Source organism: Globicephala melas, chromosome 12 (genome assembly GCF_963455315.2).
Source record: "Globicephala melas chromosome 12, mGloMel1.2, whole genome shotgun sequence".
NCBI lineage: Eukaryota > Metazoa > Chordata > Mammalia > Artiodactyla > Delphinidae > Globicephala > Globicephala melas.
In genome coordinates, this window is record NC_083325.1 from 47,903,162 (window position 1) to 47,975,250 (window position 72,089).

Genomic DNA, 72,089 nt, shown 5'->3' on the forward strand with positions numbered 1-72,089 from the left:
TTGTCACGTTTTGTGCATCTCTTGATAGTATCACATGATTTTTTTCTTTTTTCATTCAATTAATATTGAAAGTTATATTGATTTTTGAATGTTATCCCAACCTTTATTCTTGAGAGAAATTCTACTTCTTCTTGATATATTATCCTGTTACAGATGATTGGATTTAATATTCCTAAAGGATATTTTCTGTCCTTTATTATCTTTACTTGTTGTAATTTCTTTGCCTGAGTTTTGGAATCAGAGTAATGCTGGCCTATAATCCTGTCTTCTCTTGTTTATAATATGCTTTTTATCCCTTTATAGTGAGTTTTAAATTTCATATGTTTATCAGTTATTGAATGTCCATTTGATTTTTCCAGATTAATTTGTTCATTTATTATCATTCTATTCTGTCCAACTTTTTGTATTTTTCTGGATATATTAATTATACTATTTTACACCACTTGTCAACTAATTCCGATCTCTAAATTGCCTATAGATCAGTTTCTCTTTTCTTTCTTAATTATCATTTTTGTGAATGTATTTTTATTTCTTGGGTAGACCTCTCAGATTTTTATTGAATAGTGGATGCTGTGCATATAAATTTTAGGGACTCCTGATGATGTTATATTCCTCCTGAAGTTCTTCATTTCCTGTACTTGTCAGATAGAACAGTGTCTGATCCTACTACTTTAATCAAGGATGTTGCTAGTTTGAAGTTGATTGCCATCTTGATAGGGCTATCTCTGTTTCATTCTCCCCTCCCCCAGGGTTTTCAACTAGTATCTTTTATGATATTTTCTTGGCAGATTCCAATTAAAATATTTTACTCAGGACATTGTTTAAAACAGTCTCTGTGCATTAGCGGCTTCTCACTTATGTTTTTCATCTCCTTTTCTGCACCAACTCAGAATTTGACTATTGTCCTATAAGAACTTCCAGCTAAATTCTTTTATTTTTTAATATCTTTTTTAGAGTAAATTGCTTTACAATGGTGTGTCAGTTTCTGCTTTATAACAAAGTGAATCAGTTATACATATACATATGTCCCCATATCTCTTCCCTCTTGCATCTCCCTCCCTCCCACCCTCCCTATCCCACCCCTCTAGGTGGGCACAAAGCATGGAGCTGATCTCCCTGTGCTATGCGGCTGCTTCCCACTAGCTATCTGTTTTACGTTTGGTAGTGTATATATGTCCATGACATTCTCTCACTTTGTCCCAGCTTACCCTTCCCCCTCCCCATATCCTCAAGTCCATTCTCTAGTAGGTCTGCATCTTTATTCCCGTCTTGCCCCTAGGTTCTTCTGACCATTTTCTTTCTTTTTTTTTTTTTTAGATTCCACATATATGTGTTAGCATACGGTATCTGTTTTTCTTTTTCTCACTTACTTCACTCTGTATGACAGTCTCTAGGTCCATCCACCTCACTACAAATAACTCAGTTTTGTTCCTTTTTATGGCTGAGTAATATTCCATTGTATATATGTGCCACATCTCTTTATCCATTCATCTGTTGATGGACACTTAGGTTGTCTCCCTGTCCTGGCTATTGTAAATAGAGCTGCAGTGAACATTTTAGTACATGACTCTTTTTGAATTATTTTCTCAGGGTATATGCCCAGTAGTGGGATTGCTGGGTTGTATGGGAGTTCTATTTTTAGTTTTTTAAGGAACCTCCATACTGTTCTCCATAGTGGCTGTATCAATTTATATTCCCACCAACAGTGCAGGAGGATTCCCTTTTCTCCACACCCTCTCCAGCATTTATTGTTTCTAGATTTTTTGATGATGGCCATTCTGACTGGTGTGAGATGATATCTCATTGTAGTTTTGATTTGCATTTCTCTAATGATTAATGATGTTGAGCATTCTTTCATGTGTTTGTTGGCAGTCTGTATATCTTCTTTGGAGAAATGTCTGTTTAGGTCTTCTGCCCATTTTTGGATTGGGTTGTTTGTTTTATTGATATTGAGCTCTATGAGTTGCTTGTATGTTTTGGAGATTAATCCTTTGACAGTTGCTTCATTTGCAAATATTTTCTCCCATTCTGAGGGTTGTCTTTTCATCTTATTTATGGTTTCCTTTGCTGTGCAAAAGCTTTTAAGTTTCATTAGGTCCTATTTGTTTATTTTTGTTTTTATTTCCATTTCTCTAGGAGGTGGGTCAATTCTTGATAATCTCCAAGTCTATGACAAATGTTATTTTGGTTCCTCTAGCTATGGACCTCTCTCACTGGAATTAAGTAAGAATTTTCAGATGATTGCTTCTGCCCAGAATCAGCAAACACCCCCAAGGTAAAAGTAAATGCAGAAATCATCTCAAGTTTTGAGGCCCTCTCCTCCTTAGCTTCTTTGGATCTTATTGTTTTCTCAGCTGGCCACAAGTTTTAAACTAATGTTTTTCTATGTGAATAATTTTTTAAAGTATTTTTCTGCAAAAACACTATAAGCACCAAGCTGCCTGTTGGTAACTAAAAGCAGAACCCTCCAGTCTTCTTGTGAAAAGTTCCCATCAGCATTTGAACACTTTTTAGTTTTCTGGCACAGCCGTATGTTCCAGATGCTCAAATTATATTTTCCCCAGCCCAAACCTGGAATCATTCACTTCTCCAAGACACCTAAGTTTCAATAATAATTAAAGAATAAGTGAGGTTCTGTTGGTGTAAGGAAGTGAACAATTTATTTTGTCCAAATTGATTTTAATGTGCTTTGAGTGAAGAAACAAGGTGATTTATCCAGAAAGTCAGAAACGTCTAAATATTTGATAGATATAAATACTAAACATAAATATTTGGGAGTACTAAATGCCATGGAGATAGAATAGTCCTGGAGAGTGTGTTCAGAGTAAGCAAAGAAAAGGTGGATATTGGAACCCTGTAGAACACTTAATATTTAAGCCACTTCTTAAATGAAAGTCTATATGACTCTTATGATCTAGTCAAGACATAATAATAGTTTAATGCTTACGAAACCAGTAGCACCTCATTTACTTATTCAATTTAGGTAAATTTACTAAAACTAAGTGCCAGTGTCTTATTATAGTTTATATGCATTGCTTATGCATATCTCAGGGGGGCATTTTTAATTAGAAGTGTAAGTGAACAAACACCAGCCTCAGGACACTAAATAAACTTGTTGATTCATAAATATATATGTATATTCCAAAATATCCAAAGAGCTCTCATTTGTAACTACTGAGTGACAACATAATTGTAACCAATGGATATGTCTTTCAGTGACAAATGAGGATTATGAAGATTGGCGTGCTTTATGTACAAGTTCTGTTCAGACACATCATATTACTGTTTGCAGCAATTGCCTATTGCCAATTGCCCGTTTTTGATTCCTTTTATAATACTGTCATATATACTTTAGACTCGTTTTAATGAAAAAAATACTTTGAAGGGTGGATACGTTTTTATCATTACAATTCTTCAATGCTTGGACTATATTGACAGCTGTGTCACTCAAAATATTAATATAAAAAGTTATACAATAAATTAAAGTAATAATTGGATATTAAAGGCTTTTGATATAGCTTTGGATTACTAGTGCTGCTTTGGATAGTTTTTTTCATCTGTAATATAAAATTTTTTCTTATTTCCTTTCAAGAAATAAAATAAGTTTTCCATAGTATAACTTAAATCTATCTGCTAATCTTTTACTTAATTTATAAAATCTCCAGTATGTTACATTTTTTATTGTTATTTAATAAATATTGTGTTAAATAATCTTACTAAGCAATGACATTAATGTCAAAGTCTCCTCAATTTTATGTGTGAAATTGTACTTACGTGTATTCTTTTTCTTATTAAGCCTTATTATATTTGTAAAAATAAGCATCTGTTTATGAACATTAGGGATGGATAAATCATTTATGACCTGGAAGAAAGTTTCGATTTATTCAACAAGTATGGTGTCAAAATTATTGCAAATGAGCATCAATAATTATATCAATTTTAATTCTAGTAAATTAAAGACATTATATTAATTTATGACACTAAGTACTGTCCTATCAAACCCATAAATAGTGAAGTCACTCTATCATATAACAATAATAATGAGATATTATATAATCATAATTCATATTTTGTCACTAACATGTATCAAAAATTTTTTACACCAAATAGATAAAGCAGTCAGGTTAAAAGAATAAAACTTGGAACATTTTTTTTCATTTGTGGAGGAAGGCAAGACTTTATTCTAAATCACCTATCTAGGACAAGACAGAGCCTTGACTGACTCTGATTCATTGCTTTTCCCATTACACATTAACTGGAAAATAAATCCTTCATACCCTTTTATTAAGGAGGTTATAACATGAGTAGAAGCTGTGAAACCAGAAAGTAGAAAAGAAAGGAATTCCCAGAAAGATTCCTCTTTGGATAAGCTTTTCAAATGTCAGAGCCAAATGATCTTCACAGAGGTAATTGCTAGTATCACATAGTTTACTGCTGTGCCCTGTAAAGTCATCCTTTAACTTTCCCCTTCCAATACCAAACTCTATAGAAGGAAGTCACCGCTATGCACAGCCCACACCTCAGGAATGGGGAGTTATGCTCCCCCTTCTAGAGAGCAAAGTATATACATAAATCATTTGGAACTCTGTGTGGGAAACTTGTCTATTCTCCAACATTTATTTTATGCAGTCATTTATTTATGTCAGTGTAAACTCATGGATAAATCCAATACTACTCTATTTTGTTGCTCAAATTGTTCCAGCTTCTGCCATTGGGAGCTCTCTCATTGACCTCTGTGCTCCTTTGACATATACCATCAGTGTGAGTTTTATTCTTTTTGAGTAGTTTCTTACTTTCTTGACACTACAAGATGCTTAGTGTTCATCTTGTGTATTTCCTGCCCTAGCACTAGAACCAGACATTTTTCCAAGGAGCCTTAGATCTTTGTATTGTAGAATGATATTAGAAATCAAACAATGGGTGCTATATATGTCCATATCTACTGAAGTATTGTTTCTTTAGGCCCTCTCAGTTAACAAAGAAAAGAAATATATGTATGTATAATAACCCTTATAAATACACATGCATAAATACACACATACATATACATTCTCTATGTAACCATTTGTATCCATATTAGGGTAAACATGAACTTACACTGATGTCTCCAAAGTTACTTTTGGTTATCCATTACCAAAAGATCATTCTAGCCTTCTGCCTTGCTTTCTGTCACCTCCAGCTCTAACAGTGAGAAACCTGGCTTCTAGCATCCACTATTTATTTAAGAAATCGTTCAATTCAGTATACATTTATAGTGGTATCAGAATTGTTAACCCAAGTGGGAAGCGATTTTATTAACTAGAGTACAGTGCTTATATTCAGTTTATTTTGTCTTTACTCTTACAAATTTTTCACTCATTTCCAAAGTTAGTTAGGTTAACACTTTTTCCACCTACCTCCATAGATTCTCTTTTTCAGGGTCTAAATTTTTCCTGGAATCATTCAACTTCCTAATTATATACATACTTTAAAATGTTCATACATTGAAGTTCAACTTATAACTTTTTGAAAGAAACATTCTCTTGAAAAGCAAATTAATTACCCTTAGGTAAATATAATATGTATAGAAATAACATTTTATACTCTTACTTTGGTTAACCCAGAGACCACATCTATAATAGCTGTATTTTCAAAATGCTTAAGGCAGTATTTACACATAGTGGCTTAACTGAAATAAATAAGGTTTCCATCAATTACAAACCAGTTTCATGCAAAGCAGAAAAGAAAAATTCTTTCCCTCCTCAACTTTCTCTATTAATTTGAGAAAAGAAAAATGGAATGAGGCTGTATGAATCTAAAAGTATCCTTTCCTCTCATTTAAAAGTGTTTCCTTTTTGTGTGTGTTTTAAAAATAATTGTCACAGAACCAGTAAAATTCTAACCTTGTTTATTTTGGATGTGGTGAAAAGAAACACATTTAGAAATAAGCCATAAGGCAGTAAAATTGATTTCTGGTTTATCTGGTATAGCTTTGAGTCCCTCATTGAGTGAGGGAGTAATTGATTGCTGGAAGCCTTGTAGCAGTGGTTAAAAATTGATAAATGTTAAAGTGTGCACAATGGTTTATAGCTTCTTAAGAGTTGTGGAACCTCTTTATTTCTCTCATCACCAGCTCTAGATCATGAGGTAAAATTTAAAAGGCTTTTGTCTTTTTCTTTGTAAATTACATTCAGCTATTCAGGAACCCTGTGGCTGAAGGAGACCAGGGGTATCTTTTAGTTAGATGGGCAAATGTGTGATTTATAAATGCAGGCTGTATACTGGTAGTATTTTATTGCTTTTGCATTAGCTACACTAGTTAGAGAAAAAACATTTGACAATCTTTTAGAAATGGCAAACAGTCATTTAAAGTTTAATCTTTAGAAATGGACAGAATATTAAAAATAAATGTATTGAAATTTCTACAGTGTTTCTCTGATTCACAGATTTATAATCATACGTTTTAGGCCTAGGAGAGAGATAACGAAATCTAGCCCACTCTTTTATTGATTTACTATTATTCCTTTGTTATAGAGAGGCCAAAATTTTTTCTCAAAGTCAAAAGATAAAATTCTCAGGACTTCCCCAGTAGTCCAGCAGTAAAGAATCCATCTTCCAGTGCAAGGGATGCAGGTTCCATCCCTGGTCAGTGAACAAAGATCCCACATGCTGCGGGGCAACTAAGCCCGTGCACCACAGCTACTGAGCCCATGCACCTCAGCTGGAGAGTCCACGTGCCGCAAACTACAGAGCCCATGCACTGTGCAGCCTGTGCTCCACAACTTCAGAGCCCATGCACTCTGGAGCCCACGGGCCACAACTTCAGAGCCCACGTGCTCTGGAGCCTGCACACCACAACTAGAAAGAGAAAACCTGCACACCACAACTAGAGGGAAGCCTGCATGCCACAACGAAGACCCCGCCCCTCAATGAAAGATCCTGCATGCCACAATGAAGATCCCATGTTCCGCAACTAAGACCCGACACAGCCAAAAAAAAATAAAATTCTCTAGTATCTTTCTCCAGTTAAATATGTAACCTTTAGAAAGACTAGTTTTAAGATTACCTAATAGACAAACCTATGGCATCCAAATAATTGTTCCTATTCTTTATTTGATAAAGGTGAAATTTCTTACAGTTTAAAAAATATTTCAAATGACACTTGCAAACATGTAGGAGAGGTTTATACCAAAATATACTTTAATACTTATTTCATAGAGTAACAGAACTCTAATAAAAATATCTTCTATATTAAATTATTAAATTAAACTAAATTTTATATTAAATATCAAACATTTTCTCACAAAAAATAAAACTTAAAACTGTGGTTAACAATAATAAATGATTAAAATTATAGTTCTTACAATTTTTAATGTTTAACCTAAATTTACATTGAAAATAGTTTCTAAGAATTACTTTAAAAAACACTTTATAAAAGCATAAATGTGTTTTCTGGGTCTATATTGAAGAGCTTTGCTACTGTTTCCTTTCTAACAGCTTAAAAGTAATCTATGAGATAAACTACCTGGAAATAGAAAAAAAAAATTATACATAAACCTCACTGCTCATTTCCTCAGGCTGATTTTACTGGAGGGAGAAGTATGTTACATACCAGTGATGAACTGGTTCAGGTTATTACCTTACACTCCTATATACTAGGTCCCAGGAGTGCCCTGCCACCATTAGTAATGTTTAATATACACCACTTAAAGAATTTATTTTTTTAATGGATATGTGGAGAAACAATAGCGTGAAATGCTCCCTCAGGTAACAGAGGTAGAAGGCAGGGCATTCTTGATTTTTAAAATGTTCACAAATTAAATCAACTAACTTGTTCTGCAAATTCAGAGGATACAAGGGGGATACCCTTTTAGAACCTAGAGACGTAGAAAATAGATAATGATGTGCTCCAATATCCCATAAACCCATTGTTATTATATACTTAAAAATAATACAAGTATATTTCTTTCAGTGAGGCATAAAAGCAATAAAAATGGATTTTATTCTCATAAGCTTAAGTAGTTCACCCAAGAATACTCCATAAATATCAATGGACATACATAATAACAAATGCACAAGACTGGCAGATGATGTTAATATTCCCAGCGAGACTCCACTGACTAAACCTGGCAATATAAAAAAAATGTACTGTCGTAGTTGGTTCTAAATTCATTTTGCCATCATAGCTGTTTCAAACTCTTAAAATTGTGGATTGGTTAAATGTTAAAATTTGAAGGACTTATGATCTGCTCTTCAGTCTTCTCTGTATTCTGAGTTTAATTCAACCTGCATTGTCTGAGGGCCTACAGCATAGAAGGCATTGTTCTTTGGTGCTAAGCAGAATTCAAAGATAAGAGACAATATCCGTTTCTAAAACTTGGCTATTTGTTGGGGAGAGGAATCAGCAAAGGTCTCGTTTAAGGCAGTGGTAAAGAAAACAGAAGTATCTATGGGTCATTATATCTATATGCGTTAATTATAATACACTGTGGAGAAAGCATTCTTACTTACTTGAACAGATCTTATGGAGAAATAGCTTTTGGAAAGTTTGGGCCATGTGTAATGTATAATGGCAAAATATGAATGGTAAATGGAATTGATATTATCAGAATGTCATATTTGACATAATAAGTAAAAGAAAATACTTATATGTGCATACATAAATGATTGGAAAGGAATTCACCAAAATGTTGGATTTCTATGGTTGTTGAAATTGCTAGTAATTTGAAAAATTTTTTGTTTTAAACATTTGTACATTCTCTAAATCATCTACAATGAACATGTCTGTATACATAAATTTACTTTATGTACATATATATTTGCTTAAGGATTACCTTGTTACAAAGATGATTTAAATTTGCTGATAAATATTTATAATTTGAAAATAATTACTTTCTAGTATTACTATATTTTTTTTCCCTTTGTGCTTTTTCATACAGACAGTATAGCATACGTTTTTTAAACGTGCCATTTTTTAAGGTAGACTAAGTTTAAATGCTAGAGGAAGAACTTGGGCCTACATAGAAGAAAATTATTTAAAACCTAGATGGGAAAAATTATTTAATTTCTGTATATGATAATTTCCTCATGTATATTATGATGACAGTAATAGGACTGACTTCATAGGGCTGCTGTGAATTTTAAATGAGTTAATATTTGGAAAATATTTAAGAACCTCACAGAGTAACTCTTAATAAATCTTACTATCAGTAGTAAAATTTTATATTTTTTTCTTCTATAATATCTCTCAGTTGTAAAATATCTCTATCAACCATATAATTTAAATTATCATCATCTGAAGTTACCATTATCCTGAGAGGCATTCCATAATAACTAATTTATACTCAGTATTAATGACTAAACATACCTTTCTTGTATAGGTCAGGAAAGAATGATAAAGGGCTGAACTGATGGGGATAAGTAGAAAGTGGGGAAACTGGAGAATTAAGCCAGGAAGAGTCCAAAGAAAGAGAGGTAGAGGTGGCAAATTTTTAAAACAACTAAATAATGAAATTATTTTTCTGATGACTGACAATGATGCTTGTTCCCAAAGTCTAAATGCAAAATACTTCCTTTTCAGAGTTTTTTTCCACAAACACTCTTTTTCAGAAACTTTTTTTTTTGCCTTTATCCTATAAATTGGAGATTCTTTTAGGAAGTACAAACCAAGTACATTCCTGTAGAAGTACATTCCTTAAGAAAGTATATACCAAGGTGAGTAAGGAGGCATCAATTAAATGTCTTCTATGTGTCTTGGTGAGTCACCTACAATGTTTTATGTATCTTTTTTTATTCAAGTATAGTTGATTTACAATGTTGTGTTATTTCTGCCGAGCAGCAAAGTGATTCAGTTATACATACATATAAGTTCTTTTTCACATTCTTTTCCATTGTGGTTTATCACAGTATATTGAATATAGTTCCCATATGTATCTTTGTAGTATGTAGGATAAGCATATAAGTTTGGCTCATTATGGCTCTAATCTAGGTGCATTAAAAGATCTGAGCTGCCTGAGATCGCTTCTTACTTTAGCAGTTCAGGTGCCCTGGCTGAAGTCAGCCAGGACTGCTGACTTCAGATCACAGCACCTGTGAGATTATCTATTCCATATGCAATGTCAGAACTCTTTTAATCTAGAGTAATTGACTTGGTGAGGGTGCGGGGTCAGTAGTGTCATTTAACAAATGTAACTTAGTATGAGAAGAACATTCAAGAGCTAGGGGGCCCTTGAATCTCCATAAACTTCACAAGTTTAGGTGCTCGGAGATGGATTTTGGAGTGATTACTGTCATCTTTGACAACCTTAATATATCATTCTCTTGGGCTGCCTTTCAGCAAACTTTCTGTGAACAGAAATCACAGATGATAGATTCATCACAAAAGGCCATGTTATTAAAGCCTTTAAACATTCTCATATAACTCTCTAATAGGGTCACAAAAAAATACTGCTGTTATGGCTCTATGAGTATTCTCTTTTTATTGTAAGATGTTATGGAAAAACCCGAATGAACTTTTTGGCCAACCCAATATAAATCAAGAACAGATACACACACACGCACATGTACACACACACACACACCATATATTGTAGAAAATAGTAGAGCCAAATTTGTCTTGCACTTATGCAGGACCTTACAGCATGTATTTTACATTTTTAACCTCTCTATTGACCTATATTTTATCTACTCTTTTTGTCCTGTTGTCTCATTTTTCCCACCAACATATTTTAATATCACCTATTTCAGCCATTTTTTGGAACAGAGATGGTACAAATTAAAAATTAAATTTAATAAGCTGCTCTGTGGTCATAGGCAAACTACAATCTCTTTTCTGAAGATTAATCAAGTTAGTGAAGGGATATAAAGTCAGATACTACAAAGAAGAGTTAGGAATTGGAGCTTTTTAGCCTAGAGGAGCCTGACACAGTGAAATTGCTTGACATTGCTGCTGTTTGTAACATACAGCTAGATTGGTCAACTGGGACAGGACAGAAGAATAATCAGTTTGGGCCATCACTGACTCCTTCTAGAAAGTTCTGCATTGCTGCACCCACCAGGGGATGGAGATTTTGAGGCCAAGTTTTACCAACGTGGCTTATGTATCCCTCTATAACTTGGTTACCTTGCAAAATGTTAGTCCTTCTAATTATCAGTTTCCTCCATAGATTCACTCATTCTTTATCCTCATACTCTTCTGGACTCCTGTTTCTTGATTTTATTTCTCCAAGGCATTCATTGTGTCTTTTGGAATACGAACAAGTGAATATTTCCACATCTTCAACCTTATCAATGAACTTTCACTACTTCGTCTTAAGATCTTAAAAGTAAATAACTGTGCCGATATTCCACCCTCCCCAACACACACACACAAAGGTCTAGAGATGGAATTGACAGTTCTTGCAATGCCATGCCACTATCAATTCTATTCTAGCCTAGGTAGACATTTTGAGTACCATAGATTCTTACCTCCCTTTTGGCCTATGAATATCCAATCATTTTTCCCACTGTACAACTGGAAAGAACTTCTTAAAGCACTAGGTATATCACTCCCTGACTTAAATTCCTTTAACTTATTTATTATCCTGCATATAAAATCCCAACTTTTACCATTACTGACAGGGACTTTCTTGTTCTAATTCCATGTTAGATTTCCACATTAACCACCTGATCTGCTTGAGGTTTATTGAATTGCTGAACACTTCCCAACACATGCCTTGTTCTCTTTCACTTTGGACCTTCAAGACCTCAGCTTTGCTCTCTCTGGAAGGTTCTCCTTCTTGCCCTGAAGCATTTAGAGGGCTTATTTTACAAAAAAACTTTTATTTTCATATAACATTGTATTACTTTAAGGTGTGCAACAGAAGAATTTGATATATGTATATATTGCAAAATGATTACCACAATAAATTTAGTTAATATCCATCACCTCACAGAGTTACATCCTTTTCCTTGATCTGACCCTACTACAATAAAATAATCCTTGTTATTGACTATCTCCAGAAGTACACTAGAAAATCCCTAGGGGTGGGGATTTTATACCCAGCATTCAGTGTTATAAGAGATACTCAATTGATATTTAAATGCATTGAATTAAATTTAATAACTGCATACAAATAACTGGCTCTGACATGAAAGGAGGGATAGGTTTGTTTTATTTGATGTAAAGTAGTAGAAGTGAAACCAATGAATAAGAATTAGTGGGGAATATATTTTAACTGAAAATACTAGAAAACTTCCAACATAGTTATCTAAAAATGGACTATGCTATCTAGAGAAACAGTAAGTTTCTCACCACTAGAATTAAAATATGCCCTAGATTAGCAGTCTCCAAACTTTGCTGCTTGTGTGCAGGCCTCTATTACTTTCTTGTTTAATGAGACATACCGTATATCTATGCATACATGTGTGTGTGTGTTTGTAAATTTATGTGTGTATATATGTTTGTGTGTATACTATCGTGTTAGTATATTATAAACGTCATAGAACATGCCATAAAATACAATACAAAAGAAATACTGTTATGGACTGAAAGTTTGTGTTTCCCCAATTCCGTATATTGAAGCCCTAACTCCCAATGTGGCTGCATTTGGAGATGGGCCTCTAAGGAAGTAATTAAGGGTAAGTCAGGTCGTAAGAATGGATTAGTGTCCTTATAAGAATAGAAACCAGAGAGCCTTTTCTCTCTCTCTCTCTCTCTCTCTCTCTCTTTCTCTCTGCCATGTGTTGGTATGTGTGGACATAGCAAGTAGGCAGCTGTCTACAAGCCAGGAAGAGAGCTCTCACCAGGAACTAAATTGGCTGACACTTTGATCTTGGACTTCCCCAGCTTCCAGAATTATGATAAATACATTTCTGTTGTGTAAGCCACTCATTTATGGTATTTTATTATGGCAGCCTGAGCAAACTAATACAGATGACTTAGAAAATAATTATAAAAAGAATCTCTACCATTTTCTTCCTGTGTATTAATGGATTGCTGTGTGTGTCACCCTGGGTTCTTGCTCTCCATTTGGAAATCATTTTGAGACTATAATTAAATCTTAAACATGTGATAATATTTTTATACAATTACAGTTTATAATTTTGGTTTAAAAATCCTATTTTGGGAATAATATTGAATTTAAACACATTAGAAGATGTGTTTAGTGTGCTATACTTTAATTATGCAACCAAGTGATTAATGGAGATATTCAGAATTTTCTATATGTTGATGAATATGCTTCAGTGGCTTATAATCAAAACATTGTTAAGTCAGCACTCATGAGGTATGGCATGATACAAAAGAGCATCATTTTGTTAACCTACTAATCATAGGTTTTCACTCTTACTGGTTAAACTTCATTCCCATAACTCCATAAGGCATTCAATAACATCTACTTCCAAATCATGAAACATTGTCCTGATCAAAGGAAGATGAAAACACAAAATTCTTTACTAGAGGAAATGCATATCCCTAGAGTCTCCCAGTTATAAACTCTTCCAACTTACATTTTTGTGTATATGGAAGGACACCAGACAATTCATGGGGAAGACTTCTGCTCTACCAAATTATCAGAAATATATGAATAAATTTAACTTCCCAAATATTTAGTGTATCCATGATTAGATAATCTATTTGAAATGTTATTTCAAGAATTAACATCATATTTTGGCCAACAATTTTATGAGGTCTTTTCAGTTCTCATAAAATCATTTCTAAAACTGTTCCCATTCTTACACTCAGAAATTGTACTGTGTTCTGTTTTGATCTTTATAATCTGTTTTTTTAAATCACATTGTATTTTCTCTAGTCTCTAGCCCAAAGCAAATCAATACTTTCTTCTACTCTTCTTTCTTTCTTCTTGTATATAAATGATTCTAGAGAATGGAACAGAGGGGAGAGAGAGGACAAGAAAAAAATGCAGAATTTACAAACATTACAGAGAACTTATACTTTTTTCATAAGGAAAGGAATAAATTTCTTTTTAATGAATTTAATTAATTATTTATTTTTGGCTGTGTTGGGTCTTCGTTGCTTTGCACAGGTTTCTCTAGTTGCAGTGAGCAGGGGCTACTCTTCGTTGCGGTGCGCGGGCTTCTCATTGCAGTGGCTTCTCTTGTGGAGCACAGGCTCTAGGCACGTAGGCTTCAGTAGTTGTGGCACGTGAGCTCAGTAGTTGTGGCTCATGGGCTCTAGAGCGCAGGCTCAGTAGTTGTGGTGCATGGGCTTAGTTACTCCACGGCATGTGGGATTTTCCCAGATCAGGGCTCGAACCCATGTCCCTTGCATTGGCAGGCAGATTCTTAACCACTGTGCCACCAGGGAAGTCCCAGGAATAAATATTTCTAAGGTATAATTGGTGCCGTAGATTCATGCCCTAACATAGATTTTACGCTGTGTGCTTGGGACTCCACCCTGACAAATCTGAGTTTGAAAAGATGTAGAGCCCTGTTTGCATACTGGCTTTTCTGGGGAAGGAAAGCCAGATCTGAGGTTTCCAGTCCTAGTTGTCACAGATGTAATCTGTTCACACTGTGCTGTTCGCTAGCTTAGATTAGTCATACTTTTTTTTAAAACTCCCTGGGTCTGCATCATTACCTCACCACATTATGAAACGTCTATCAGAACCTTTGCCAGAGCAAATTTACCAAAGTGTAATAATGCTCTGTCTTAATCATCGCCACCAAATTTTGCTAAAGAAAAACATATTTATTTGTAAGGAGCTTGTCATTTTTCTTAAGGGAAAAGTTGAAAACATCATGAATGTCCAAGAGAAAGAGAGTGGTGGAATTCAAGAATATTGTATCTATGCAATGGAAAAGTATTTCACCATAAAAGTTGATGATTTTGAAGAATATTTGGTGAGAAATATTTGGAAAACTGCTTTTAGTGTAAACTGGAAAAAGGAAAATGAGGATGGGTCAAACAGTATTGTCTCAATTTTATAGAACATGTACATATCTTACACACACAGAATATTTTTAAAATGTGAATGCTTAGCTAATGCTAAAGTATTAATAGCTCTTAAATCTGGATGTTTCACTTACCTGTTATTTTTAACATCAGTTTTTAAGCTTGTGTTTTTTAATGCTACTGCAACATGTAATATGTTTATAATCAGAAAAACATTGTTAAATAACCCATGCACAGTCTCTGTCATCTCCCTAATCTAGGTGTAGGTGGTTATTTTTATCTAGAATTCCAACTCTGATTTATGCATAATGGCTGCCTGGTACACTGACTTCAAAATAAATCTGAGGCTAATCAGGAAAGATAATGTGGTCAATTGACAGTGGCTGCCATTGTTCAAGAAGAGCAAGTGGGAGCATGGAGCCCCATATTTGTCATCCTTTCTGAAAGACATTTGTTTTTCCCTTTACATTTTAAAAAACAGATGAGTTATTTTATTTACATTTTAGAACACATGGTCCATATTTTCAACTTTCCCTAATAATACTACAACTCATTTGGTTGAAACACCAGTCACACATATAGAGTAACGTCTGATTTTTGATAAGACATTAATAGGAAGACTATAATATGAAGTACATTATGAAAATAAATGTATAAAATGAAGAGATTGTGGCTTGCACCTAGACTAACTACTACTCTATCAGGAAGTTGGATCAATTTCTTTCCCTCTGAAAATGACACATGGGCCTTGCTAAAGAAAGTTTCAATCTTACAGCACTTCAGAATTTTTATTACAGTGGAATACAGTAAAACTATATTTATATGACTCTGTGGGGAAAAGGCGTATATATATAAACCCGTTTCTTAAATATTTACAACTTAATCTTTTAAGTAGCTTTAACATATGTATTATTTTGGGGTGTTAATATTTTTCCAAAAATATTTTTTGTTTGCTTTTAAAAAACCCTTAAATTTAGAGTATTCTTAATCAGTCTTTAGTACACAGACTATTTTATTTCTTATTTTAAAACCTATTTACTCAGACACTTCATGAACTTATTAATAGGTGTTCCAAGATTTCCTTTTTTGTGACTCAACTATTACTCCCTTTCATCTTAGCATAGTACATGAATCCTCAGGGCTTCCTTACTCAGACCTCAGGGGCTAGTCATAATTATAAATGTTGAGAGAGAGCGAGGGAAAGAAAGAATATCAGGAGGTCTTTTTTACCAAAAGGACCCTTGATTTCTTATTGTAACTCCTTCTTGTGTTATTCACACATAGCAGGATGTGTTCCAGGTCACTTCTGTGGTGTGCACATGCCTGCATAGTTTTCATTGGTGCATCATGCCTGGGTTCCCAAGTTTTAGAATTCTTTTGATATACACTTCATTTCCAGCTACTGTGACCAAGATAAGATCACTAGGCCAGTGTGTTTGAGGTTAGAGGGAGCTTCTCGCCTGGGACACAACTGTGCCAGTACTAGCATTCTTCTAATATTCAAATTCGGTGTTGAGCCAGAGTCAGTAGCCTAGACCCCTTCCTTTATAATAATTTTCCGTTTGGGATCAATAGTGACTCTTTCTGCTTTAAAATACAGCTGGGAACATCTCAAGCTATCAGTGAGGTTTGAGTCACTTTGAAAGGATTGGGGCTTTAATCCATTTCTTTTCAGAAAGTTCCTAGGATAATATGTAAATCTACTGATATTCTTTTCTTATACCTAGCTTTTTATACCAAGGAGTTATGTCTTTAAGAAGGGCACTAGATATCTATTTCCTAACATAACTGAGGCCATAGATTAGCATAGAAAATTAAAAAATGAAAATCTGTCCAAGACGAAATTTTCCTTACATTCTATCATAGAAATGATTGGCAAAACATAAGTTTTGTCTTGAATAAGGTATCAAACCTGGTAATTGTTGTCTTGATGATGTGGCATTACCATTATGGCTATAATAAATTATACTGGGCCCCCTCCCTTAACCTGGAAATATCGATTCATCCTTCAAAGCTTAATTCAAAGAATTACTGTCTCTAAAGTTTTAGCAAACAATGAAGTAGAATTTCACCATTTAATGGGTTCATAAGCTGCCTTCTTTATAGCTTATGGTACATATGTTTGCTATATAAATGATCCATTTGAGCTAAATTGCCACAGCTGCTAGAACACCTCTTTGCCCATCTTTGGAGCAAAAAATCTAGAACACTATAACTTTTTCAAAATAAAGGCTAATTTCTCTCCAAAGCCAAAAGAACATGTTTTTTCTCCCATCATTATAGAGTAATAGGAAGAGAAAAAAATGTATAGGCTAGTATTCAAAGGTTGTTACAGACACAAATGTGAGTGATTTTTTTTCATTCTTATAAGAAGAACCCTATGTCAAGCACCTACATTAACAACTCATGTTCAAGAATGATGCAAGGAACTGTGTTATCAAAAAGGAGAAGCTCTTAGCGACAAGAACCATAGTTACCATACAGCACTATCAGTAAGTATATTATCCTTCTTTAGACATATTCCAGACATATATAGCAAAAATATATTTTTTACATTAAGCCAAAGTGCGACAGAATAGATGATTCCCAAAAGAAACTAACTAACCTCCTTGCAAACCTCCTTGCAAAAGACAACACTGTTATGATATTCACAACATTAAACTGGCAGATTTAAAGCAGCAATCACAAAAATTAAGTCACCCATGAAACACAATAAAGTGAAAATACATTTAAAAATCAATCCTAAAAAATTCTCCCAATGAAGAAGGAACACCACATAATTTAAAATTTTCCGTAATATTTGCCTGATATGCTGATGGGATTATCAAGCTTCTTGAATAAAACTGATTTATAATGCAGTGGGGATTTTCAGTTGAAAGGGGAAGAAGTCTTGATGTAAGAGTGCTTTGAAATATATAAAGTTCCTAGGCTTTACTCCCACAAGATCATAAGCTTGAAATTAAATTAAGCCCTTAGAATATTAAGCAAAATAAATTGATTGCAACTCATTTCATCAGTTGAATGCTTATTATTTTTTAAAATGATTAACTGAGATATGTAATTCTCTTAGGTACACCTATGGTGATATACATAAATAAGCAATAGAAATCTTTTAACCTGCAGGAACATAATCCAGACTTCTCCACTAAATTGTTTCCAACTCATCTGTCTTCCCTCTTTTCTTATTATTTTAGAGCAGTGACTGTTACTTTTGGAAACTTCTCCAGATAAAACCAATTTACCCTCTTAAGATGTAGAACTTTTTGATAAGAGAAACACAGTTTACAACCTCCTATTAGGACCTTAATCAAGTGATAATCTTATTCTCTCATTTACTATTTGCATGGCAAAACTGGAATTTGGGGCCAAAATCTCATTAATGCATATAATTAAATATTTTAAATCTCAAAATTCTAGTCTGTTTCTGGCTCTGGACGCACAGGCTCAGCAACCATGGCTCACGGGCCTAGCCGCTCCACGGCATGTGGGATCTTCCCGGACTGGGGCACGAACCCGTGTCCCCTGCATCGGCAGGAGGACTCTCAATCACTGCGCCACCAGGGAAGCCCCACGCACATTCTTTTAGGAGTATAATTCTTACTCCCCTCTTATACCGTGAAAATACCTTTTTATACTGATAGTTTATGCCAATCATTTAAAACTTAAAATGATAGAGAATAGTATTAAGACAATCACCTAAAGTTTCACTCAAAGACAACCAATGTAAATATGCTGACATCTGGCATAACTCTCTATCCATAGATATATGCACTTATATACCATTTTTACATAAATGGTAATAATTACTAAAGTGAACACTTTTAAAAAATATTTTTTCATTCCTTTTTACTAACCTCCCCATTTCCCTCCCTTTTTTCTATTTACATATTCCCCATCTTCAGTGGCCAATATTAAAGAATCTGTTGGTATTTTTCTATATTTTAATTTCATTATTTTAAATTTCAAACATATTTTTACATTTTTAGAATTTGTAATTTGTTTTTGCAGATATGAGAGCACAATTCTTATACTTGAACTTATTTTGCTTTTCTCATTTAACAAATGTAACAGGCATCCCTCTGGGTCAGTGGGGATAGTTTTAACTAAATCTTCATAAACACTAATAAAATTCTTTGGTAATATGATTTATTCCAAAATTTGACTATTGATTTACATTCAGTTTTTTCACTATAAAAGTGTTGCAATAAGCAACTTTTTCAAATTTTCTTAGGTGCTAGTGTCTAAGCACACTAAGCTAGTGTCTAAGGGTGAGACTGCTGTGTTACAGGGAATGTGCATTTTAAAACTTATACTATCAGAATATTTTCATTAAAAAATGACAACATTTCACATTCCCAAAGCAATATATGTAAATGCCCTTTCTCCACATTCCCACCGGCAGTGGCTGGTGGGTTTTTGATAGCAATGTATTTGATTTTTTGCATGATGTTTTTCAGGTATCCAATTTCATTTTCATTCCATAGGAATAAGCAAAAGTCCCTGGAGCATTTATTAAAAATCTGCCAATGCCACTGATATTCAGGGAAACATTGGTCTCATCTCAGATGTCCACATTCATCTATTCTTGGACTTAATCATTCTGTTCTATTTGTCTAGTCCAATTCCAATATCATGTAATAATATTTTAACTTAGCTTCAGTAAACTGTGGTATCTAATAGAACAAGTCCCCACACTTCTTAATGATAGTGTGGACCAACCTTGATTTTTTTTCCATATAAATTTTAGTATTAGTTTGTCAATTCCACTAAAAAAAGACCAGTTTGGATTTTCATTGAAATCCCATGAAATATAAATCAATTTGTAATATCGGCCTTTCAAGATAATAAAATTAATAATATAATAAATATTATATGTATCTCTACTTATTTAAAACTTTTCAAACTATCTCTCAATAATGTTTATATACTTTGCCATACAGGTCTTCCAAATATTTTTGATAGATTTATTACTAAATAACATTTACTTTATTGTAAATTTTATGGGTTTTATTTTGATGGTCCACATTTTCATTATGATTTTGTAAAAGATTCTTTTTATTCATCAAAGATGGGATTTGTTGAACGTCTTGCCTTTGAGGATTTGTGTCTTTCGTCATTTCTGGTTAATTCTCAGACAAAATGTCTTAAAATATTGCCTCTCACCATTTACTGTATGGCTCTCTAGAATACCGTTTTATATTTTTTGTTTTGTTTTTAAGGTTATTCTGTCCTCCTTGTGTTTCAATTTCCTATTTTCCATTTCTTTATTTCTCTAGGATAATTTCTTCAACTTTATCTTTCAAACAAGTGCTTTCTTTTCAGGGATGTTTAATCTGAATTTAGCCTATCAAGATTTTGTTTGTTGTTCTTTTATTTTTTTCTGTTGAGTATCTGTCGATCGTACTATCACACTCTGACATTTATATTTATAAATCTTTCTTCCAAACCATACTTGTCATACTGATAGTTCTCTGACGGAAAACTTGGAACATATTACCCTGATTTCCAAGATGCCAAGTGGATGCCTGAAACCAAGGATAGTGCTAAACGCTATATATACTTTTTTCCTGTACTAATGGGCGGGTAGCATATACAGAATGAATATGCTGGACAAAGGGAGGATTCATGTCCCGGGTGGGATGGAGAGGGACAGTTTGAGATTTAATCACACTACTCAGAATGGAGTGGAATTTAAAACTTAAGAATTATCTCTGGAATTTTCCATTTAATCTTTTTTGGACCTTGGTTAAACAAAGATAACTGAAACCATGGATAAAGGGAGACTACCGTATTAAGTTTATAATTGCACTTATTTTATTTTTTATTTCCAGAAGTAGTTTTTAGTTTCATTTGAAGGATTTTTATTTTTTCCCAGAATTTCAATGCAATTATTTATTTCTTTAAATAACTGCACAATTATTTTATATTCCTTGTCTGATTTTAATGTGTCTGTAATGCAAAAGGCAGCTTCATGTCTTATATATGTTGCTGAATTTGTGCTTTAAAAAAAAATATTTCTGACTTATGAAAGTTTCCTAACTTTCCTGTCATCTCTGCAGTGACCTGAAATAATGTTTTTTAAATCACTTAATATAGCATTTTAAATTGTTCTTTTCAGAAAGATTTCTCTGGACATCTAGTCCACCAAAATTTTTGAGAAGACTCAAATTTTTAAACACTGATCATGAATCTTAATTTCAGCAAAAAACTTCATGAATAAGTCCCAAGTCTCTCTTTTTCTCTTTCTTTCTTTTTTTTTCTTTTATATATTTTCTGTACATTTTGTCTTATTTAGGTTGAGATCCATCTCCTCTGATAGTTTTCTTTCTCTAGAACCTTGCCGTTCTAGATAATCTGCTTGTTTTCGCTCTCTGGTTCCTAGATTCTCCTAAACGCATTTTGAATCCTTTGCCAACCTATGACTCTGTATTGCATAGACTCTGTATTGCCTGTATTGCAGGCAGGGCTGCTAAGATCTCATGAGAAACAATTCCACAGGCTGTGGTATAGGCAACGGTTTGTAGCCCTTTGAGCTCTCAATATACGATTGCCAGTATATCTCCTCTCTTATGAAACACCAAGAGGAAGCCCTCTGCTCCCAGGATTCTTCATGGCAATAGGAAAAATTCATTCTACCCGTGTACCTTCACCAAAGTTCCTCTGAAGCAAAATGAATTTAATACATTCTGCCTTTTCTTTGTGCACGGGTCTTGAAGGACAGTTTGCCTTCAATCGGAATCTGTCTTCTAGTTATCATCAGACTCAACTGGAGGAAGTACTACACAAGCTCTATCCTTCTTGCCTGGGACATATTGTTAAAATCCACAAAGACTTAGACTTTGTCTTCTGACCTGCCCACCAGTGCTCAGAAAAAGAAATCAGATTTAAAATGATAGAAGGCATCAGACACATGTGTTTTAGACTGCCATCTTTTTAGAACATCTCATTGAGTTATTTGGCAGATTAATTATTAAATGTCCTCCAAAGTCAAACTGTTACTTTAGTCTCTTTTTTAAAAGTCCCTTGTAAAACTAAAAAAAATTACTTACTTTTTAAGATTTTAATTTTGTTGACTACTTGGTTGAAAACAATTCTGCTCGGGCTCATCCACCTGTTTTTCCTAATTATATACTTTTCCCTTTTAAAAACTTGTATCACTAACTGAGTTTGCAGAAAATAATGGAACTGTTGATTTTTAAGGAACAATGAGCTGCACTTCCGCACTTCATTCTCTTCCTTCTTACCTTAGCTCATCCTCATGTGTTTGAGCCATCTATGAGTTCAACCACAGTTGGGCTTATCATTGCAATTATGAGTTTAAGTCATAAGGGAAGGAATTAAATTTAGCTGAAGTAGATTGATTCCCCTTAAAAGAATATTTAAGAAAATATCTTTAGAAATATGAGAGGGGCAATGAAAGATTGAAGGAAACAAGGTACAGTGTCTAAATTTCAAACCTCTCTTTATAGAGAGACACTAGAGCACAATAGTTTAAAGTATCAAGCCACACTGTCTAGGATCAAATCTGTTTTTGCCATTTATTGGCTTTGTGACCTTGGATGAATTACAGTCTGCCCTGCTGCCCATAGGTTTCACATCCCAAGATTTAACCAAATGCGGATCTCATTTCAATCCACGGTTGGTTCAAGCTGTGAATGCAAAATCTGAAGATAAGGAGGGCTGACTGTATTTAACTTACACTTCTTCAGCGAAATAACTTTTACCTATCATATAGGGTTGTTGAGGATATTATGAGAATGCACTATAGAAATATAACTATTATTAGGAATTGAGCTTGTATTGAAATGAGTCTATCTCAGAATCCACTAAAGGAAATAAAATAGCTAAACATAAGAAGTCATATGGAATAAGGCACATAGTGATACCATAACATACTAGTAGTGAGACCTTGGACAAGAAAGTCTATCACTTCTCTGGCCCTCAATTATTTTTTATGTAAAATAGTGATAGAAGAAATTTTCATATATTAGGATGTGGGAAGCCATTCTGGCTGATATACATAATTTGGCTTGTACTTTATGTGAACTAGAACAACCTGTTTCATGGCCTGTCAAACATGCATTGTACATCTGCTCTAATCATTAAAGAAAAGAATGCATGTACCAGATTGTTTAGAATGTCTAATTTGAAGATAGGGATAAATGCCCCCCACCCATGGTGCTGATGCTAGTACTCCTTTGAAGAAAAGGTTCCCTTCCCAAACACCAAGGTCATTCGGACTCACTGTGTATGTGCTAATCTGTCTCTTTTGAAACCTTGAAGGAATGTACCTCTGTCATGTTTGATCTTTGTTCTGTTTTGACAAGATATAAAACTGTGCTGAAAACCATGCTTCCCCAGAGCACTTTCTTCCTTGGTGGAGACTGCACTCCTGGACTACAGTTCTGTTAGGGTTGAATAAAATTCTTTTCTATTCCTATTATAGATTGGTTATTAATTATTTGCATTGACAATAGGAATAGTAATATCACCCTTCTTGGAATGTTTTCAGTATTAAAATCCACAAATATAGTGTTAATGGTCTATGACCTAGTATAAAATTGCTGTTTAATAAGTGATCATGCTAATTATTTATCACTATTATTGTTGTTAATTGAGTGGGTAAAATATATATCTAATGATAGCTCTTTCCGCAATCTCATCTCATGGAAAGAAATCAGACAGAAGAGGGAAAAGGTGGACTTTCATGATTTCTGATATGAAATTAAAACTGTTTAAAAAGAAAGACTCTGTATTTAAAATAAGATAGTGGTATACCTTTAATGCTTTTCCTTTTTTTTCTGAATCTTGTTATTTTTAATTTCTAAAAGCAAGAATGAAGTGAAGGAGGGAGGGTGGGAGGGAAAGAGAAAGGAAGGAAGGAAGGAGGGAGGGAGGCAGGAAAGAAGGGAGGAAGGAAGGAAGGGAGGAAGAGAAAAGGGAGGAAAGAAGGTGTATATTGGTGTTCATAACACCATTTTTTTACAATAGCAAGAATTGGAAGCCACTTAAATATCCACCAATAATGAATAGGAAACTAGTTACATATATGATATAGTATATGATAAATACCCAGCTTTACTCATATATTGTGATTGAGGGCATGGTTTTAGTTCAGTAATTAGAATGTTCAGCACCAGTTCAAGCTTTATTTAAACTGAATCCTATAGTCCTGTGTTAGGAAAGGTGGAGCATAGGGGATGCCTCCTCCTTCTGACTCCCTCTCTGTCCTTGCCATCTATTAACTGGCTCGCCTAGGGAACTTTCACAGGCACTTGGATGTTCTCTTTATGTAGAAAAGGCATCATTATTATAGATGGTGTTTTGAAGCAACTTTCTTAGGCATTGGGAATCTGAAGACACATGTCTAACCTCTGTCTATTTTAGCTTTCTTAGGCGTGGATCTGGCACCAGTCCTTTGTATTTCCCAACTACATGAACTATATTCCAAAGCTTTCCAAGGGGTCCCAAGTGGAATTGTGGTTTCTTAACCTCAGACTTACTGATATTTTGGCTGGATAACTCTTCGTTGTTGGAGGCTGTCCTGTGCATTATAGGATGCTTAGAAGCATCCCTGGTTTTTACCCACTAGCTTCCAGGAGCACACCCTCAGTTGTGACAACCGAAAATGTCTCCATGGCGAGTAAAATTACCCTTTAGTTGAGAATCATTAGGTAAGAAAGTAACATCCTGCTGTGCCCACAAGAAGAAAATTCAGTGAGATACTGCAGAGTAGTAGTTCTCCCTACATAAATCTCTTTATCATCCTCTTCTAACCCCATCATCATTTTATATCTTCCATGTGGGGAGGAATTTTAAGGATCATGAAAAATATTTGTCTAATTACTATTTACATTCCAGTCTATTTCACACTTATTCATGTATTGGGTTGGCCAAAGTATTCGGTTTTTCCGTAATATCACTCTAGCAGCGCTTAGTTGTCTTTAACTACATTTGAAACAATATCGTTAGATTGTATTGTGACAGCTGTCATATCAGCATGCACTTTAAAAAACATCAAAATTGGTGAATTTTTGTGTAGCCATTTTAATATTGAAGATGGAGAAAAAAGCAACATTTTCGGCATATTACGCTTTATTATTTTGAGAAAGGTAAAAACACAACTGAAACGCCAGAAAAGATTTATGCATTGTATGGAGAAGGTGCTGTGACTCATCAAACATCCCAAAAGTGTTTTGCGAAATTTCCTGCTGGATATTTCTCGCTGGACAATGCTCCACGGTCAGATAGACCAGTTGATGTTGATAGCAATCAAATCGAGATATTAATTGAGAACAATCAACGTTATATCACACGGGAGATAGCTGACATACTTAAAATATCCAAATCAAGCGTTGAAAATCGTTTGCACCAGCTTGGTTATGTGAATTCCTTTGATGTTTGGGTTCCACATAAGTTAAACGAAGAGAACCTTCTTGACCATATCTCTGCATGCAATTCTCTACTAAAACGTAATGAAAACGTTCCATTTTTAAAACAAATTGTGATGGGCAATGAAAAGTGGATACTGTACAATAATGTGGAATGGAAGAGATCTTGGAGCAAGCAAAATGGAAATGAACCACCACCAACCACACCAAAAGGTGGGTTTTCATCCAAAGAGGGTGATGTTGTGTATATGATGGGATTGGAAGCGAGTCCTCCCTCTATCATGAACTCCTTCCAGAAAACCAAACGATTAATTCCAACAAATACTGCTGCCAATTAGACCAACTGAAAGCAGCACTTGACAGAAAGTGTCTGAAATTAGTCAACAGAAAACGCATAATCTTCCATCAGGATAACCCAAGACCGCATGTTTTTTTGATGACCAGGCAAAAACCATTACAGCTTGCCTGGGAAGTTCTGATTCATCTGCCGTATTCACCATATGTTGCACCTTGAGATTTGCATTTATTGTGGTCTTTACAAAATTCTCTTAATGGAAAAAAATTCAATTCCCTGGAAGATTGTGACAGACACCTGGAACAGTTCTTTGCTCAGAAAGATAAAAGGTTTGGGGAACAAAAAAAAGTAGGTGCAGGGCTCAGGAGAAAGGTGGTTCGCACTGTTTTTACTTCATTGGAGTCAAGCCTCAACTGTGACTGTGGCTCCTCCTGCTCCCACCAGCTCTCCTTCAGATTCTCCCAGCTCAAGTCTCTCCAGGCAGAACCTGAATAAACTCCAGTCTATGACTGGGCTTTAAAACCTTTCACTGGACCGTGTAGGTATTGCATTCCTGCCCTGAGTTGCTGAGTTTCACCCATTGTTTCAATGGTCTCAGCTACCAACTGAGATAGCCTCCAGTTTTACCATTGCTCCTCCACCTCTTCCTTTCTCCGCAGCCACAGCTGTGTGGCTGACAGAGTCTTGGTTCTCCAGCCGGGTGTGAGGCCTGATCCTCTGAGGTGGGAGAGCCAGGTTCGGGACATTGGACCACCAGAGACCTCATGGCCCCACATAATATCAATCGGTGAGAGGTCTCCCAGAGATCTCCATCTCAACACTAAGACCCAGCTTCACTCAATGACCAGCAAGCTCCAGTTCTGGACATCCCATGCCAAACAACTAGCAAGACAGGAACACAATACCACCCATTAGCAGAGAGGCTGCCTAAAATCATAATAAGTCCACAGACACCCCAAAATACACCACCAGACATCGTCCTGCCCACTAGAAAGACAAGATCCAGCCTCATCCACCAGAACACAGGCACCAGTCCCCTCCACCAGGAAGCCTACACAACCCACTGAACCAACCTTACCCACTGTGGGCAGACACCAAAAACAACAGGAACTATGAACCTGCAGCCTGTGAGAAGGAGACCCCAAACACAGTAAATTAAGCAAAATGAGAAGACAGAGAAACACACAGCAGATGAAGGAGCAAGGTAGAAACCCACCAGACCAAACAAATGAAGAGGAAATAGGCAGTCTACCTGAAAAAGAATTCAGAGTAATGATAGTAAAGATGATCCAAAATCTTGGAAATAGAATGGAGAAGATACAAGAAACATTTAACAAGGAACTAGAACTGAAGAGCAAAGAAACAATGACGAACAACAACATAAATGAAATTTTAAATTCTCTAGAAGGAATAAATAACAGAATAACTGAAGCAGAAGAACAGATAAGTGACATGGAAGATAAAATAGGGGAAATAATTACTGCAGAGCAGCTTAAAGAAAAAAGAATGAGAAGAATTGAGGACAGTCTTAGAGACCTCTGGGACATTAAACACACCAACATTCAAATTATAGGGGTCCCAGAAGAAGAAGAGAAAAACAAAGGGACTGAGAAAATATTTGAAGAAATTATAGTTGAAAACTTCCTTAACATGAGAAAGGAAATAATCAAATCCAGGAAGTGCAAAAGTTTCCATACAGGGTAAATCCAAGGAAAAACACACCAAGACACATATTAATCAAACTATAAAAAATTAAATACAAAGAAAAAATATTAAAAGCAGCAAGGGAAAAGCAACAAATAGCATACAAGGGAATCCTCATAAGGTTAACAGCTGATATTTCAGCAGAAACTCTGCAAGCCAGAGGGAGTGGCACGACATACAAAGTGATGAAAGATAAAAATCTACAAACAAGATTACTCTAGCCAGCAAGGATCTCATTCAGATTCAACGGAGAAATTAAATCCTTTACAGACAAGCAAAAGCTAAGACAGTTCAGCACCACCAAACCAGCTCTACAACAAATGCTAAAGGAACTCCTCTAGGCAGGAAACACAAGAGAAGGAAAAGACCTACAATAACAAACCCAAAACAATTAAGAAAATGGTAATAGAAACATACATATTGATAATTATCTTAAATATAAATGGATTATGCTCCAACCAAAAGAAATAGAATGGCTGAATACCAAAACAAGACCCATATATATGCTGTCTACAAAAGACCAATGTCAGACCTAGGGACACATACAGACTGAAAGTAAAGGGATGGAAAAAGATATTCCATGCAAATGGAAATCAAAAGAAAGCTGGAGTAGCATTTCTCATATCAGAAAAAGTAGATGTTAAAATAAAGACAATTACAAGAGACAAAGAAGGACACTACATAATGATCAAGGGATCAATCCAAGAAGAAGATATAACAATTGTAAATATTTATGCACCCAACATAAGAGCACCTCAGTATACAAGGCAAATGCTCACAGCCATAAAGGGGGAAATCAACAGTAACACAATAATAGTAGGGGACTTTAACACCCCACTTTCACCAATGGACAGATCAACCAAAATGAAAATGAATAAAAAACACAAGCTTTAAATGACACATTAAACAAATGGACTTAGTAGACGTTTATAGGACATCCCATCCCAAAACAACAGAAAACACTTTCTTCTTAAGTGCTCAAGGAACATTCTCCAGGATAGATCATATCTTGGGTCACAAATCAAGCCTTGGTAAATTTAAAATTGAAATCCAACCAAGTATCTTTTCCAACCACAATGCTATGAGACTAGATGTCAATTACAGGAGAAAAACTGTAAAAAATACAAAAACAAAGGGGCTAAACAGTATGCAACTAAATAACCAAGAGATCACCGAAGAAATCAGAGAGGAAATCAAAAAATACCTAGAAACAAATGACAATGAAAACATGACAACCCAAAACCTATGGGATGTAGCAAAAGCAGTTCTAAGAGGGAAGTTTATAGCAATACACTCCTACCTCAAGAAACAAGAGGAATCTCAAATAGGCAACCTAAACTTCCACTTAAAGCAATTAGAGAAAGAAGAACAAAAAAAACTCCCAAATTTAGTAGAAGGAAAGAAATCATAAAGATCAGATCAGAAATAAATGAAAAAGAAATGAAGGAAATGATAGCAAAGATCAATAAAACTAAAAGGTGGTTCTTTGAGAAGATAAAGAAAATTGATAAACCATTAGCCAGACTCATCAGGAAAAACAGGGAGAAGACTCAAATCAATAGAATTGGAAATGAAAAAGGAGAAGTAACAACTGACGCTGCATAAATAGAAAGCATCATAAGAGACTACTACAAGCAACTCTATGCCAATAAAATGGACAACCTGAAAGAAATGGACAAATTCTTAGAAAAGCACAACCTTCTGAGACTGAACCAGGAAGGAATAGAAAATATAAACAGACCAAACACAAGCACTCAAATTGAGACTGTGATTAAAAATCTTCCAACAAACAAAAGCCCAAGACCAGAGGGCTTCACAGGCTAATTCTATCAAACATTTAGAGAAGAGCTAACACCTATCCTTCTCAAATTCTTCCAAAATGTAGCAGAGGGAGGAACACTCCCAAACTCATTCTATGATGCCACCCTCACCCTGATACCAAAACCAGACAAGGATGTCACAAAAAAAGAAAACTACAGGCCCATATCACAGATGAACATAGATGCAAAAATCCTCAAAAAAATACTAGCAAACAGAAACCAACAGCACATTAAAAGGATCATACACCATGATCAAGTGGGGTTTATCCCAGGAATGCAAGGATTCTTCAATATATGTAAATCAATCAATGTGATCAGCCATATTAACAAACTGAAGGATAAAAACCATATGATCATCTCAATGGATGCAGAAAAAGCTTTTGACAAAATTCTACACCCATTTATGATAAAAACCCTCCACAAAGTAGGCATGGGGGAACCTACCTCAACATAATAAAGGCCATATGTGACAAACCCACAGCCAACATTGTTCTCAATGTTGAAAAGCTGAAACAATTTCCATTAAGATCAGAAACAAGACAAGGTTGCCCACCCTCACCACTATAATTCAACATAGTTTTGGAAGTTTTAGCCAGAGCAATCAGAAACGAAAAAGAAACAAAAGGAATCCAAATTGGAAAAGAAGAAGTAAAACTGTCACTGTTTGCAGATGACATGATACTATACAGAGAGAATCCTACAGATGCAACCAGAAAACTACAAGTGTTAATGAATTTGGTAAAGTAGCAGAATACAAAATTAATACACAGAAATCTCTTGCATTCCTATACATTAATGATGAAAAATCTAAAAGAAATTAAGGAAACAGTCCCATTTACCACTGCAACAAAAAGAATAAAATACCTAGGAATAAACCTACCTAAGGAGACAAAAGACCTGTATGTAGAAAACTATAAGACACTGATGAAAGAAATTAAAGATGATACAAACAGATGGAGAGCTAAACCATGTTCTTGGGTTGGAATCAACATTGTGAAAATGACTGTACTACCCAAAGCAATCTACAGATTCAGTGCAATCCCTATCAAACTAGCAATGGCATTTTTCAAAGAACTAGAACAAAACATTTTACAATTTGTATGGAAACACAAAAGACCCTGAATAGCCAAAGCAATCTTGAGAGAGCAAAATGGAGCTGGAGGAATCAGGCTCCCTGACTTCAGACTATACTACAAAGATACAGTAATCAAGACAGTATGGTACTGGCACAAAAACAGAAATATAGATTAATGGAACAGGATAGATAGCCCAGAGATAAACCCAGGCACATATGGTCACCTTATCTTTACTATAGGAAACATGAATAGATAATGGAGAAAAGACAGCCTCTTAAATAAGTTGTGCTGAGAAAACTGGACAGCTACATGTAAAAGAATGAAATTAGAACACTTCCTAACACCATACACAAAAATAAACCCAAAATGGTTTAAAGACCTAAATGTAAGGCCAGACACTATAAAACTCTTAGAGGAAAACTTAGGCAGAACAGTCTATGACATAAATCACAGCTAGATCCTTTTTGACCCACCTCCTAGAGGAATGGAAATAAAATCAAAAATAAACAAATGGGACCCAATGAAACTTAAAAGCTTTTGCACAGCAAAGGAAACCATAAACAAGACAAAAAGGCAACCCTCAAAATTGAGAAAATATTTACAAATGAATCAACAGACAAAGGATTAATCTCCAAAATTTACAAGCAGCTCATGCAGCTCAATATCAAAAAAACAAACAACCCAATTCAGAAATGGGCAGAAGACCTAAATAGACATTTCTCCAAAGAAGGTATACAGATTGCCCAGAAACACATGAAAGGATGCTCAACATCACTAATCATTAGAGAAATGCAAATCAAAACTACAATGAGGTATCCCCTCACACCGGTCAGAATGGCCATCATCAAAAAGTCTACAAACAATGAATGCTGGAGAGGGTGTGGAGAAAAGGGAACTCTCTCTCCCTGCTGGTGGGAATGTAAATTGATAGAGCCACTATGGAGAACAGTTTGGAGGTTCCCTAGAAAACTAAAAGTAGAACTACCATACGACCCAACAATCCCACTACTGGACATATACCCTGAGAAAACCATAATTCAAAAAGAGTCATGTACCACAGTGTTCATTGCAGCACTGTTTACAATAGCCAGGACATGGAAGCAACCCACGTGTCCATCCACAAATGAATGGATAAAGAAGATGTGGCACATATATACAGTGGAATATTACTTAGCCGTAAAAAGAAACAAAATTGAGTTATTTGTTGTGAGGTGGATGGACCTAGAGTCAGTCATACAGAGTGAAGTAAGTCAGAAAGAGAAAAAGAAATACCATATGCTAACACATATATGGAATCTAAAAAAAAAAAAATGGTTTTGAAGTACCTAGGGGCAGGACAGCAATAAAGATGCAGACATAGATAATGGACTTGAGGACACAGGGAGGGAGAAGGATAAGCTGAGACGAAGTGAGAGAGTGGCGTTGAAATATATACACTACAAAACGTAAAATAGATAGCTAGTAGGAAGCAGCTGCATGGCACAGGGAGATCAGCTAGGTGCTTTGCAACCACCTAGAGGGGTGGGTAGGGAGGGTAGGAGGGAGAGGCAAGAGGGAGGGGATATGGGGATATTTGTATATGTATAGCTGATTCACTTTGTTATACAGCAGCAACTGACACACCAATATAAAGCAATTATACTCCAATAAAGACGTTAAAAAAAAAAGGGGGTTTGGGAAGATGGAATTATGAAGTTGCTTGAAAACTGTCAGAAGGTAGTAGAACAAAATGTGGAATATGTTGTTCAACAAAGTTCTTGATGAAAATGAAAAAAATGTGTCTTTTATTTTTACTTAAAAACCAAAGGCACTTTTTGACCAACCCAATAATATGATATTAGTAGAAGCAGGAAAAATCTAACATTCTGCATTATATGCAATATACTCAGGTTTATATATAGCTCTATAGACCCTATACCTTTAACATTTTCTAAGAAAAATGAAATAGATCTATGTTTACTAACACGGAAAGTTATACAAGACATATTTTTAAATGAAAAGCAATCAGAATTTAACATTCATTATATGATCCACTGTTTGAAAAAAATAATCCTTTATTTTAACGGAGTGTATTATTTTTAAAGGGGTGTATTGTTTCTGTGTGTCTATATACACACACACACACACACGTGTGTATATATACACACAGACATACACATAAGACTTGGAGGAATACAAAATGTTTAAAATGCTGTCATTGTTACTAATACTAAAACAGTAAAATCATGTTAGAGGGCAGTAATTAAACAATTACATAATGTAATTACTAATGTTATCTAAAAATACATACTGAAATATGTTAATTCACCACCTTAAAACTTAAAAATATCTCCAAAATGTATTTTAAAAATAATATAGGTAACTTATCTCCTAGATTTCAAAATCAGAAGGGAAACTTGAGAAATGTCTTGGGCTACAGTTTAGATCCAAAACAAAGAATAGACTGAAGAAAATAGAGGTCAATATATTATCAAGTAAATAGATATATCCATTAATACCCATGTGCCACTTGCAATTAATTTATAAGAACAGCTTAATTCAGAAGAAAACTTGTTCAATGGAATTAATAATAAATTTTAAAAAATCTTTAACTTAATCTTTAATGAACAAGCATGGTGTGAAAAAAATCTTGAATCCAGGCTGTAAAAAGCATTGAAGTTAAAAGTTACAAAGAAGAATAACACCATGGATAGCAAAGGAGAGGGCACTTCACAGTTGCCAATAAATTTCCAGCTCTTTGTTGAAATTGTTTAAAATTAAATAATATGTTACGTTTTTTAATTCAGTGTTTATGCATTTCTCAATAAATCCCCTCCACCTCATTAATTAAGTTTGTTTCTTAATAAAGCTTTTAATTAAGTTTTTCTTTGACCCTTGGCACATATATTCCGTCCACGTATTTGCATTTGCCCTGGTTTCTGGCCTGTGCCATAACATAGGAAATAAATCAGTAGATGCCATTTGGCCAAGTGTCAATGTGGTTTTTTTGTTTTTTGTTTTTTGTTTTCTGCGGTACGCGGGCCTCTCTCACTGTTGCGGCCTCTCCCGTTGCGGAGCACAGGCTCCAGACGCGCAGGCTCAGCGGCCATGGCTCACGGGCCCAGCCCTTCCGCGGCGTGTGCGATCTTCCCAGACCGGGGCACAAACTTGTGTCCCCTGCATCGGTAGGCGGACTTTCAACCACTACGCCACCAGGGAAGCCCCAAGTGTCAATTTTTAAGTGTAGAAAACTTGTTGTTACAGTGTTATCTGCCAATTTTCCTGCTCCCAGTGAACTTGATCTCATTTTGCCTCTTTAACTAAAAGTTGTTTATTCCTCCTAAAGTCTCTGCAGACTTCCTGGTGTAGAGTTGGTCACTCCTCTTTCTCTTTCTCCATACTCACTGAGCTTGTGCATATTCCTATAAAATACTCATAATGATATCTCTTTTACTAGTTAGCAGACTCCTTGAGCCGTAGAACCTGGGGATACCTAAAGTCAGAGTTGATAGTTTTAGGACATTCTGGCCACTCTGTGAATTTTAGCACCTGGAAGGATAAATCTAGACACTACTGTTGTATTTCATTAACATGATGAAACTCCAGTTCATCTGCCTTTACTTGTATCTTTCCCATGAACAACTCATTTTCTCTGTTTGCTTATCTCTGCTGTGTCAATATTCCTTCTACATAGTGATTATGACTTCTCTGGTCTTCCAAATCACTTTTATCTCCCACAATTAATTTCCTATTTCAAATTCCGAGGAGGGAAATACTGACATCATTGTTATTGTTGTTCTGTAGCATTTGTCATAGGTCTGTGGGCTGCCCATGGATGATTTCCTTTGCATCAGATGAGTGCCCTTGACCTAATCATAGTGCTTAGGGAGGGGGTTGTGTTGTATACTATAAAGCATTGCTTCCTAGGTCAGCACTGACTGTTTCTTTACCAGCTGCCTTATTAAGAAGGTTAAAGAGGTTTTTCAGGCAAAGATTGAAAACTCCAATAAAATAATGCTGAATGCTGCTAATACAAGCATTCTTTGAAGATCACATGTTAGTCTTAATAGATTATTTTCAATTTCTTGTCTTTAAAACACAGTTGACCTTTATGAATCTCATGGAGCCCACTAAGAAATCCCATTTTATTTCTTTGTATTCCCATCTCTGGCTCTAGGACAACCATTCAATCAAAGGCATTTCTTCACGTTTTAGATGTTTCAACTCCTGTTGTCAGCAATGCTGATTCATAGAGAAAGAATTAAACAAAATAGAGTCTTGTTGTAAATGCACAAAAAAATCAATATTTGCCAAATAGAAGAGAAGAAATCAATAGAGAAAGGCATGTTATTGTCAAGCTTCTAAAAGGATTTTGCCAACAATTGAAAGTAGGCAGGAATCTGTAAAAATATATTAGCTGTGCTGTCCTTTGGTATAATAGACTAAGATAGTATAAAAAGTAAACAAACAGAAAACATTGTGAATATATACTATAGAGATTGAGGTAAAGCAAATGTAAACTAAATAGGCCAGAGTGTGGTATTTAAACAGTGCTTTTTAGAGACTAATATTGCTCTGAAAGTAGATTAGTTGTTTTGCATCATTAGAGTGATATATATATATATATATATATATATATATATATATATATCTTAGTTCTTGACCTCTGGGAGAATGAACAGTTGCATACAGATATCTTATGCCTTTTTCTTCAGTGAGAAATACTATGAGTCAAGATGTCCTTGCATAGCCTAAGAAGTCATAGTAACTTTTAATAGATTCAGACCCTCCAGGAAGAAGCTGATCTATCTCACCAACACAAGATGACAATTTCATGAATGATAGTTTTGGTTTTTTTTTTAATTTAAGAAAAATTAGATTTGAGTTAAAAAAAAAAAAAACATGGATAAAGAATCACCATCATAAAGATGAATCTGGCCTGACATTTATTTCATAAGTAAAATGCTTTAAAGTTCTGTGAGGTCAAATACTGAGATTTACTAAGATAAATTTCCTGTTGTCTTATATACAACAAAAGGCTTTATATCAATTCCTGATACTGGTTATCATTAATAGTGTTTTCTATTTTTCAAAGAAATTTTGCAAACATAACGTGGTTTAGCCTCAAAGAAATCCTGTGGCTGATAGAAATAGAGACATACTGGGCCCATTTTATAGATGAGGAAATGGTGATGAAGAAAAAATTAAATGGCTTAACCAAAGTTACAAAGCAAGTTATAGACTGAAATGTGAATTACTAATTCCCCTAGAAGTGCTTTTCCTGCTACTCTGCACATATTCTCTATTGTAGGAATAACTGTCCTGCTTGCATATGGAATAATCAAAAGAAATTCTATTTAGAAATAAAACCCATTACTGTACTGATATCTATGCCAACATACACTTGCAGTATGATCAGAAGCAATGTTTTGATCAACATATGGAAATACAAATGTCAATATGTTTTTAAAATTTCAGAAGATAACCCAAAATATATCGTCATACCTTTTAGTAGAATAGAATCTTTGAATACCATAGAATTGTAGGAATAATGGTATTGAGAACAAATATTTACAGCACATTTACCATGTGCCTAATATTGTAGTGTTTGATCCTGTGAGTTATAAGTTATTTGTCACATGTAATTTTACAGTTGAAGAAATTGAGTTATAGAGAGGTAAGTGATTTGCTCCAGACCACAGAGCTAGTTCATATTTTCAGCAACAAATAACTGTAAAAGGTGGTATTCTCTTTATTATTAAAGACAGGTTGCCCATGAAATGATCTGAATGGTTTGCCAGAAAATAGTAGTAAGCCAGACTTACAATAGTCTTGTAATTCTGTATTATGAACAGTGAGATTTCTAGATACTAAAACAGAGGGAGCTGTACGGAAGATGATCCATTATGTTTTGTTCATAGACCTTTCATGAACAGTAAGAAATTATGGCTGGATATCACTAAACTAAAGAATCATAGAGTTAACTCCTGACCTTTGGTAACAAAATATTAAAATAAAGTGCTCAGAGAATTGATTTTACAAAACTTGCTAATCATCTTAGAATATTCTCTAACACCATATACAAAAACTCAAATGAATTAAAGTCCTAAATGTAACACCAGATACTATAAAACTCCTAGAGGAAAACATAGGCAGAACACTCTTTGACATAAATCACAGCACTATTTTTTTGGATCCTTCTCCTAACAAAGGAAATAAAAGCAAAAATAAATAAATGGGACCTAATTAAACCTGAAGGTTTTACACAGCAAAGGAAACCATTGACAAAATGAAAAGACAATATTGAATAATGAAAGAAAATATTTGCAAATGATATGACTGATAAGGGATTAATATCCAACATATATAAACAGCAAATACAACTTGACATCAAAAGAAAAAAAACGATTAGAAAATGGGCAGAAGAACTTAATAGGTATTTTTCCAAAGAGGAAATGCAGATGGCCAACAGACACATGAAAAGATGCTCATTATCGCTAATCATCAGGGAAATGCAAATCAAAACCAAAATGGTATAGGACCTCACACCTGTCAAAATGGCTATTATCAAAAAAGAACACAAATTAAAAAATATTAGTGAGGATGTAGAGAAAAGGGAACCCTGGTACACTATTGGTGGGAATGTAAATTGGTGCAGCCACTGTGGAAAACAGTATGGAGATTTCTCAATTTTCTAAAAATAGAACTATCATATAACCCAGCAATTCCACTCTTGGGTATATGAAAAAACAAAAACACTAATTGGAAAAGATACACACACCCCAATGTTCATAGCAGCATTATTTACAATTTCCAAGACACAGAAACAACCTAAGTGTCCATCAACAGCTGAATGGATAAAAAAGCTGTAGGGGGTGTGTGTGTACACACATGCGTGTGCACACACACACACACACACACACAAATGGAATAGTACTCATCCATAAAAAAGAACAAAATGTTGCCATTTGCAGCAACATGGTTGGACTTGGAGGGCATTATGATAAGCAATATAAGACAGAGAAAGATGAATATTGTTTGATATGGCTTATATGTGGAACCAAAGAAATATAACAAACTAATGAATAAAGCATAAAAGAAGCAGACTCACAAATATATAGAAAAACTAATGGTTACCAGTGGAGGGAAGGGGTAAAATAGGGATGAGGGAGTGAGAGGTACAAACTATCGGGTGTGAAATAGGTTCAAGGATGTATTGTACAACACACGGAATATAGCCAATATTTTGTAATAAGTGCAAATTGAAAGTAACCTTTAAAAACTGTATAAAAAATTAAAAATTAAAGGGCTTCTTACTCTAAAACTTTAAATTAAAAAAATAAAGTGCTCAGCAGAATTGATTTTACAAAACTCGCTAATCAGAGAAGTGTTACTTGTTACACTAAACATTGTTGAACCTCAAAATGAAAACAATGGTTCAACTGCACAAACAGTATTTGAATAAAGATCATTCAGTTTTCAGACTTATATTGGAGAAAAAAACTTATAACCAACACTATCATTTTCTTAAAGCAGCAAAATAGGGTAGCGAGTTCAAGTTCTCCTTTAAATATAGAGACTTAATGGTAATTTTGATATCGAAATCATTCACAGGATGTAAAATCTATACATGAGTGATTGAATCATTGAGTAGAGGATTTTTGCCCAATAAATATTATGACTTAGAAAAATAAATGAACAAATAAACCTACAATAAATCTCAAATAACTATAATCCTTCACAGGTTTGGTTATATATTTACACATTCCATGGCCAGACAATCTCTAAATTTGTAAATATTTACTGGAATATAATATTTAATAGCTAGATTAAAACTTTTAAAATTAAGAATGTTTTCCAATGCCTTTAATAGAATGTGATGTGTAATACTGATTTTAATGTTCAGCTCTTGACCTTAAGTGTAACAGTGTAAGATAAAAGATTTACATAAATGTGAATTACTTTCCTAAACAACTGAAATAAGGCCAGTTTCATATGACCTGCTAGGTATTCCTTGATTTTCAATAGATTTTATTATAACTGTCAATTAGTAATTGGGAATGAAATTTTTAAAAAATCAAAGACTTTGTAAGAAATTACTCTATTGGTAATTACCCATACTAGACAGCTCAGGATATTTCTAAGATTAATTATTATGCTTAAAATATCAAGAAATGCCAGTCTAGTAAGGCATAACTTGATATTAGCAGAATTTTTTAAATTCTCAAATAGTGAAGCAAGCATTATATTACACATTACCAATAATTTACAGGAAGAAAGATTACTTCAGTAATTGTTAACACAAGCAAGACAGGCTAATTGCCATGAAACATGTGAAACGTGGAAATGGAATTCTGTTCCACCAATAGTGAACTTTGGTGTAAAGTAAAACCTTTCAAAAGTTCCAAAGAGTTAATAAAGTGAGATAAGCAAGCACGTTTGGGGGTTTGTTTTTTGTTTTTAATTTTTATTGAAATATAGTTGATTTACAATGTTGTGTTAGTTTCAGGTGTACAGCAAATTAAGTCACATATATATATATTCTTTTTTAGATTCTTTTCCATTATAGGTTATTACAAGCTATTGAATGTAGTTCCCTGTGCTATACATAGGTCCTTGTTGATTATCTATTTTATACATGGTAGTGTGTATATTTTATCCCTCCCTACCTTTCCCCTTGGTAGCCATAGTCTATGGTTTCAGATATTTCTATGTCTGTGAGTCTGTTTCTGTTTTGTAAATGAGTTATTTTAATCTTTTTTTTAGATTCCATGTATAAGTTATACCCTAGGATATTTGTCTTTTTCTGTCTGACTTACTTCACTTGGTATGATAATCTCTAGGTCCATCCATGTTTTGTTGCAAATGGCATTATTTCACTCTTTTCATGGCTGAGTAATATTCCATTGTGTATATATACACCACATCTTCTTTAACCATTCATCTGTCAATGGACACTTAGGTTGCTTCCATGTTTTGGCTGTTTACCAAAGACATAGTATTGTCACGTCTCCCAAATTGCAGCAGTGAGATGTGGAATGGCAAATATCCATCCACAGCCTCAACTTGTTGCTCTTTGGTCACCCCTCCTATATGAGCAGTAATTTTCCCCAACTTTATGCAGTATACAGGATCATTGTCATGAAAACTTTTGATCTCTCACAGTGATTCATACTCCATAATGATCTTATTACCGCCCAAGGAATGGTGACCTCAAGTTCAAACATGTAAAACTCATGTGCTTCGTTTCTTAGCCCAAGGGCAGAAAAAAAATATTTCTGTATTTTAACAGAGCTCTATAAAGAACTACATATTGTTGCTGTTAAAAAGAGATATTATAAGATGATACTAGAGTACTAATATATGTGTATAAGTCGCCTGCTGTGTTTTGTCTACTAAAATATCCCTTAGGAAACACTGTGTTCAACTTGCCAACTTGCCATTTGTACTAACTCCCCTTTCCATAACTTTAGTAGGTTGTGGGAAATAAAAGTATATAATTAATGAATCATGATGCCCTACCTTAAGAACTTAAGAAGTAAAGTAAAATCTCAAATACTTGAGAGGTAAGGTAGAACTAGGGTGTAAGTTCTTAAGTGAATCATTTGTTTTGTGTAAGTACCAGTTTATACTAATTTTATGTGAAACTTTAATGCCATATATATATATATATATATATATATATCTCCAATTACAAACTATAGGTATCATCATAGAAAAGCAGTTATTATGAGAAGTAATTCATTTTCTGTTTGAGGAAGTTATTTGATTTGATTTGAATTACCATATCAGCAGAGATTTTCATGAATTAGAAAACCATTTAATGTCTCTTTCATCTACCTAGACTGAACAGCCTAATATTCATTATAAATAAAAGCACTGCAAGCAATTAGTAACCATTGGTATACTTGGAGTTGTATTCCCCCACAGAAAGTTGCTTAATGATTCACAAGGATATACTGAATAAGAATTGTTCCCTAGAAATAGACTAGGAGTTAGGCAATTGGAATATTTATATTTCATTTATTTAGTTAAGTCTTTCTTGTTTGCATTACAAGAAGGAAAATATTATTACATGGCTCCTGGATAGAACTGAGTTATTTAGGGTTTTCAGTGTATTTAGATACATAAAGGAAAGTTTAAAAATAGCCCTAGAAAGCAAAGGTAGTAGAGTTAATGTTTTAAAGAATGCAAAATATGAATAAAACAGTATCCTTGACTTTTAGGATCAACCTACCTAATGAGGAGAACTTTTTTGTAAAAAATAAAAGTTATAAGAAATGATTAAGGACAGAAAAAGTACTGATTAATTTTGATTGACAGAAACTTAACTCACTTGCTACCTTCTAATATGTAAGTCACCATTTATTCAAATGATATTTATTGACCACTTGTTATGTACCACATTCTGATTAAGGCATTAGGATAAAACAGTGGAAATAAAAAGTTCCAGGGCTTCCCTGGTGGCGCAGTGGTTGAGAGTCCGCCTGCCAATGGAGGGGACACGGGTTCGTGCCCTGGTCCGGGAAGATCCCACATGCCGCGGAGCCGCTAGGCCCGTGAGCCATGGCCGCTGAGCCTGCGCGTCTGGAGCCTGTGCTCCGCAACGGGAGAGGCCACAACAGTGAGAGGCCACAACAGTGAGAGGCCCGCGTACCACACACACACAAAAAAAAAAAAAGTTCCAGTTCTCATGGAATATTCCATGAGGTAGGCAAGACATGACTAAACATGTTGGTATAACAATAATAATAAAATGATACCTGTCTCATTACTTATATACCTGGAACTGATCTAAAAATATTGTATATATCCAATTATTTAATCCTCATGCCAATACTATGAGGTGATTACTAATATTATTTCCATTTTATAAATACAGAAACTGAAGTGTTCTGTTATGTAATTTGCCCAAAGTCACACAGCTATTAAATAGTGGAGCTAGTGATGTCAGTTACATAATATTAATTGTTATGTAGGGAAGAAAATCACAAATGAGATACAGTAGATAAGAATGGAATGTGGCAAGAATGAGGGACATGTTTATTTTATATAAAGTTAGGGTCAGGGAGGATCACAGTGATAAAGTGACATTTGATCTCAAACCTGACAGAACCAAGGAAATAATACCTAGAAGAAAGTGGTCCAGGCAGAGAGAAAATTACAGAGTTGGATACATATTTAATGTATTCCAGAAACAGCAAGGATGGGCCTAAGGCAGGGGATTGAAGACTGCAGCGGAAGAAGTAAGATTAATCAGTTCATGTGGCCGTGATGCTGAGGGAGATGGGAATACTTTGCAGTTTTCTGAAAAGAGAAGAAACATGATCTAATCTGTGTTTTAAAATGATTGTTCTGACAACATTGAGGACAGTAAAATGAAGTAGGTAAGGGAGAAAGCAAGGAGGCCAGTTCGTAGTCAACAGTTTTAATCTAGTCAAGAAATCATAGTGGCCTGAACTTGGTAGGATTGAAGGTATGAACTTTGGTTGAAATATGAATATGTGATTTGCTGATTAATTATGTGAGGTGTGAGAGAAGAGGTAAGTTAAGGGGGATTCTAAGTTTATATTTAGTCCTGAGATACTAGAAAGATATATTAATCATTTACTCAAACATGGAAGCTTGTGGGAGAAGCTAGTTGATGGGGGAAAATAAATGTTGAAGAAGACAAAAATGAATGTCCTTAGTAAGCATGAGGGAATAGGATATAATGCATGAGAGATTGCTTTTAGATAGGGGCTTAGAAAGCTAATTCATTGCGGCAAGAAAGAAGGCAGAGTCTGTGGGTAAAGATGAAAATGAGTTGGTAAATGGTAGTATGTGAAAGTTTATTCTGAATTTCTTCTATTTTACAATTGAAATAGGAAGGAAAGTTACTAGAAGAAGGTAAGTATGGGAGGAGAAGATATTGAAGGTCTAAAATAGAGAAGTAATTGCTGCCCCAAAAAGAGTGAAAGCAAATAGGCTAAGTAAATATGTGTTCTTCTGTAGCCATTGTCAGCTGTGTAGGGTGGATTTTTTGGCCCATCTTATATCATGAAGAACTAGAGTGACAAGGAATTTGAGTATATTTGCAATTAGTGATTGTGGACTATTTAAGGGAGGGAGGGAGGGAGGAAGTTAAGGCACAAGGTAAGCAAAGAATAATGAAAAGTTGGTGTGATTAATAGAATACAGTTCCTGATTTAGGCAAATCGTTGTTCAATATAGAGTACTAGAAGAAGTAACCTGAAAGAGAGAGTAACCTATAGCTGTCAGTTTGTCATTTACCAAGAACAGACAAGGTAAATTATAATACTTGGCATTGGCAGTTCCATTGAAAAAAATCAATTATCTGTACAGCCTCAGGTTATTCTAGTTTTCTGTGTTTGAACAAGTTTTGCTAACAGTCATCTTTATACCACTAGAATAGCTCACTGCAGTAAGTGTGTGGCTGTGTAAAATACTGAGGCACAGAGGGTAAAAGTGCAATACATTGAAGAATAATGAACAGCTTCCCTATGCTTAGCATTCTGTAAGGTGATTAAGTTTTTTCCAAGTTCAATCCACAATGGCTCAGAAATCAGTCAAAGATAGAGTAAATGATTATAAAGACTTATGATTCAATGTTTCTTAGTAACAGGCAGTGTAAGAGGAACCTAATGTGGACTATTTCCTTGCCCATTCATAACAAACTTTACAGTCAAATAGTAAAACATGTGCTCACTCTGCAATACTCAAATGTAAATTATGCTCCATTTATGTATTGTTGTGCTGGTAAAAAATATGAATATTTGGTGTTCTAGAGATTATGTGTATCATAAAATCAGAATTATTCAGGTTTTTATACATGAGTCTTTTATGCTTTTGGTTAATATGAGTCTGTCCCAGAGGTTGTTCACCTCTAAGTGCACTAATAATAATATTTATGAGTTTTCTTACCTTAGGAGAAAATCCTTGTAGCTAGTACCTACATCAAGGTACTGCCAGCCTGGGGTATTGATGTGAAATTCAGCTAGGTTCTCTAGTTGATTGCCTTTGATTATGTTACACATATTTTTTAACACAATGCTTAATAAAGAAAGGACTGGCAGTTCATCCTGTTAATTTTATGCTTGGTAGACAGTAATCCACAGCTTATGATTTCCCCCTTTTCTACGTGTCTTTTGTTTGCTGTCTGTTAGTTTATATGTTCACTTCTAGAGTTTCCTTACAAAATCAATTAGATGTAGATATAACATAGTTTTGGAATCACCTTTTATAAACTAATATATCCATCTGTATTTTGAATACTAACTTTGTGCTAAAAAGTCCTGTATTAGGGTATGGAGGATTCAGAAGAAAGATAAGAATTTTCTCTTGCCTGTTTTAGTTTTAGTGTCTGTTTTAGTTTTCCAGTAGTACTGTTGTATGTTCTTGTGTCTTTCATTCTCATTTCTCTCTTCAGCCACCATTTATTTTTCCCAGGTCCTATGCTGACACCCAGCTATCTCAAATATCTAATTTCATTTGTCCTCTACAACCAAAATATCCTACTTGATTCCAGCCTCCCTTGTACCACCTTATGGTTTATAAGTATTTGGCATATTTTTAGGATCCTGAAAATTAATTGGAGCTACTGTGATAAATTCATGTATGCCCTCAGGTATTTTTAATTGAAAATGCTCAATATATTACCACACTCTTTTGGTTCATTTCAGGCTCTATTATTTCCTTTCATATCAATAAGATTATCTTTGGCAATGCCAGAATTATGAATGCTGTCTTTTGTCAGCAAAAAATAATGAATTAATATTAAATTTTAAGTATTAAGTTAATCAAAAAGAAGTAATGTTCAAAACTCTTCCATATTACTTTTAAATATTGTCCATCAGAAAACTGATACAGTTGTCCATTCTTGATTTCAGGCTGGGGAAGCACTTCTTCTGCATTAGAAAGCTCATATATTGTACACTTTCAAGATGCACCGTTTTTCAGCTGCACCAAAATAACTCAGTATTTTTCAGCTACACCTCAAATGACAGCAGAAAGGATGTGAATTATAGAATGTACTGAATTCATATAGTCAAAATTAATCAAAAGAGAGGTCAAACCATGAAAATCTCTACACTGACAAGTCATTCTCAGATATTTCTCTCCAAAAAAATCTAAATTTTTGCCTTGCACTTGTTATAATTTGGCCTTTGGAGAACCATTCAAATTCTCTATAATAAAGAATTTCATATTGAGACCCCTTATCTTGACAGATTAGTGATGTGAGACCGTATCTTTTAGTTTAAGACTAATAAACAAGACTTCTTTTGTTAAAAAACTTAGTAGGAAGCTTCAGGATGAGAATTTTGTGTTGGAGTAATTCTAAATTTTGGAAACATTTTAACTTTTATATATGAGCTTTATTATCAAGGAAAGATAATCTATATTGTACATATTAAAGGGAGCAGACCCAATTCAGTCATTTGCCTTAGAGTTTTATGATTTCTCAATATAGCACTGGAGTTATATATCCCATCTTGCATGGTGATGATAGCAGAGCTTAAGTATACCTAGGCTTAATTGTATTTTCTTTCATTGACATTTTCCAATTTAATTAAAACCTCCATAATGTCAACAGTTGCTCATATTAATTCCTATTAACAGGATGAACTTCAGTCATGAATATTGTGCTTGCCTGTTCATGTTTAATCCTATAATATTTTATACTTTTTAGAATGAAATAATGGGACAGAGCCTGGCAAACAGAGGGCCATCAGTAAATATGTATTGAACTTTTAATAGCAAGGATCCTAAAAATGTAGTATTCATAATAGTTTAAATGCATTGAGTGTTTACCATGTGCCTAAACTGATTCTGGATTAAGAGCCCTAATTTACATACTGTATGTGGCATTTTGTCACAGCAGTTTGACATAAAGTATATTTTGAAAGATCCTCCCCCACTCAAAATTTTAAAACTCATATTTCCAAATATTTTATGGATTATTTTACATAGCATCAAGTAATTTTTGAGATAGTTATTTCATTACATCCTTGAGCTTCCTAAAATCACCATACTCCTTCTAGGGCTGAGGCAGGAATTTGACAGTATGGAACGAAGCAGAGGAATGGAATGGAGGTCATTGCTGAGGCCCAAATATCAGGTGTGGTTCAAGAATAGCTTTGCACACATTATTTGGTGATTTTAAAGAATCAACAAACAGACAAACATGTTTTTACATTTTGACTCTGTTGCTTTGACATATCCATTGTTTTAAAGAGGCTCATAAACTCAACAATGACAAATGTATTGTTTTGGGTTAGACATAATATGCTTAAGGGAATGTCAAAAGAGACAGATATTAAGACTGATTTTTGCAGCTTTATTACTTGATTAAAACCACCCCAGCCTAATCCCTATCCAAAGTGCATATACTTTGAGTCCTTAGGTTTCTGGATCATATCAACTCCTTAATTAACATTTAGAATAGAGGAGAAAATAAGTCTATTCAATTTGGTGTGACACCTAAGAAAAATAGTAATTAACAGAATCTGAATAATTTTGAGGAAGAAAACGAATTAGCACTTATATAAAAGCTAATTGTTCAGCAATTTTGTTTGAAGAGATGACTGCAGGTGTCATTTGTCTCTGCCTCAATTCTATAGAAGTTTGATAGGAAAATATAAGGGACATTTCATTAGAAAAAAGTTTAGTAGGCTTTTGTCCTACTCTTTGTCTGGAAGACCTTCTAAATCTGAAGTTCTTTCTTGAACCACAGTATGACTTTCAATTTTTTATTGAGTTATAACAAGCATACAATGTTATTTTAGTTTCAGGTGTAGAACATAGTGATTTGATATTTTTCTATTACATTATGAAAGGATCACCACAGTAAGACCAGTTACCATCTGACACTATACTATGTTGTTACAGTGTCACTGACTATATACCCTATGTGTATATTACATCCCATGTCTTACTAACTTTATAGCTGGAGATTGTACCTCTTAATCCCCTTTATCTATTTCATCCATTCTCTCACCCCCACCCCTCTGGCAACCACCAGTTCATTCTCTGTATCTATGAGTCTGTTTCTGTTTTGTTTTATATTTCATTTGTTTTGGTTTTTTAGATTGCATTTATAAGTGAAATCATACAATGTTTGTTTTTCCCTGTCTGACTTATTTCACTTAGTATAGTACCCTCCAGGTCTATCCTTACTGCCACAAATGGCAAGATTTCTTACTTTTAAAGCCGAGTAATATTTCATTGTGTGTGTGTGTATATATATATGTATGTGTGTGTGTATATATATATCTATATATATATACCACACCTTCTTCATCCATTCATCTGTGGATGGACACTTACATTACTTCCATATCTTGGCTATTGTAAATAGTGCTGCAGTGAACATAGGGGTACATATATCTTTTAAAATAGCTGGATCATATGGTAGTTCCATAATATTTTCCATAGTGGCTGCATCAATTTACTTTCCTACCAACAGTGCACAGGGTTCCCTTTTCTCCACATCCTCGCCAATACTTACTGTTTCTTGTCTTTTTGATAATAGCCATTCTACCAAATGTGAGTGGTATCTCATCGTGATTTTTATTTGTATTTCCCTAATTAGTGATGTTGAGGACCTTTTCATGTATCTGTTGACCATGATTATGTCTCCTTTGGAAAATATCAGTTCAGGTCCTCTGCCCATTTTTTAATTGGGTGGTTTGTTTTTTTAGTATTGAGTTCTATGGGTTCTTTATAAACAGTTGACCCTTGAACAATGTGGGTTTGAACTGTGCAGGTCCACTAATATGCAAATTTTTTCAATAAATATACAGTCAGCCATCTGAATCCCTGGATCCCACATCCACAGATTCATCCAACCACCGATTGCAAATTTAATACATGATCCACACAGTTGGTTGCATCTGAGGATGCAGAATCCACAATACAGAGGGTCAACTTGGAGATTTAAGAATCTGCAGGTATTTGCAGGTATTTGAGGAGGGTCCTGGAATAAAAAAGAATGAAATATTGCCCTTTGCAGTAACGTGGATGGACATAGAAAATATTATACTTAGTGAAGTAAGTCAGAGAAAGAGAGATACTATATGATATCACTTATATGTGGAATCTAAAAAATAATACAAATGAATCTATATACAAACCATAGGAAACAAACTTATGGTTACCAAATGGGAGAGGGAGGGAAGGAGGGACAAATTAGGAGTATGGTATTAACAGACACAAACTACTATACATAAAATAGATAGGCAACAAAGGTTTACTGTATAGCTCAGGGAATTATATTCGATATCTTATAATAACTTATATTGGAATATAATCTAAAATAATAACAATTACTTTGCTGTACACCTGAAACTAACACGATATTATAAATCAACTATAAATCAGTAAAAAATTCAGATATAGAAGAACATTTTATTTAAATAAAGGTATTTAAATTTTATTAAAATACACTTGCTTTTATGGTTACCTTTGTCATAATAAAGGATTTATGAATATATGTCTCAGGAATTCTCATGTGCTTCCATTCTAAAAATAACAAGTGAACACCTGTTTACCTATATCAGGTGATTAAGTCATTCAACCCAATAATTATCTTTTGGTATAAGATGAGTAGAAGCCTTGCTATCTAAATCATTCCTCCCAAATTATATTATGTCATCATCAGGTCTTTGCTCCCAATTTTTGGTCATTATCTTTTATTTTTATCCAATTTATGTAAGCTAAAACAGACAAAACAGTTTATCCACCTCACCCTACCCCCACCTCTTTCAACCACCAATTTATTTTCTGTATCCATGAGCTTGATTTTGGTATTTTTTCTTTTTTTTTAGATTTCACACATAAAAGAGATCATACAACATTTGTATTTCTCTGTCTGACTTATTTCACTTAGCATAATGTCCTTGCGGTTCATCCATGTTTTCACAAATGGCAATATATCATTACTTTTTATGGCTGAATAATATTCCATGGCATATATATACCACAAATTCTTTATTCATTCATCCATTGATTGACACTTAGGTGGTTTCATATACTGGCTATTGTAAATAATGCTGCAGTGAACATGGGAGTGCATATATCTTTTTGAATTAGTGTTTTTGTTTTATTCAGATAAATGCCAGAATTGCTGGGCATATGGTATGAATAGCTAATATATTTTTGATAAAAAGAATAAAGTCAGAGGAATCTGTCTATCTGATTTTCAGACTTGTTATACATGTGTGTTATTGTTGGAGGAATAGACACACAGGTCAGTGGAACAAAATTGAAAATATAGAAATAGACCAACAAAATATGCAGCTGAATTTTGGCAAAGTAGTAAAAGCAAATTAAGGAAAGAAAGACTGCCTCCTTTTCAACAAATGGTGATGGAGCAATTTGATATCCATAGGAAAAGAAAGAAAGGAAGGAAGGAAGGAGGAAAGAGAGAGAGAGATGGGGAGAGGGAGGGAGTGGGGGGGAGAAAGGAAGGAGGGGGGAAAGAAGGAAGGAAGGAAGGCAGGACAGACAGGAGGGAGGAAAGAAAAGAACTTTGACTTAAGTTGCACACTTTATACACATACTAGGTCAAAATGGATCATGCAGTTAAATATACAATATGTAACTATAAAACTTTTAGAGAAAAAAAGTAGTAAACCTTCAGAATCTAGAGCTAGTTGAAAAGATCTTAGACTTTATAACTAAAGCACAATAGATAATAGAAAAATTGATAAATTGGACTTCAAAATTAAAATAGTTGGTTCTGCAAAAGACTCTGGTAAAGAGATGAAAACTAAGATGTAGACTGAGAGAACATATTTGGAAACCACATGTCCAGTAAAGCACTAATATCTAGAATACATAAAGAACATCTAATGTTACTGTAAATATTTAAACTAGAGAATGTAAACAGAAATGAAAAAAAATCCTGAATACTAAAAAACAAAATGAAACAAAAACAAAAACCTCCCAATGCTCAACAGTAAACAGTCTGAGTAAAAAAATGGACAAAAGACATGAAGAGAAATTTACTGAGGAGATAACAGTTATCAAATAAGCTCATGAAAATATGTTCAACTTCATTGGCTATTAAGGAAATGGAAATTAAAACCCAAATGAGATAACAGTACACACCTATCAGAATGGCTAAAATAAAAAATAGTGATGACACCAAAGCTAGCAAGAATGTTTAGAAACTGAATCACTTATACAATGTTGGTGGAATTGTGAAATTATACAGCCACTCTCTAAAGCAGTTTGGTAGTTTCTTAAAATACTAAATATCCAATTAATATTCAACTCAGCAGCTGCACCTCTGAGGATTTATCCCAGAGAAATGAAAATCTGAACAGGAGTGTTTAGCACTACTTTATTTGTAATAGCCAAAAACTAGAAATAACAAATATATCCTTCAACTTGTGAGTGGTAAACAAACTATAGTACACTCAAACCATGAAATACTATTTAGCAGTAAAAAGCAAATTATTGACACATACAACAACCTTGATAAATTTCCAGAGAACATGCCTAGTTATAAAGGGCAATTTCAAGGGTTACTACAGTATAATTCCATTTACATAGATTCATGAAATGACAAATTTATAGCAGTGGAGAACCCAGGGTTTAGAAGAATGTGGGATAAGAAGAAAATGGGAGTGGCTACAAGGACAACATGAGGGATCTTTGTTTTGATGGAAATATCCTGTATCTTGACTATATCAATGTCTTATTATGGTGGTGACGCTACACCAAATTTTTGCACAATTGCCATTAGGAGTAACTGGGTAAAGGCTATATGAGATCTCTCCATATTATTTTTTACAATTTTATGTAAATCCATAATTACCTCAAAATTGAAAGTTTAATTATAAATAGTAGAAAGATGTAAAAATATATACCATGCTAACACTATTCCAAAGTAAGTTTGAATGGTTATGTTAACTTCAGAAATTTGACTTTAGGGCAAAGAATATTACCAGGGATAAAGCATGTCCTTTCATGATCCTAAAGGGGCCCATTCATCAAGAGGGCATAAAGATTCTAAATGTTTATGTACCTAATAAGAGTGCTTTAATATATAGGAAGCAAAAAATGTTAGAACTGAATGGAGAAATAAACATATCATAAATTATAGAGATTTCAGATTTTTCTCTAAATAATTGATAGACCATCTAGACAAAAAATCAGTAAAGATGTGGAAGATTTAATCAACACTACCAAGTAACATGCCTAACTGATATTTATAGAACAGTCCACCCCAAAACAGTATAATACACATCACTTTCACATTCTTTCAAGTGCATTCAGAACATTTATTAATATGGAAGTTCTTCTTGATATAAAAGAAGTCTACATGAATTAAAAGGATTCAAGTGATGTAAAATAATTAGAAATCAGTAAGAGAAAGATATCTGGAAATTCTCCAAATATTTGGAAGCTAAATAACAAACTTTTAAATATCCCATGGATCAAAGACGAATTCAAAATTGGAAGTATAAAGTACCTTGAACTACATTAATATGAAAATGCAACATGCCAAAATATGTGGAAAGCTGCTAAATCATTACCTATGGTTCTATCTGTAGCAGTAAATACCAATAGTAGAGAAAAAGAAGTCTTAGAGTAGTGTGGTATTGGCATAAACATAGACAAGTATTTAAATCAGTGGAAGAAAAGGGATTCCTGAAAGAGATATGGACAACTGATTTATAACACAGATAGAAAAGCAATTCAGTGGAGATTAGATACTGTTTTCAACAAATGAAGTCATATCAATTGAATATCTATAAAAATAAAAATACCTCACGCTATTGATCAAAATTAACTCAAAATGGAACATAGGCCTAAATTTAAAACCTAAAATTACTTAGCATCTAGAAGAAAATATAGGAAAATTACCTCTGTGATATTAAAATTTGAAAGATGTTTTTGAAGTGTGCCGTAAATATCCATAATGGAATTAATGGATAAAATTTTCTTCTACAAAATTAAAGACTCAAGTTCTTAGAGTTAAGAAAATGAAAGGCAAGCTGCAGAGTGAAAGAAACTATTTCCAGTGTATATGTTTGGTAAGGGAATAATATCTAGGGTATATACGGAACTTTCAGAACTCAGTAATAGGAAGCAAAAACCTAATAAAAAGAATGAGCAAAAGATTTGAACAGATGTATTACCAGAAAAGATATACTAATGGCAAATAAGCACACAAAAAGGTGCTCAACATTGTTAGTTATTAGGACAAGGCAGATAACAACCACACTGCTAGAGGGAATGTAAAATGGAGCAGCCATTTTGGAAAGCCGTTTCTTAAAATTTAAACAGGTATCCTCCATATGATCTAGCCATTGTACATCTACATATTTATTTTTTTAATAAAATATTTTTACAAAAATATGTTTGCAAATATTTATAACAGCTTTATTCATAATTGCTTTGGAAATAAATGTCTTTTGAAAATTGAAATTGCAGTACATCTGTAATATGGAATACTACTCAGGAAAAGAAATAAATGAAATATTGATGAGCTACAACACAAATAAGTGTTTGCCAAAATGCGTAGAACTATACACCAAAAAGGGTAAATTTCAGCATATGTAAATTACATTTCTGTAATTCTGGCTAAAAATAATCATTCATTGCTCTTAGATTTTGTCTGAAAATCATGGTTTTATTTTGGTCCTTATTTTAAATAATTTATTTCAACAGTGGTCATTTTCAGATTTTGAGTAGCTTTTATCTGCACTCCTCTAAATAAATATTAATCTATTAAAAGAGCAATTAAAAGTAACAACTTGAATTCTTAACTAAATAAGTTTCCAAATCATTCTAATGTGTACTTTTCAAATAAATACAAAAAAGAATAAATATGAGGAAGAACTAGTGAAAATGCAAACACAGTCTATTAGCGATGACTTGAAAGTCATGTTGTGCATGATCATTTGTTGCTCTGTCATAAAAATTCATGATATTGTTGTTTAATTTATTCCTATTGAAATCATTAAATAGTCTTCAAGACTTGTGAAGCAAAATTTGAAAATTTGGGCAGTCCATGACATTTGCAGTTATCAGTGAGTAGGAGGATACCTTTGACAGGTAAGGCTCTCTAAAGGAACTAAGGCTTCATAAGCAATTCATTTTTCTCAGTTTTACTCATATTTGGCCCTTTGGTCAAATTTGGTCTTTTTAAGACAGAGCTACATTGTTATTTTTTTGAGTGAAGTGAGACAAGTATTTTGGCAGGTGGCGTCATCAGTGTTAAGAATCTTAAACTTAAATATCATATATAATTTTGGCTTTAATCAATGGCTTCTATTCTGTGTCCTTGATTAATATATATGAGCCTTTGGTTAGGAAAAAGAAATGAGATGATCCAGATGAGAATGTTGAAGCATTTGGTAATAAGGATTATAAGAATAGGTAGCTACAAGATGGAACAGGTAAGGTCACTGAGGGCTCCGAGTACCTTACCTAACCTTCCTTGATCTGCTTGCCTACAGCCAGGCCTATGCCCCTGGCCCATAACCTGGAAAAAGTTGGCCTGATTTGGCTCCCAGGCCTACGCTTTCCCTGCTGGGAAGGAAGGTGGGAAACCAAACACCCAACTGAAGGATGTGGTGGGAGTAGGAAGGGACAGTGTATTGAAAACAAACATTGTGTGGATTGGGGATTTTCAAAGATAAATTTCTTTCTTTTTTTGAAAGTTAATTATGCTTCTTGTTTTAAAAATCATGCTTAAGGGCTTCCCTGGTGGCGCAGTGGTTGAGAGTCCGCCTGCCGATGCAGGGGACAGGGGTTCGTGCCCCGGTCCGGGAAGATCCCACATGCCGCGGAGTGGCTGGGCCTGTGAGCCATGGCCGCTGGGCCTGTGCGTCCGGAGCCTGTGCTCCGCAACGGGAGAGGCCACAACAGTGAGAGGCCCGCGTATCGCAAAAAAAAAAAAAATCATGCTTAAAATCACAATGGCTAATATCTGTTGAATACCTATTTTGGGAACATGCTTCAATCTAGGAGATTTTCATTTAACAACTCGTTTCATCATGACAACAACCCAGTTAGATTAATATTGCAATTATCTTTATTTTCAGGATGAGACATAGGGAGCTAATAAATGAGTCCCAAATTACAGATTAGAGATTTGAACCCTGGTTTTGAAGCCAGTCTGATTCTGTACTACTCTTCAGCAGCACCCTGACAAAGAAAGAGAAAGGAAGGAAGGACGAAATCAGAAGGAAGGAAAGGAGGGAGGGAGGGAGGGAAGAAGGAAGGGAGGGAAGGAAGAAAAGGAAGGAAGGGGAAGAACTTTTTTTCACTTTGAACACCCTATGCATTTTGGCATTATTAAAATAGGAATATTAAAAAACTTTTGATATCCAAATATTTTACAGTGATAATTATATTTTATACAGCAACTTTTTAATCTGTATACATTTACAATTTCAGATACAGGTATATTTAAGATAAACTAAGCATTTGTATTGTTAGTATATTTTCAATGAAGTACTTGGCATTGTTATTAGAATATCTATGCTTTATATAATATGATGTTTTGGGGTTCTGTGAGACAGGATAAATGCTAGTTTGGACCTTAATTTTTGCTTTTTATTCCACAAATAAAGGGCTAAAGAGGTTTCCTTCATGGTGATAACATTAGAAAGGCTCCCTGGATGTCAGAATTCTGAATAAAAACATGTGCCACGCATATTAACTCATTCATTCAACAAATATTTGCTAAGTGCCTACTGTGCTCTGTGTCCTGAGGGCACAGTGCTGAATAAAACTAAATTCCTTCCTAAAAAGATCTGTAATATCTACTGTAACCTTAAGGAATACGTGACCTCTGCTTCTCCTGAGAAAGATCAAAATCTTTCTCTGTAGGAAAGATTGAGAAATCTGAAAAAGGGGAGCATTTATGAAAAATTCAGCCACTGTCTAGTATTATTATTATTATTATTTTTGGTTTTTTGCTTTGTTTTTTGCGGTACGCGGGCCTCTCACTGCTGTGGCCTCTCCCGTTGCGGAGCACAGGCTCTGGACACGCAGGCTCAGCGGCCATGGCTCACGGGCCCAGCTGCTCCGCGGTATGTGGGATCCTCCCGGACCGGGGCACGAACCCGTGTCCCCAGCATCGGCAGGCGGGCTCTCAACCACTGTGCCACCAGGGAAGCCCTGTTTTTAGTTTTTTAAGGAACCTCCATACTGTTCTCCACAGTGGCTGTATCAATTTACATTCCCACCAACAGTGCAAGAGGGTTCCCTTTTCTCCACACCCTCTCCAGCATTTATTGTTTGTAGATTTTTTGTTGATGGCTATTCTGACTGGTGAGAGGTGATACCTCATTGTAGTTTTTTTTTTTTTTTTTTTTTTTTTGGTGTACTCGGGCCTCTCACTGTTGTGGCCTCTCCCTCTGCGGAGCACAGGCTCCGGACGCGCAGGCCCAGCGGCCATGGCTCACGGCCCCAGCTGCTCCGCGGCATGTGGGATCTTCCCGGACCGGGGCACGAACCCCTGTTCCCTGCATCGGCAGGCGGACTCTCAACCCTGTGCCACCAGGGAAGCCCTACTGTCTATTCTTAACACATCTTTTTTTTTTTTTTTTAATTAAAAAAGTCAGTACAAGCTTACAAGTGAAGATTCACTAAAGGAAGATGAAGTGGCTTGTCCACAGTCACACATTTGGTTAATGGTCAAGGGCAACAAAAAAGATTGGTCTCCTGATTCCAAGATCAGTTCTCTTTTTGCTACATGGGCCTATTGTTTAATGAAACTGAAAAGACTTAAAATGCTTTTAAGAATTAGTCCCATAAGTTTAAAGCAGAGCGGCATTCATAATTTATGTTCCAGGATATTTTGGAAATGATTTTTAAAAATTCATTCATTCCAAATAGATGGGTGTCCAAACAAGGAAACTCCCAGAAAATGTAGAAGAATATTTTTCTTTCTTCTTAGGATCATAATTTCACTAAGCACCAAGAGTCATGAGAGGAACTAGCCTGATTATTTAATATTAACAAATATTACTAATGCTTGTACAGATTATTACTCTTTTTTAAAGCAATTTCACATTGCCGAGATCAGCAGCAAGCAACTAGAATATTTAGACTGAAGTTTGACCAATTGCCCAAACTTTAGAATTGATCAAAGTTAATGAAATAGAAACTATCTCATCAGTATCTTTTCTTCCTGTCTCTAGAGTGAATAATTGTTCCAGGAATCAGAAGTAAGATAAACTGGGGAAAGTTGGAATTAAATGAGGCCTTGGAGTGTAAAAATGTACTATAAAGTGAGAAAATGCAGTTGGACTCAGAGTGAGATGGAGCCACGTCAGATCTGAGGAAAACCCCTACTGTGGTGGGTGTTCCCAGATGTGAGGAAACCCAGACTGTGGTGGGTCTTCAACAGTGCAAACAGTACTTCAGTGTTAGACACTCCCATCTCCTTCACTGCCATGTTTTCCCCTTCCATTTAAAACTACAAAGTCACTACCTACTAAACTGCCTGTCACCACTTTAGCATCTTCCCAAAGGCCAGCTTCTATATTTTATACTTTAATGAAATGTGAAGATAGGTGAAAGAAAACAAAATATTTGGAAAGTCAGGATATTATCAACAGATATGTTAAAGGGCACTTTACCTGTGATTCAAGGTAATTAGATTCTGGGATTTGTATGCATGTGTGTGTGTGTGTGTGTGTGTGTGTCTGACAATATCAAAATAACCCTAGAGCAGAATTCACTGACTGTGACTTCAAAATGCATTTAAACACAAGCAAAGGGTCAAAATCTATTCATATATGCTTTTGTTCTTTTAGTACATGGGTAACAGGCACAGGTTAATTTGTGTTCATAGTTAATTTTTAAACGTACACATTTTAATATTTTTATTGGTTATCCTGGGCAGGGAATAGAGTTACGTACTGACTTAACTCATGGTTTCCTTTTATCCCAGACTCCCTGTTTTTCCAGTTTTAATTAATAGATCCTTATTTGGAATAGAAGCCTTTATGACATTTGGGCAGTGTTTTGAGTCTGTAATTTGTAAAGTATGACTTACTTTTGAAAAACAAAGAAAACATGACATGAATTACTGAAATAAATTGAGTTTTTGTTGCAGTCAATTGACATTTATGGGGGAATTGTTTAGTATAATGGATGATAGATGAGGAATCTGAGAATTCATTGACATTTATTACCCATTTGTTTTGTCAAAGCATGTTAAGTGTCTGTGGATATATGGAACTGTAGACAAAATTAATTTAAAAATGACAGTGCTCTAAGGTTAGATTCTGACATTAACATCAAAGACACCAAAATAAAAATAATTTTGCCCCAAATTAAAGGAAATACAATTTATATATTTTTTAATTTTCATATTTATTTTCTAAACTTTTTGGGGGGAGAAGAATGAAAATAGGTAAGGTAAAAAGAAAAGAGGCAGGAGGAGAAACAAATAATAATACAAATTTCAAAGCATTGGAAACAAAAATCAAGAAGAGGAGACATTGTCAACTACATCAAAATGAAGAGCTTAGTACTCAAAGGAAAGAGAAGAAATGGGTTCCAAAAGTCTAGCTGTCTACCCTTCAAGCCTAATGACAAAGTTCAGGCATTAGAAAGCACTGAATGAACCTGTCTATGGGAGATTGATGAAATCTTCACCTTCTGCTGTAATTCCCAGCATGGGTGACTCTTTCTTCGGCACCCCTACTCCTCTGGCTTCACCAAATGGCAATGGCAGATGTATTGGTAGCATCTTGACTTCTTGTCTTGAAGGGAAGTGAGGAAGGGTGAGGGGGGAGCTGGATTTAGAATATTAAATCACCACCACTAAATGAAGTCAGAGTTAAATATAAAATGAAGACCAGACTTGAGAATTCCCTGAGCAGACGAAGCCATTTAAGTCATGAAATCAAAACTAAATCTAGCTTATTTCATGAATGTAAGCAAAACTTAACTTGGGTTATTTCTTATAAATGCCTCTGACAATTATAAAAGAAACAAGTCATCTTTCTAAACATGGTGTGAGATAATCACTTTTAATCAAACCCCTGTTATTTAGAACCCTGCATTGTAATAACCAATCATTGTAAAGGTTAATAACTTCCTCAGTTTTACTTCATAAGTCATCCTGTAACTTTATGCCCCCAAGCTTCATATGTCTTTGAACTTGGAAATTTGAGTTTGTGAACTATTTTTATATGAACAATATACTCTTACTCAATACCATTTATTGATTTAGTGGTTTTAATTTTGCTATTTCTGGATTTTTGACAGTTTATGGCATTGGAAGTGGGATCTAAAGAAGACCCCAACAACTCCAAGGCTCTGAGTAACCAGAGGCTGGTACCCACTCTGGCCTATTGAGTTCACTGTTTTCTGGATGAGTGGAGTTTAAGGGTAAGTCTCTTTTGGATCTGAGCTCTGTGCTCTTTTCTTTTTGACCTTTCCAGTTTTATTATGCATACCTATCTTCTGTTTGTTGAAGCTTCTTGGTAAATCATCTTTCGGTCTGTAAGGGGAGAAACCTGTGATTCCCTGGGTTTTAGGCAGAAGTCAGATTACCAGGTTGGAATATTTGTTTCAGGGAATCTAAAAGCAGAATGGGTTCCACCTAGTCTAAATTTCCTTCTTCTTTAAAGATTCCTGCCTCTTATATGTATATCCACCATGGACCAGAATTCTGTACCGTTCTGAAAAATGGGTACACTTTTGAATAATTTGGAATTATAACGACCTTTCTGGGGAAACTTTGTTTTAGATAAGTCCACTTTAAGGAGTGCCCTTAAAAGAGAAGATCTCAAACCTCTCAGAGACAGTGGAACTCATTCTTTGATTGGTATGCAGAAGCTTCTACATACAAAATGAGTCCAAAGTTAGCTTCTCCTAAAGAATCCTTATAGTGCACAAATTAAAAATCTTAGGTAAAAAAAAAATATTTTGGCCATATGAGCAAGTAATCTTAACTTAGTCCATCTGCCAGAAATACAGTTTGGATCCAACTATTCTTTTGAACTTAATACCTGAGACATGGCTAAAATTTTTAAAAACAAAAGCTATAAAATCTCTATTTAAGTCTGTACATTATGTATGCTTATGTGCGTATGCTATAGGTATGTGATATTTTTCTACCTATGGATGGTGTTGCTAAAATTAATTTGCAAAGAGCTCTATTTAATTGGTTTCAAGGAAAAATAAGTATTTATAGAAGTCAGGTGTACTCTCAGAAATATAGAAACTAACCTAAATATTTTTTGAGTTTACATGATCTGAGATAATCTTTGATAAATAAAAGCTAGTTTAAGTTTGTTGGTTTAATAAAAACAGGAATTCCTTTAGGATTGTCAATATTAAATTTAATGCAAACATATAACTTTTTCCCTGGATTTACTAGTCAAATAAGCTTATGCTATCTCTATTACAAAATCTTTAACAAGAAAAATAAGATGATGGTTAGCTATTCAATGTCTAATCTAAGCATAATTGTTAACAAGTCATTTAAATAAATGTAAATAAGATAAAAGTTTATACTATATTAAACTAAATAATGGATATTTATTAGAATATTTAGATCATTTCCAAATAAGGTAATATATTGAGACATTGATTGCTAAACATAATTTTAAACTTAATCTGGTTTTGGCTTCTTAAGTTTTACAGAGAGACAAAGGGTATTTGGGTTTATTAATAACCATGTCTTCTGCTATGTTAAAAAACTGTACTAGGGGCTTCTCTGGTGGCGCAGTGGTTGAGAGTCCGCCTGCCGATGCAGGGGACACGGGTTTGCGCCCCGGTCCGGGAAGATCCCACATGTCACGGAGCGGCTGGTCCCGTGAGCCATGGCTGCTGAGCCTGCGCGTCCGGAGCCTGTGCTCCGCAAAGGGAGAGGCCACAACAGTGAGAGGCCCACGTACCGCAAAAAAAAAATAAATAAAAATTGTACTATGAAAAACATGTCTCTAAAAAAGTATACATTTTTATAATTTTGTATTTATAAATTTCCTAATCTACTATGGGATGCTAATAATATATGATAGTTCATAACTGCCTGCTTCCTAGCTTTCACTGGAAAGTAAAGATTTATAGTTAACATTTATAATCAGTATGTAAAAGTAGAACTGCTAAAATCAATGAGTGAAGAGAAACAATTTTGTATACAAAGTATGGGAAGAAAATGGGATGCATTTTTATATGAGAAGTATGCAAGATATATAGGATGTGTTTTTATTAAGGAAAAAGAGAGTAATATTGTCTGAAATAAAATGACTGGTTGTTTCAGAATAAGAAAGGAAAAAGAATAACATAAAACCTAAATGGATATAGGAAGTTGCAAAAGTTTGTGGGAAAGAAATTTTATGCTGTGAGGTCAAAGCTGGCTAAAATTGAATGGATTTATTATTAGGGTTTTTAAAAAATAAGCTTTAATAAGTACTGTACTTATATAAAACTAAAATTTAATTTTCTTTTATCTGCTAAACAACAAAATTTCTTGGACTATTGATCTGGTCTGCTCTTAATAAAATATTATAAAAGGTTTTTCTTTACCTTTAATGTAACCTGCTTAGGAAACAAAGATTTTGTGTCTTAGGAAATATTTCCTGTGCCCCACATTGTCTTTGTCAGATCTTTGATGACTTAGGAAAACTGAGTATTTTCTTTTTTTTTTTTTTCAGTTTATTTGCTTTTTTTTTTTAAATCAAGTATAGTTGATTTACAGTGTGTTAATTTCAGGTGTACAGCAAAGTGATTCAGTTATGCACATATATATATATATATGTATATATATTATTTTTCAGATTCTTTTCCATTATAGGTTATTATAAGATATTGAATATAGTTTCCTGTGCTATATATTAGGTCTTCGTTGGTTATCTATTTTATATATAGTAGTGTATATCTGTTAATCCCAAACTCCTAATTTATCCGTCCCCCTGCCCCTTTCCCCTTTGGTATCCATAAGTTTGTTTTCTATGTCTGTGAGTCTATTTCTGTCTTGTAAATAAGTTCATTCATATCAATTTTTTTTTAGATTCCACATATAAGTGATATTATATATTTGTCTTTGTCTGACTTACTGCACTTAGTATGATAATCTCTAGGTCCACCCATGTTGCTACAAATGGCATTATTTCATTCTTTTTATGGCTGAGTAATATTCTATTGCATATATATACCACATCTTCTTTATCCTTTCTTCTGTCAATGGACGTTTACATTGCTTCCCTGTCTTGGCTATTGTAAATAGTGCTGCTGTGAATATTGGGTTACCTGTATCTTTTTGAATTAGTTTTTGGCTTTTCTAGATACATGCCCAGGAGTGGGATTGCTGGATCATATGGTAACTATATTTTTAGTTTTTTAGGGAACTTCCATACTGTTCTACACACATTCCTACCAACAGTGTAGGAGGGTTCCCTGTTCTCCACACCCTCTCCAGGTGTTTATTATTTGTAGAATTTTGATGATGGTCATTCTGACTGATGTGAGGTGATACCTCAGCATAGTTTTGATTTGAATTTCTCTAATAATTAGCAATGTTGAGCACGAGTCTTTTCAATATTAAAAGAGTTAAGTTTTTTTGCAACTATATAGTTTTCTATCTTTGCCTTTTAAATCTTTTAATTGTCACTTTGGTTGAATGGATAAAGTATAATTTCACAGTGACATACTCCTATTTGATCAAGTGTTTTAAATATTTTGACGTTTTTAACAAACTTCCCCAAATCAGATTCTGAATGAAGGCTTTTTGACTTCAAACTAACTTTGGGATTTTCCAGAGGGTCCTTGGAAGATCTCAAAAGATTTGCTCTCTCTGCTTATAAAAGAGAAATCTTAATTTATTTAGGCTTGATATTAAATTTCATGGGAAGCATTGTCAAATAAAAAGTAATGTTTAAACTTTTTATATTTACATGTGTATATATTATTAATATATATTCTGGAAATTACATGTAATTCCTAAAAATCTAGATATGTCCTGGTATAATATTGTCAATCATAATTCCAGTTATTTTATAATATATATCACAAAAAAGCAGTTGCTTTTTAACTGCATTATTTTTTGATGGATTCTCACTAAATCTTTAACCGTGGCTGTTTTTAAGTCTTTCGTCACTCACAAGTTATCATTTTACTCTTGATCCTTCTTGGAAAGTATTTACAATCAACTACAGGCAGAATGCTTCAAACTCAAAGAGATTCATGGAAAAGATGATGACAGTTACTCTAGAATATAAGTTTCTGATAACTTTAAGATCATAATACTCAACTGGATAAGAATTTCTAAAACTCTATGAAACGAAACAAAGATTAGTTACAGGAGAGTGAATGAACTGATGAAGATAACTATAATTTTTATAACTTAATTTAAAACATTGCTGGTTGCAACATCAACACTAGCAAACAAAAGTAACGCTATATTTGTTGGTCACACTCTCAGCCTGCTGAGAGAATGACCGAAAGTAGGAAGTTGTTCAAATTAAGTACAAAATAGAGACCAGACTTGAGAATTCCCTGAGCAAACAAAACCATTTAAGCCATATAAACAGAACTAAATCTAGCTTATTTCACGAACATAAGTGAAATTTAACTTAAGGTTATTCCTTGCCTCTGAGAATTATTTAAAAAAAAAAAAAAAAAACTTAAGTCATCTTCCTAAACATGGTATGAGATAATCACTTTTAACCAATTCCCTTCCATTTGGGAATCCCCATTATACTAACCAGTCATTGTAAAGGTTGACAACTTCCTCATTTTCACTTCATAAGTCATCCTGAAACTTCATGCCCCTGAGCTTCAGATCATTCTCTGAATTTGGAAGCTTCCAGTTTGCAAACTGTTTCTAAATGCACAATAAATTCTTACTCAATACTATTTATTGATTTGGTGGTTTTAATTTTGCTATTTCTGGATTTTTGACACAACTCTTGTGAACAACTCAGTCTAGTCTGCTCTCCACCCACACACCTCCAGAATTAAGGATCTGGAGAAAATAATTTACAGAAGAGGTTGAACTGAAAAATAGAATGCCAACAGTAGAGTTGACTAAATTTAAAATTTTTGCTTCCTAAGAGACACAGATGGCAAGTTTGTTATAGTTAGCTCATCACAAGAGGTTTTTAAATAGACCTGGTTAAAAATCAATTTATGAACACATAGCCATTAAAATGCAATAAATCTAGTCAACACAATAAATATGCAGTAGGCAAGAACTATAATATATGGCTTCACACTTTTAACACTAGGCTCAAATAGATTTGATAGTTTAAAAGGTTTTAGGAAATTGTGTGTTTGCATGTGGGCATTCTAGTGGAAAAGGAATAAGCAAAAATACTGTAATAAATATGGGCTTTTCCTTCATATGATACTCCTCAACTTACTGTTTGGAGTGTGAAAAATATTTTAATGCAGCACTAGTTTTAGATTCCCTTACAAAAATAAATCTAATGGAAAAAAATTAAAGCCAACATATGTACAAGAGGAAATAATACCCATAGCAATTTTTTGGTGTATTTCCTTTGCTAATAATGGTCGTTACCTAGAAAGCCTTTTAGTAAACCCTCCCCCCAAAAAAGTGTTTTTTGAGGGGATTAACAATGATCTAATGCTAGCAATTCAGTATTGATGTGTTATTATTCCTCTATTCTTTGAGGAAAGTGTGGTTTCTGGGAAGGAACCATGTTTGAAGGCTTTGGTAAGAAAATGCTGAAATGGCACATCACAGCCTGACGGCCCCCCTGGGTGAGTCATCTTTATCTGATGCTGGAGCGGCTTTCTGAAAGACCAACTGGCGCACTTCTCTCCTGTTGGCGTAACCATATTTAGAATCCATAACTAGAGAGCTCAGGGTTTCTCGGGATGGTATTTTTAAATGTATCATCACTCTAGACATGCTCTCCCTCCCTCTCCTACTGCTTCAGACTCCCTCATAACTTTCACACATCCAAATGGAAAAGAGTCAAGGAAAATCACATTCCAAAGGAACCTGTGACACTAGTCTCATCCGGAATGTTAAGCTTAAAAACATGCTAATAGCTCCCTTGGCTCTTGTGCTTAGGGAGGTTTGAATTCTTCTGCCAGCTTAGCAGTATGATGTACAGTACCATATTGGGCTCATTGTTCAATATAAGCCTTAGGGAAGAATATATGAAAGTCCAGTGTTGTGGTTTTTTTTCCTTCATTTTTTAGAACATGCTTTACAAAGATTTATATGCTGGAATAGGAAATTCTTGCAGTTGCTAGCTGTGACTCTGCTTCATGATATATTAAGCAATGATGGAGCATCATGGGGAAACCCAGACCTTTGTTCTAGCTATGAAGGCATCTTTGGTGAAGTCACTAGAGACAGAAAATAGAAAGAAATTCACACACTGTTGACAGAATATACATGTGAGTAAAACATTATTAACACGTCATTGATATGAAAAATCTTTGTGGATAAGGGAAGTCTCCCTGCGTATAATTTGACTCACATCCCTGGAGTCTGCTTAACAGGCTAATACTATTTTACATACTTTCGGATTTACGTGACCCTGGGCCATAGCATGGATTCAATGTTGAGGGAACTGATCAATTAGCAAGTCTGTTAATTTATTCAATATAAGCTTACTTACCATGTAGCTGCTTTGCAAATCTGTGCCTGGTACTTTGTTGTATACAGTGGATTTACAGAAGGAAGAAAAGGATGCTATGTCTTTCTTAATATCTAGCTAGGGAAAGTAGGATATATATGACAAGTAAAGCTCCAAAACAAGATTTAATTATTATTAACCTGAAATAACCAAGAATTGCATAATTGAACGCTGGATAAGAATGGGACAGCTGCATCATTATGGGCTTGTATAATAAGAAATATTTTGAGTAGATAATTTAACCTGGTGAAAATAGCGTCAGGAAACACAAGGAGGATGATGGAAAGAAAAGGTGCTCACTTACAGCACAGGGAGTGTAGGGACAGTGAGGCAAAATGCAGAGTCCTGAAGGAAAGTGGGGAAACCCACTTCTATTATATATACTCTCTTCCATATCACTGATACAAAAATAAGTTAAGAGCACAGACCTGTGATAGATAATTGGGAGATACTCATCTATTAATCAACACTTTCTAGCATATATTTTCTAAGTGCTATGAATTCATTTGCCTTATCTACCCATCTCCATTTTGACCCAATGAATACTATCAGAGGTTCTGTGAAAACTTTATTCAAGTCAGTATTATGATACGTCCATAGCAGTCTTGAAAAACCAGAATATTATTAATATATATATATTTATATACACACACAAACACACACATATTAAACTTGCTGGCTTCACTTGCTCTTAGTGGATTCTTACCCATTATAAATGCTTGATATTTTTATTTCTAGAAGTCTGATACAGTTTTCCTATAATATTTGCATTGATTATACAACTCCATAGCTCAATTGTTATAATTTTTATTGTAATTTAAAAATTTTTATTTAAAAATCTGATCTCCAGATGATAACAACCTCTTCCTAGTTCATCAAAGATTATGGAAGTTGAGTGTTCTCATCTGCAAACTTTTTTCAGTATTCCAGGATAAAACTTAATTGGGCTAGGAAAACTAAATCCACTTAGTTCATCAGAGATCTCTTAAAAACCCCTAAATAATATTTAAATTAAAATCCTTTTTCAACCACTATGTGTTATATACCCTTTCCAGTCTCAAATCCTTCTTGACAATTTAGAGAAGCCCACACAGAACTAAAAAAAACCTTCTTTCTCTTAGCTTTTAACTGCTACTAGTTTGTCTCTATTATTCTTACTTCACATAAAGCTCAAATTTTCTGTTTGGATGTGTCCACACTGGGAAGAGAGAGTGACATCTTGGACATATGTTGATGGTGTTATTCACTCAATTTGAGATCACTTTTACCTGCAACAATACTGGACTGTCTAGCTCCTTTTTCTCAATTGTCAGAGTATCTCCTTTTAACAAATAGCATATTATAATCAGATGGTTTTAAGTGGTTAAGTGTGTAGTCTTGTCAATAAAACTGAATCTTTTGTTTTTTTTTTTCTATTTTAATCCAACTGATCCTTACTGAAATTAAAACCGTTCTTCTGGAGTTATTAACAATACAGTTTAAGCACCTAAACTAATCGTGAGAAGATGAGCTGAGCTGGTAAATGCCATGTTTATAAACTATTCACAAGGCTATTTTCATTGATGAGAGAGGGGTAAGGATCAGAAATATGAGTCGTAATACCTTGGAGACAAAATTATATAATTGCTTCTTCTGATTTATAACAGCAAAAGAGTCCTTGGCTCTGTTACCATGTAGAAAAAGAAGAGTGAGTACTTAGGTTCATGGAGGTTCTTCTCAGTGCCAGGTGTTTTTCACACACTATTCATTTGAATCCTAAAATTAGCCTATGCATAATTATTATCATCTCTGTTTTATGGAAAGGAATATCAAGGTTTAAGGAGTCTATGTTACTTACCAAATATGGAGAGAACTTTAAAATACGTATTTTAATTAATTTCTTGGGTGGACAAAGGTAATTGCCCTAGGCAATTTTTATTGGAAGAGTTCTTACTTCACCAAAAAAAAAAAAAGAAAAAGAAAAAAAATGCTGCAGAATGACTTTTAAAATCTCTTACATTTGTTTTTTGGTAGATATTCCCACTTCATTGAGACTTACTATAAATCCTCCATATCCTAGCATCTCTACTGGGCTATAATTTTCTAGGAGCCTGACTGCACTTTTATCATTCATGCTCCTTTCTAGATTTACTCAGGTAGAGCCAACGAATGAAGGTTGCCTCTGAAAGGCAATCTGTTCTACTAGCATCAAAGAGCATATAGGACACATATCCTCATGTATTTTAATGTTATTGTGCAGTATAGTGTGAGGACAACAAGGCCTAGTGTGTGTTTGTTCCCCACACGACCCCACATCTCACAGTCAGCGTTTTAATCTCTATCAGTTCCTTCACGCTGGCCGCTCTTGGACTTTTGTGTTCAAAGTGCAGCAGTGTTTATGTGATGATGATGATGATAATGATGATGATGATGATGATGATGATGGTAATGGTGATGATGATGATGGAAAAAAGAATTGTAGATATCAGGCTTAAAGAGATCAATACAAAACCAGTGAAGGAGTTTCAGTTTCTCAGGAATCTTTTTTTCAGCAAAATTTCTCGCACAGAACTATATTCTAAAAAATTGATTGACTGTCAACCAAGATGATTAGACACAACCGTGAGATGTGCAGAAATTTATTACCGCTACCACTAGTATGACTAAAATTTAAACTACAGTGACAACTACTACTACTATTTCAGTTACCTTGAATGCTAGAAAATATTTATAGGGCATTTAATATCTTCCATAAACTGTGCTAAGAAATTTACATGGATTATATCTTTAGCCTTCGAAGAAAACACTTTGGAGAAAGTCCTGTGATATCCCTTTAAAATGAGGAGAGGCTCAGACATTTTAACTAAACTTCTCAAAATCATACACCTGGTAGCTGGTAGGGTGGATTCACGTCCTGACAGTCTTTTGTTCTCCTCTGGCTGCTTCTGTTCTTGGTGCTGGTGGCAGCACAGCAAGCTCAAAGTCACATTTGTCTAATCAGAAAACTCTTTTCTTAATCACTACATTATGTTGCTATTCAATATAGTACTTATTAAATGTTAAGCTTTGAATATTGTCTTTAACAATGCATGTAATAAAAGAAAGAAGGAAAGAAAGAACCTTCCCACCAACCTATTTCTCATACAGTGAGGTATGACAGTAGTAAATAATTATTCACTTTTAGAAGGATATTCAAAGAAAAACTTAAAACTGACTTACAAAACTGTATGCTAAATTTTAGAATATAGTACTAGTGAAGCAAAAACTGCATATGTATACAATTAGAATTAGTATTCAAGTTTTTTCTATAATATTTTCAATATAAGTTTCATTGACAATGATTGAGGATAGAGAAATAGTGTTGCATTCACCATTCTGAGTATTGCATATGGGAACATGTTACACTTGGAGCATTATATCTTGTGTATAATGGAATGGAAATAAGATTTTAAAATAACTCTTTTAGAGAATCAATATCACGAGGAATATTGGCTTCCATGAGGCTGTTTCTGAATAAGTGATAGAACATGCTGATTCCCATTCTCCCTCTCTTGTTCTCATTCTCTTGCTTTCACTTTCTTTCTGTCTCTATATACGTGTATATAGAAGCCCTACTGCTCTTGAAGGGCTATAGATCTTTGTAATTTTCTAAAAGTAGATTATAGGATAATAGTAATTGATAGTTTTATGATTCTCATATACAAGAGCAATCACAGTGTAACTTCCAGTTATTTATATGTTTAATTTTTTAGATCTATATTTTATTTATGTGTCCTTATCATTTACAGCCGCATAATTATATAATCAAGAAGGTTTAAAGTTAGCCTTAGCCTTAAGAAAAATCCTGTTACTGACGAAGACCTGTTACTGTCATTGTCACCTGTTACTGTCATTGACCAAACTTGAGTCAGGCTCCTCTGAGTCCTCTTTTTAACTAGGCCCTTGGATTCTGTTGGACTCTGTCTTTAGCCATCTTACTCTAGTTTTAGCAAGAGTCCTGCTGATTCAGTTCAGTGAAAGTCCCTCCTCCTGGATATCTGATCAAATTCCTCATCCCCCACTCTCCATATCATATCACTTTGGCCTGCCTTCAGCAAAAATCCTATTGAGTTGGTCTACCAAGAATCTGTCTAGCTTTGATGTTGCTCTTCCCACCTGCTTCTTGGATATAAATCTCTTATTTTTGTTGTATTCAGAGTTGAGCCTAATTTGCCTAATTTTTACCCCCTACTGCAGAACCCCCATTGCAGTAGTGCCTCTTCAATAAAGTCTTCCTTGCTGTCTTTAACAAGTGTCATGAATAATTCTTCTTTAACACTACATAGGAAAGATTTCATAAGTTTTCCCCACCAAATCTAACACTTTCCTAGCTTAAGACAGCCAGTCAGTGATATTTGATATAGCAGTCCAAACAGACTAAAACATACCCTAAACCCCACCGTCTCTCACATTCACTCAGAATTACACCCAAATCTCCCCTCAGTAATTGATAGAACAAAAGTCAGAAAATCAATAAGATGTGTAACATTTGAACACCACTGCAGTCAACTTAACCTAAATGACATTTATAGAATATACATTCATTTCAAATGCACATGAAGTATTTACCAAGACAGACAATACACTTCTAAGTAACTTATGAGTCACAGAAGATACCAAAAAAGGAAAAAACATTTTGAATTGGATGAAAATGAAAGCACAACATGTTGAAATTTGTGAGATGCAGCTAAAACAGTCTTTAGAGAAAAAAATAGAGCATTAAATGCTTATATTTGAAAAGCAGGGAAGATTAAAAATAAATAGTCTAAGCTTCCATTTTTTGGAGTCCATGGAAAGCCACTACTCAAATCTGCTCTTGTTAGAAGCATGGTTGACTGACAGCTCTAGCTGTCACTGCCTTGGATTCCTACCATGTTTACCCTGAAACCATGCTTCTTGCTTCTTCTGGCTTTCTCCTAACCAGCAAGTGAAAAGAGTAAGGGTACCAGTGGAGACCCAGTTATCATGTTATCAACCCGGAGAAACAGCCCATCCAGATGACAGTTTTGACACTAGGGATCACTTTCTCTTTTCTCAGTGATATTTGAGGCTGTGTGTGTGTGTGTGTGTGTGTGTGTGTGTATGCATGTATTATGTATGTGCCTTTTTATAAATTTTATATTTTCAATTGGGGAAAACCCCATCACAGGCTCTTATTTTAGAAACCTTTCTTGAATATTCAAAATTCTAATTTTGCTTTTGCTTTGATGCTTTGAATTCTGAGTTCTTTGCTGCCTAGTGCTGCATTGAGTGTGGTTCTGTTTAGGGACTCAGTTTTTGCAATCTCTTGTGACATTTTCAACCATGGGCTACCATGGCTCTTGCCATGGCTCCTTTCTAGGAAAAATGTGTAGTTCAAAGAAAAATAGTCCTTCTCTTCCATATTTTTTTGGGGCTGTCTGATTACCTTCAGCAAACTCTGATGAGTATTTAACATGCCAATCTGTTTCTTATGCTTTTCCTTCTTAATTGTATTTACAACTAGTTTTGTTCATTGGATTTGACTACAACTGTTCCTTGTTCTTTTATTTCTTTTCTGAAGCATTTTTTTTCTTATATAACTATAAATTTTGTGCTGTGAATTTTCCTAAAGTGAATGATACAAGATCAGTGAATTCTGAGTTAGCCAAAAACATTCATCCTAAATTCCTCATTACTCTCACTGCTGAGTTGAATAATCCCACACACAAAGTAGCCTTCCTCTTTCTTTTTAACCAGTGTAAAGCAGGCTACCCATGGTCTCACTTAAGGTAAATATAAGGAAAGAAGCAAGCATTTGTCTGGCCTTTCTTTTAAGGACTACTTTTTAGACTAATCAAAGAGCTTGTGAGAGAAAACTCTCCTTTACATAAGAATCAGAGCTAATAAATTCCACGGGAATGAATTAAACAACTCAAATGAAATATAGTGGATCAAGGCAGTCATGATCAATGTTTGCTAATGCATTAAGTTCAGGATGATCGGAACTTTAAAATGAATGAATTTCAGGCTGACAGCACTTGAACAAATGGTTAAATCTATACTTCACGAAGAGTATACAGTAGAAAATACTCAGAACCATATATATTTATTAAAAGGTTTTGTACCTGAACCTAAACCTGTGTCTAGATTTACCTCTCCAAATTTTATGAGATATTCAGGAGAAATAGAACCATGTTAGATAATAGCACATTTTATAGAATGTGGAAAATTATATCAGAGGGATGACATATGCAGAACACAAATAGAGCAAAATATGGGGAGAGAGAAACACTCTATATGAGAAGAAATCTCAGAGAATATCAGCTGAATTCAATGTAATACCTTTGTTGGACCCTTACTAAAACAAACCTATACAGACTTTTGTTAAAATCGAGCTAAGTTGGAGCTAGACTGTATATTTGATGTTACCAGAAAAATTTTATTAATACTTAATAATAGTGTAATTAAATAATAATTAGCAATTTATTTATTAAAATACATAATTGTGATTAATGATTAATTAATACTGGTTGTGTTTATAGTATTTTTGTTAAATTTTTAAAATCTTTATGTACTATATACTTACTAATACATTTACAGTTAACATGATTGGATGCCTAGGAGTTGATTTTATAATAAATACTCCAGAAAAGAGAAAAAGGTGGTGTTGGTGGAGTGGGACAGATGAAACAAGAATTGTGGAAACTGAGTCCCAGATAGTTTATTTTTACTATCATCTCTATTTTTGTGTATGTGAAAATTGCAAGATCCTGTGGATTAGCCACATGAATCCAAGTGATTACCCTCTCCTTGTATAGTTCCTTATCTGAGTTCTAAATACAACTGCAATTACATCAAAAGGATTACAGTTGGGGCGAGCCTACTGATAACTGCCTACCTAGACTTCTTATTAATAATTTAAAGCTTACACATTCGAGTTCACCAGGTAGAGTGACTGCCTAATTTACCATCCAGCAAATATATGTTTAATAGTATGGAACAGGAGGCCAGCAGCATAAACAGGGAACATCCCAGGCAACCAGGCACATGTCAGTATTTTACTGATATTCCATTTAAATTAGCTGCTTACAGACTCAGCTGAAGAAAAGGGAAAACATTCTACCCATAATGTCTTAGTGAGTGTCAGTCTTACCTGTAATTCCAGGCCATTCTGCACCTGTGTAGCTCAAGGATACACTGTTGTATCTTGTACCCGATGACTGTTGTGATTGTGAAGCTCACCCGGCGGTGAGTCACATGCCCCCTGCCATCTACCTATGTGCTCAGACTTTGTCCAGTGTTTGGCTAAGGCTTACATATATATATATATATATATATATATATATATATATATATATGTGTGTGTGTGTGTATATACATATATATATAAGATATATTTCATATATTATATATATATAATATATAGACACTCCCCAATGGACAAAGCTGCCATGAGCTACAGAGGAACAAGAGAGAGAAAATATCATGTCACCTCAAGCTTTAAGTTGCTCGACAAGGTGCAGCAAACTGTCAAGGTAAAAATAATTATACTTGGATACAACAAATGCCTTAAACTTTAAGTGAGATTTGTGCATCACAAATTCCACTTATGCTTATTTTTCAAGGTTTGTAGACCAATGGAGCAAAACCTAATACTCAAGTTAATAGAATTTATCTCAAATCTACAGCTCCCTTTATGATTCCCACCAATTGTAAAGACAGAGACCTTGCCTCATGGCAAAACACTCAAATGTCTGTGTCCCTAAAGAGGGAAAAAGCAAAAGCTCATCTAAACATGCCCATGTCCTTTTGCTAAGTCACCAATCAAATAAGTCATTCCTTCTCCCAGGGAAAGGAAGCCCAGGATAGTATACTAAATGATGTCCTTCCACATGAAAATATAAGGAAAAGGAATGGAAGTTTACTATCAGTACTATCAACAGCAAAACTTGGCAGATGTATGAGTTCTCTCACATGTTTAAGGAACAGCTCAATAGTGCTTAAGTAGATATAAATAGTGGTAAAATTATTTTGGTATCTGTTCATATTTTCTAATAAACATTTACCTACTGGAGGCTTTGATCCATGTCATACTTCTCTCCTGGTGAAACAATCATCTCATTAGAAAAACCCATGATTCTCCTACAAGCGTAAACTATTTTTTGGTGCTTTAAATCATTTTAATTACCTTGGCTACTGCCTACCTTCTCTTGCAGAAAGAAACTGAGCCCTAAGGGACAGAAGTATAGGCTTAACTCTTGAAGTAGAACAGCATATTAATTATGTAATCATAAAACATGTCATGTTATGTTCAAAAACTAAAATCAATAATAACATTCTCTATATATTGAGAAAGATTGTTAAAAGGAAATGA